A 72089-nucleotide genomic window follows, 5' to 3' on the forward strand; every position below is an offset into this window, starting at 1 on the left:
TAGCTCATAAATTTTCTTGCCTCTTCAATATTTCCTCACCTTAAGGCACGAACGCCAATAACCTTGCTTTTTTAATCGATTCTGACAGCTCCGCCTATTCTTATCGCTCCCTGACGTTTCATACTTTCATCATCCTGCGTCAATCAATAACTACTTTCCTTTCTCTTGCGCAACCGTTTACGACTGCTCTTTCAGAGTTGCGTTCCTCCTAAAGCTACAGCTCATTCTGTGACTATCATAAGTTTTGTGTTTTATTTCTCCTAGAGCGACTGGGGACTCCGTGCTTATCGTAGTTACGTGACCACGCTGAATGGCCCCGCAATCATCATCTGCGAATTGCGCAAACTCCTGCGCCTAGTCTCTGACTGACAGCGAGTTCGGCTTCGTTATTTTTGTTATTTTCATTCAGCCCCAACCCTACTTCTCACTCTCCTGTAACCACTGCTCTTGAGTGAGAGTGGAGCCTCAAGTTTACCCACAATACCTGGGCTGACATTTATCAGGAAGTCTATTCAACCTTTCTTTTTACGTTTAGGTCTTTCAAGGCGGACGCCTATACACTCCTCCCCGCACCTCAACGTTAAGAACGGTGCCTTAATACCGCGTACACCGTGGTTACAACTTACGCTCAAAAGGGCATGCGCAGGCTGGCGAGGACAGTCAAATGCGGTAGACTTCACATTATTGTAGCGTAAGCTACACTGGCCGAGGTTGAGCACTTTCGCGTGGGCCGTGAAGGGCCGTTCTGCGCAAGCGCGAGGAGCATTGGATTGGTTTGGATCAGATCGGATCAGATCGGATCGGATCGGATTGGACTGGCTTCGCTTGGATTGGATTGGATTGAATTGGATTTGATTAAATTGGATTGTGTTGGATTGAATTCCAATCGAATTGGAGTACTGGTGTGTAGAGAATAGGGTCTGCACATTCGCCTGTCTGCGCATTCCAAAAGAGTGACGTCATAGCCGCAGCAGACGCACTGGCGCCGGCGCGTGCCTAGCTGTGCGCCTTTGTTACGCAGTAGCCAAGTCTGACACTGCGGCGGAGCCGCTTGATAGCCGTATCGCGTGGCTCCTGGAGAGCCGTGCTACGCATGCGCGAGGTGCAGTGACTGGACCGGACTGGATTGTATTGAATTGGATTGGATTAGACTGCATTGGAAATCGTTATAGCAGCAGTAAGTATGATAATCAGCTAATCCTAAAAAACCAGAAAACCTAAGAATAACCAGCTGAACCTTTGCTCACGCTACGTATATCCTCGCATAGCCGAGCTAAGCCCCTGCTTATTTATTTTTCCTCATCCCTTATTATTGCATCATACTCATCTGGAGCAACGTGAGGCATCTCGAGATGATGCAAAGTCTAAATTGCCATCTTTGTCCTGTGGCGTTCTCACGAACCGGTCTCTCACCATCGGGTCGTGAGCACTGTTTATACCAGTTGCTGATCCGCAGTAGACGCAGGCACCTCAGAAAATCCATTTTTATGGGACCGCACGCCACATGCAAGGCAAACACTCGGACGTTTTAGGGGCGAAGCGAGGGATCATCATCATCAACCTGCTGTGCTGATGTGTTCCACTTCAGCTCCGGTTTAAAGTGCCAAACCAGCTGAAATTTCTTCTTAGCGACCTTATACAATGTCACCAACGTGATTCCAACGTCATAGCGGTCACGTTGATACCGAACTTTTGCTTGTAAGTGAGCTTTTAAGCATCTTACGCCCATCGGAAGTTCCAAGGCGGGGACCGCTTCGCTAGCACTAGCGGCTGGTCCGAGCCGAGACATCGGCACCGCACCGGGACTCATGGAGAGCCAGTCAGCGAGCGGAAACGCCGACGACCAGCACCTATCGCCTCCCGACGCCACGGAGGATGACGAGATGGAAAGCCACATCGACCAGGACGCTTCGGCACTTGGGTGCGTGGCGCAGAACGAACAACCATGGATCACCGTTACCAACCGAGCAAACAAGCGCCGGCAGAGATCTTCGCAAGCTGTCACGCCGCAGCAGCAGTTAATCGTAACACCAACAAAGCCAACCCTACGCCAGAACCGGCCTACGGTGCGCCAGCCAAGACTTCCCCCTCTCCCTGCTGATGATTACAAGCTCGCAATACGGCCGCGCGGCGGATTACAACTCAGCAAGGTGAGCCCAAGGACACTACTTCTCGCCGTGATTCAGGAGGCGCACATAACAGATGAGAAGCCTGACATTCGGCTCCGTGTAGACGAAAAGCAAAACGTGCTCACTCTGAGCACCTCATCCGAAAAAATCGCCATCGAACTTAGCAAGATGTCCAAAATTACACTAAATGCAACAGCTTATGGCATCGCATCATACGGGGTCGCACCCGATAATTCATGCAAAGGGGTACTCTATGGAATAGGACATGACACCACTCCAGAAGAGCTTCTGAATGAAATTGTAGCCCCGGGCTACGAGGTCTTGGCTTGCAGGCGCCTTGGAGAATCACAAGCAATGGTGATCACCTTTTGCGGCAAGCGTGTCCCATTCTTCGTCAATGCATACGGGCAGACTCTTCGATGCTACCTCTACAAACGTACCGTACCGCACTGCCGAAAGTGTAACCAGACGGGGCACAGGGAGGATGTATGTCCCCAACCTCCAGACACACCCAAGTGCCGGGCATGCGGCGTTTCTCTAATATCGGAAGAGCACGAATGTAGGCCACGCTGCGCGCTCTACGCTGGCGAGCACCCAACAGCCGCTAAGCCGTGCCCTAAGAGATTTCTGCCGCCTGTCAACCGACGCAAGCAGTCACTAACTGCTGATTCGACTGGAACAGCCAGGACCCAACTTTCCGGTTCACGTGGACAGCACTCAGATGGCCACCAATCACGGTCGTCGGAGACGAAGAGAAGCTTGTCCAGAGGCCGGAGCAGTTCCAGAAACCGGTCTGGGTCCAGGCGTCGGAGTTCGACCTCGCGAAGCGGTACACCAGTCAGAGCGCGATCCCCAGCAGCCAGGCGCGGCATCAAGGATGGAACTCCGCAGGTGCGCTGGGCCGAGGTGGTCTCTCCCGGAGCTCGGAACCCCACCGTATCCCCTCAATTAGCACAAGAGCGTGCGCTTAGGTTACGCGCCGAGAACGAACTGGCCGCGATTAAAGGGGAAAATGCCTCTCTCATGGCAGAAATTACTCGCATTAGGGCTGACCTCACATCATTCAAAGAAGAAGTGCGAAAAGCAGGACAGACACCTAATACAAGCGCGGAAACGCCACCTGTGATCAAAAGGAAAAGACCAGATGCATCCACGACTGACCCTGCACTGAATGGCGCGGCTGCAACAACCATATATAAATCCGAACAAAGCGCTCACCCCACGCAGTACGCTACCATGCAACAGGTAGAAGACACTTTCAAGACCGCAATTCAAACGCTCCAACAGTCTATGCAGCAACAATTTGAGGCCATGCAAGCCCAAGTGCAGCGGCAATTCGAGCAATTCGTTGCCCGTATAGCATCCCAGCAAGGGCAGTTTGCTGCACAAGCTAATAGTCAACATCAGCAGTTTGCAGATCACTGCGTTACACTAGAGGCAAGGCTAACTGCGCTCGAGCAAGGGCAGTTTTCTACACAGGCTAATAGTCAGCAGCATCAGTTTTCGGCGAATTTTGCCGATCAATGGGTTAAAATAGAGGCAAGACTAACTGCGCTCGAGGCTAAGCAGCGCAAAAGCACCAAGACGACAGCAGTCGTCCACACCGAGGATCCAGTGCCCTACGTGTTGCAAGATCTACCTCCTTACAATGACGGTAACCAAGATGGCTTTCCAACTTCAGCATTGTAACACTCGCCACCCGGACAACCCGTCGATCACGATTTGGCAATGGAATTGTCGTGGGTTCAAACTCAAGTACAATTCCCTTGCACAAAGTATTGCCTCATCCACCGACCCACCTGACATTGTAGCAATGCAAGAAACAAACACAAGGGCGCACCTCCCAGGTTACACCACCTACAGCACTGACGTGGGCATGAGCCTCCATACTCTCGTAGACAAAAAACTTACTGCCATACAGCACTCTCTCCAACAAGCAGAACCGATTGGTATTCTGCTTGAAATCATACCAAGAGGCCCCAAGCGGAAAAGACAACGACCTCTATTTCATCTGAATATCTACTGCCGGCCAAGATGTCCTCAAGCAATCCTCAAACAGGTTATGGAGCAGGTTGCCTCAAAAGCGGCTGCTAACCCTCTTCTCATCACCGGTGACTTCAACGCGGCCCATCAGCTGTGGGGCTACGTCTACTCCAATCCTCGAGGCAACGCGCTGTATAAACTCATAGAGGACCTCGAGCTTACGATCCTCACGAACCCCAGAGGCTCTACCAGATTGGGTACGAGCACCGCGAGGGATACCAACCCTGACCTCACCTTTACCAGAAATATCCTACTGGCCTCCTGGACCAACTTACAGGAACATCACGGAAGTGACCACGCAATCCTGGCGACCACCATCGAAGGCACAGATTACAAAACTACTACTGGCGCTGCAAAGCTCACGGATTGGTCCAAATTTCGAGAAGAACGCCGACAGAGATCTGAGAATACCATTTTGACAGTGCAAGAATGGACCCAGCAACTGAACCAGGACGTTAAATTACACACCCAAAACATTCGTACCACTTCCTCGACTCCCAGCGTGGACGCGCGCCTCCTGCACATGTGGGAAGCCCGGCGAAGCCTCTTGAAACGATGGAAGCGCCAACGTCTCAATAAGAAACTCAAGAAACGCATAGCAGAGCTCACAAAACAAGCTGCTGAATACGCCAGCAAGTTAAGTCGCGAGAACTGGCTAACGCTTTGCGACGGGTTAAGGGGCACGCTCAGCACTTTCAAGACATAGAAATTGCTTCGATACCTCATTAATCCGGTGGCCTGTAAGACGGAGTCCCACAAGAACATGGCTAGAATAATTTACACACTCCCCGGTGGAGACAAGCAACTCCTTGCTGCCTTAAAGACCCGGTATTTCCCCGATCAACCCAACGAAGCACTTCCACCTTACACCGGCGAACCCAACGAGTTGCTAGATCAAGACATCCATATTCACGAGGTAACCGCGGCCATTCACGCTCTGAGGCGCCACACTGCCCCTGGCATTGACCAGGTTACCAACAAGGCGCTCATTAACCTCGATGACAATTCAATAATTGAACTTACAGCATACCTCAACAACGTGTGGCGGGAAGGTATACTACCAGAGGAATGGAAAACTGCGGAGGTTCGCTTTATACCAAAACCGGGGAAACAACTATCTACTGAGAATTTAAGGCCGATATCCCTCACGTCGTGCGTCGGCAAGGTACTCGAGCATGTAATTCTTAACCGCTTGCAACCCTATCTTGAGGACTCGGGCCTATTACCAACAACGATGGTGGGGTTCCGTCCTCACCTCTCAGCCCAAGATATCCTCCTCCAGCTTAAGGAAGAAGTCATGATACCAGCTACCCGCAATGCCCCAACGGCCATCCTGGGACTTGACCTCAAGGGTGCTTTCGACAATGTGCGGCACACAAAGATCCTGCAGAACCTCAACGCACTTGGATGCGGCGGGCGCACATACAGATACGTGAGGGACTTCCTTTCCGGCAGGAAAGCTATCATAAAAACTGGTGATACCTCCACAAAACCATTCCTCCTGGGAGGTCGCGGTACGCCTCAGGGAGCAGTGCTCTCTCCCCTGCTGTTTAACGTTGCCCTCGTTGGGCTTCCGCCTCTCCTCAACAACATCCCGGGGATCAGGCATGGCCTATACGCGGATGACATTACCATCTGGACGTCCACGGGGTCAATTGGGGCAATGCAGGATCGCTTGCAAGAAGCAGCGGATGTGGTAAGCGAATATGCGAAGTCTTGCGGCCTCTGCTGCGCTCCGCAAAAATCGGAGTTGCTAGACGTTTCGCCACGCCAGAAACATGTCCCAGGCACACCCACCATCTGCCTCAAGTTGGATGGCCACACCATCACTCCATCTCAGCATATAAAGATTCTCGGAATGACCTTTCAAGCAAACAAGACCAACTCATTACTCATTGCCAAACTCAAGACAATGACCGATCAGGTGACTCACATGATACGCCGGATTGCCACGAAAATCCGTGGCATGGGAGAGGTGGACCTGCTTCGGCTCGTCCAGGCCTTTGTCGTGTCGAGGATGATATACATGTTGCCATACGCTCTGCTCAACATCACCGAGACACAGAAGGTCAACACGATGATCCGCAAGGCCTATAAACAAGCACTTGGACTTCCGGTCTCCACCTCCACCGAAAGACTTCTTCGGCTCGGCATTCACAACACTGCCGAGGAGCTAATTGAGGCTCATCTAACCAACCAAAGAGCGAGGCTGGGGGTTACGGAAACGGGGAGGGCGATCCTCTCACGCCTGAGGCTCTCGGCTCCACTCGACCACCCGCCTGCACTCACGGGAAACCTACCGCACGAAGTCCGTAAGAACATCACGGTAAACCCCCTGCCCCGTAATATGCACCCCGTGTACCACGTCGACAGGAGGGAAGCCAGAGCAAAAGCCATATACAAGATCTATGGCAATCAACCAACAACAGCGTATACGGACGCGGCGTCTTATCCGGGTAGGTCCGCGGCGGTTTCCACCGTAGTCGTCGAAAACAAGCCCCGTAGCAGCCTCTCGCTTGCCGGCGACAATACTATACAAGCAGAGGAAGTAGCAATCGCCCTCGCCGTCGTACAAACTAATGCAGCGGTCATTGTCACCGACTCGCAGCAGGCTTGTCGGAATTTCGCTAGGGGACGCCTTCACACAACAACTCTACGCATCATTCAGCAGCAGCCCCTGAAGAGGCTAATCAGGATTGTATGGGCTCCCGCACATCACGGCATCCCTGGAAACGAGGCGGCGGACGCCATCGCTCGAGAATTGACCCACCGAGCGGGCGCCGAGAGCAGCGTTGCCGAACCCGAGCGCATGCAGCCCTTGACATCTTACGCAGAGATCACGCAGCACTACAGGCTGTCGCGTCAGACACTAGCTCCCCCACATAAATCTCTACCCCGAGAGCACGAACGTCATTTACGTGCTCTCCAGACTAATACATTCCCCCATCCTATCCGGCTTCACCTTTTCGACCGACAGAAGTCCCCGCTTTGCCGATTTTGCGGAGAACCCGGAACGCTACGCCATATGGTCGGAGGATGTGACCAATCTCCACTGATTCCTCCCAACCTGCAACTTTCCACTGTCGAGCTTTGGGAGAGCGCCTTGGCGAGCACCAGCCTGGACGACCAGCTTCGGCTGGCTCAAAGGGCTGTCGATGCTGCCCGCGCTCAAGGCATCCTGGACTGAGGACGCCTCCTTCAAGCTTCAGTACAATCCCCCCCTGTTGATTTAAATAAACGTTTATTCTCTCTCTCTCTCTCCTTAGGGCGTGGGTCTGCCCATCCTCGACGTATGTATGTAGCCACCTCTAGTTTAGTTCTTGGATTGTTTACTAGATGGCGTGGCTACCTCTAGTTTAGTTCTTGGATTGCTTACTAGATGGCGGGGAGCGTTGTAATAAAATCCGTTCGCTGTTGGCGCGCGCTCGGAGTCGCCCGATGGATAAGGCTGCAGATGTGCGAGCCCGCGAGGCAGAAGCGCTCCGTGAAGCTGCGCGACACCGCCGCCAAGATCCTGCCGTACGAGAGCGGGAGGCCGAAGCGTGTCGTCTGGCTGCGCGACGACGCCGCCAAGATCCCAGCGTTCGAGAACGAGAGGCCCAAGCGTCACGGCAACGGCGCGAGGACCCTGCCGTACGCGAAGCGGCACGGCTGCGGCGCGAAGAGGATCTCCAAAACGTCAGAGAACGGGAAGCGGCGAGAAAGCGCGCGTATCGGCAGGCAGACCCTGATGCAGTGAGAGCTCGTGAGGCGTCTGCAAAACGCATCAGGCGAGCTCAGCCCCAAGGTGCCGACGCGCGGTTTAAGCGAGACTTTCTAGACGTTACGTTCGGACACAGATGTAGTGGGCGAACTTTCACTGAAGAGTCACGGTTTTACCGATGATTTCCCCTCAGGAGCTTCGCCCACTCATCATCATTCACCCCGTGGATATGCTGTGAATTTTTCTTCGATGAACATATGACGTCACCATGACAATGCACGTAAATGACCTTGTTCAATGTCGGCGCAGCGCATCATGGTCGATTGAAATGTGTGTAACACTCCCTCAATTCATAACGACGAACACGAAAAGGCACTAACGAGCCGTGGGGAAGCTCGGCTAGCTCACACAATTCAAGAAACCGTCATGGCCAGAACCGTGGTCGGAAGGGCTTTTTGTGCCTCCGCCGACCCCTACCCTGAACCCAATGTTGAATATACTACTACTACTACCGGCGAAGGAACGGCGAGAGCAAACACGAGTGCGCCCGCTTTCCTTGCAGCCATCTCAAGCAGGCGATTTCATTGAAAGCGAAGTTTCCAGTTGTGAAGGAGAAAGTATAATCTACAGATCTATTGGAACTCCCTTCCTAACATTTATGCTGCGATTTGAACACTGGCAGGGATGAAAATCTGACGACGGCAACCTAACACGCAGAACCATGCAGAAAAGTTTGTACAAGTTTTAAAGCGTACGAATGCGCCTTGGCGGCGTAATAGGAGTAAACAGAAGAACAAGTTCGGGCACCTCACTTAATGAAAACCACCCAGCAGCTTGTATATCATTCTGTTAAGCTTGCTTAGCTGTGTTCCTTTTTTTTTTCATCACGCCGTCGTCGCTGCCGTAGTGTACGAGGAACGCAAGGTGAAGTAGCAGCAGCATTTTCACTGGTCTGTGTTTTCCCCCCCGTGTATGCTTGGAGGGCACCGAGAGGCGAGGCGCGATTGTCGCTTCTGACGGACTTTTTCCCCCTGTTTCTTTTGTGAAACCACTGACCACTGGTTTGTGGCTTTTTTTTTTTCGGTGTAACGAAAGTACTTACTGCATTCAAGCAAGCCTGGGGGGGCATTCTGGGCGGGGAAGTTCCGAGAACTCTGAAGTCATTAAGGGGTAAGAAATATGAGGGATTAAATGCGACACAGTGTCTGCATAAAGACGGGAGTCATGCTGGACGCGGGCTTTGTCTGACCTCTGATCTCCTGTGCTAAAAGTTGTAAATAATGCTTGTAAAGCAATTGTGCATTTTGTTTCGAGTAGACCATCGTCTGCGACGGGCCATCGACGGCGAACTTCCATCATTCATTATCACCGATCTATTCCAGTGGTCACATCTTCGAAATTAACATAAGCTCACAAACATATTTTAGTGCTTCCAGAGTTTATGCACAAGCGAAAAGTAACAGAAACATTAAGATCAATGATGGGTGGGATAACAGAAAGCTGTCACCAAAGAAAGAAAGCTCATTGTGGTGCATGAAAAGAAGGCGTGCTGACTAACGTGCCACCACTGTTAAAGATAATAATTTCAGCAAATTGCATGAAATAATTGCAGGAAATAATTGCAGGAAATATTAATTTCCTGCGAGTGATTGTCACTGTACCTTCCCACAGTGGCAAACGTTTCAAAAATGTGATTGCGACCTTACGCCAGACAATGCCCTGCTAGGTACGGACCGACACATCATTTTAAACAATACGCATGCTATCTCAAATATTCATTCGCCCATCGGTTGGATAGATCGATGTAAAAGAGTTCTCACAATAAAGAGAATGCATGCGCCTCCAAAATGTCTTCAACCAGGTCACGTACACTCATTCGTGTTGTTCGTGAAGAAAGCGTAAACCAATGCTCACCATCTCTAATGTTTCTTCTAAGTATGAACGACCCTGACAGTTCTCACAGCCTTGCGTTCCAAAGCGGTACTGATAGTAACACACGTGGCTTAAGACAACTAAACATACGCACCGAAGAATGCTCTGAAATTCCTCTAAACCTCCTTACACTCTGATGCAAAACGCTTCATACCAACAACATAGAACACTCCGGCTATGGTTGTGGCGTCTTTCTATATACGGGACAAGGCTTAACGCCAGGCCTTCAATAATGAGCGTTTTTTGACGTAAACTGTCTTATCTTCTTAGCCTATGCGCAGATACCCCGTATGCCTAACGTGCGGGGCCACCCGCGGCAAAGGTTTTGGGGGGAAGCTGCGCTTTTGCTTGCGTGCTTCGCGTCTGCACAAGTGTCTTCCGAAGGAGGGCCCAGTGTTGTTCTTCCCAGGCGTCTCCCTATCTCCCCTCCCCCCAGTCGCCGCGGGAGGCACTCCGCTTATCCAACGTGGGCCCGGTTGGAGGCCACGGGTCAGCGGAATTTCCCCCTGTTCGCGGGCGGAAGAGTCGGCGGAAAAACACCGTGACCGCAGCGGTGTCCTCCAGTGTCCGGCCACGTGTGCGCACTCCCAGAGGGCAGCAAACATTCGGTCGCGAAGGTATATACTTGGTCTTTTCTATTTGCTTTCCCAGAGAAGCTTTGAACAGTTCCTGGGTTGCCCAAAACTGCACCAAATTATATGGGCAAATAAAATACGGAGTTGCTTTTGAACAGTTTTGAGCAGCCCGAAAACTGTTTTTGTTGTTTATTGGAGTGGCCCATGCTTATTAAAACAAGTAAATTTGCACTTTGTGGCTTCTTTTCTTTTTGGGGTGAAATTAAACAATTCAGGAAAATGACGGCAGTGGAACAGGTTATTTCGTACAGAACTGCTTTCAGGAACGTTGTCTGAATTTGGACTAAACAACTTAAATACATTTCCGCACATCATCGATCATGAAGACCACAAGACTTACAAGGAAGGTTGTAAACATCCTTTAAGTGAATTGCTCCCCGCTTTTATGTGTAACTCAAGGTAAGTAATCCCATTAGTGTACGGTTGACCAAAATGGCGGAAGTGCTGATTTCCACGGAAGCCACCGACAACAATTTCTCGCTAATTTCACAGAGAAATGGCCCCTGGAAGGAAGAGCGGATTTTAAAAGGTAACTGAATAAAATGCAGTGCATGTGGTCGAGAAATTGCGCACCTGTTCTACGGGGAGAAGGAATCGTCCTATAGCTCCGGGCGCTATGAACAGATTCTTACTCACATTTTTCGCTGTTCCACTGTATATTACCTGAGGAGAGTGCCGTTAGGAGCATTAACAGCTTCCTAATTTCAGGTCTGCTTAAGCCGAGGATATGGAACTAGCGCATACGATATTTTTATTTAGCAGAAGAAACTTTGTGTGTGTAGCTACGGATATGTCATTTTTCTGAGGTTTATCTTTCTAGCTTTGCCGAGTCGTTGCTTGGAGAGAGTTATTTCTCGTATTGAATTGAAATATCGCATTGAATTGACATTGAAATGCAATAGCACAATCATTTCGAAGAGCCGAAGTTCGGAAAAAAGGAAGAACCGGGCTGGACTGGAACGACCTTTCGCCGCACGTCCTGCACCACTTCAGCATCATTCTGTTCAAAACGCACATCCAAGAAACCCTGTAGCAATGCCCACCCCTAAGGTACATGTAAGGTATAGTAAATATATAATAAGTAGACAAATAAATAAACGCTTGTTCACGTGCTTGTGGGCGTGTGTGTGTGTGTGTGTGTAGATGTGTGTGCGCGAGTGTGCACCTGTGCGTACTTGCGCGCGCGCGCAAGTCGTGACGCTCACCACGCGTCATTTATTTATTTATTTATTTATTTATTTATTTATTTATTTATTTATTTATTTATTCACAAGCGTCATGCCTTAGAGAGAGAAGTGGCAAAAACATTTTTAACGACACATACATCGAACTGGAGCAATATTAAAAAGACTACTGGTGTACTGTCGTCTTGAGGTTAGCCATGTCGGTGGTTTAGGCGATGGAATCACAAAGGTGGTTCCACTCTAAGCTTTTTGTGGGCTACTCTAACTTCCAACTTGGAAGCGGTGATCACTGCGGGATGGAATGTAGGATGGCCGCGAGAAAACCAGTAACTCGATGAGGGCATGGAATTGAAAATCCTATGGCAGAACCGCAGGAGTAATATATTTTGGTGAAGTGATAAGCTGGGCAGACGTAAAGTTGATTTCACCAGAGTTACGCTTCCCATCATGTGGCAGTCATTTGACAAAATGAAGCATACGGCACGACCTTGAATTAATCCGAGGCCAATGAAAAGAACGTTAACCTGTGGGTGCCATCCAAATGAATATTCTAGCTTATGCCGCACTAATATTTCACAAAGCAGAGGGTAAACTGCATGGAAGGGAGAAGTTACGACCTAAACAGCCAAGACTGCGGTTGGCCTTTTTTTATTAAGGTCAATGCGAGTCTGCAAGGAAGGTGGTCAGCAAATGTTAACACCAAGATATTTTAAGATCTTTTTTTTTGAGAGGACACTTTTTGGAAAAGATTAGTCAATATGTAACCAGAAGAAATATCACAGATTAGGCAGAAAACTCTAATTATCTTGCATTAAGTAGTAGTACGGTTTATTAGTCAATTACTGCACCAAGAAGAAACGTTATCTAAACCACACTGAAGGGCAAGTTGGTAAGCGGGGTTTTCATTTAATGAAAAATACCACAATTATCTGCAAACAAATTCATAAGAAAAGAAATTAGGTAAGCCATTAATGTAACTTAGGAAGAGTAGCGGGCCAAGAAAGGACCCTTGCAGGACGCCGGAGTTGCGGTTGAACAAGGGGAGTTGCGTTCGTTAGCCGTTACAAATTGGGACCGGTTTGTCAGGAAGTATTCAATCCATTTTAAAATGTCTGTATTAAGACTACGTTTCGTTAATTACAACACACCAGTTTCTGGCAAATAATGTCAAATGCTTTGGCAAAGTCAAGAAAAATATAGTCAACACAAGAAGAAGCGTCAAGAGCAAGGAATAGGTCATCAGTAAAGCAGAGAAGCTGGACTTCACATTATTAGTTTAATAGATCTCCAAAAGAGCAATTATCTTCTAAAATACGGCGATGTGGTAATAAATGACAACCAATGAAGCACAGAAAACAAACTGCGGACGTGAGTATTCAACGCGAACAAAAAAACTGAAAAGACAAAGCAACATTGCAGAACCGCTCCTATGGTCGATGCTATCTGCGCCTGTAGCAAAACGCGGCATAGTGGGATACTGTCTTGGAATTGTGCGCTGGAACCAATCAGCAAATTCCGAGGCCGACACGGCGCGGAGAATGATGGCACAAAGGGGCCTGCCTCTTCTTCCCTATGTGTTCTCTTGATGACAGAGGAAACAAAAAGAATATTCCCAATATCACTCGAACAGTGCTATCCCACTACTCATTCGATAATTAGCAATGCTAATTAATAGCTACGGGTCTCAAAAAGCAGTATACCCACCTCACGCGCGCACGACCGCCTATCAAAATTCATTTCTCGTTTTGACAGCCATCGAATGGAACGGCCTTCCCGAAAGTGTCGTCATTCAAACAAACCCGGCGCAGTTCAAAGCTGTCGTAGAAAAACTTTTGCACTGACTATTTTTGTCTCATGTATGCGATTATTTTTAGTGGTGTTATCTACTTTGTTGGTTGGCATTGTATGCCTTTTATGAAAATAGCGTGCTTGAAACCCTCTGTATTCGTGATAGGCTTGTTCGGTTGTTTTTTGTTGTTGTTTTTTTTCTCTTGTTTGTTGTTCGGTTGTTGTGTAATTTTCGTGTTTCGAAACCCCTCATGTAAGTCTTAGAGGTATCTGTAAATAAATAAATAAATAATTTTTCTCCTTGAGGTATACAAAGGTTTATACAAATACGTAAAGCGAGATGTTTTTGCGTCGTCCGCAAGTTTCGTTTCTTTTTTGAAGGTAGTCTATATCTGGACAGCACCCTGCGGAGCTACTTCCTCACGCTCGTTATCGCCAGGAGTCTCCTGTTCATCTTCAGCTGAACCTTATGGTGAACTTTGCGGCAGACCTCCTTACGTTTTACCGGCCCCCTTAACAGCACACTCAAAGCCCTACTCCGGCCCTCCTGCTGCACTTCTGTTTCCCTTTCCTTGTGCCGACCCCGGGCTAACGCTGTCCGCCCCAAGAAGTTCAACTATTTTTCGACATTATTTTTTCTGTACCTGATACCGCGCGCTATTGTAACATAGACATTTAAGGCTTTCGCCTTGGAAACTCCACTCTATCAGCCGCTTCCTTTGGGAAGCCCTGCAACGATGTGCAGACGTAGGACCTTGATCACAATAATCCCAAAGATATGTCTACGGGGGTAATCCACATAATTCTTTGCCGGAAGCCATTTTGCTGGTACCGGCGAAACTATAATCGGCATCCTAACTCATGCAGTAGTAAGTAGGAAAGTCCAAGGCTTGCCAGCCTTCAGCGGAACAAAAAATGCGCGCCAATCCACTCTGAGAAGCTGGTTCGAACGCGAAGCTCCAAACAACACCCACCACGATTACCGATGCGACGTCACCTGCATTCACACACGTGGCTCTAGAAAGAGCGAAACCAGAGACAAGTTAAATGCACTTAACCCCACACTTCAAATGAATCAATGCATTACTCATGAACGGTGGTTGGTTGAGTTGTTGGTGAAGCACATAAGTGGAAACTATTTTTTATCATAAAATTAAAGGAAGCTGAAACCCGGTGTTAGGCGATCCCCTCCGTCTCTGCCGCCGCCGACAGTGGCGACGAAATCGGCGGCAGATACGGAGACGTGAGATATCATGCGTTGGTGTGAGCTTCCTTCATATTTTTGTAAATCCTAGCGCATTCACAAAGCGCGTACATGGCCGCTGCACGTCCTGTGCGCGGAGCGCACAGCGACGCCAGAGGCCACGTGACGCTATCACGCGGCATTCAGCGAGAGCGAAGGGGATAAACCCGCAGATGTGCTCGGTGAGTGCACCGCCTGTCTTCCCGGTCTCCGCGCGGGCTCGTAGCTCTATAGGTAAGACAACGGGCTCCCGCTCCATTTCTGTATTCGTTCTAGGTTCGATTCCTGGCGGTGCCAATGACTTCTTTTATTTGTTTGCGGGAGTTTTCTGTTGACATCAACGGTCGCGGTAGAACCCTTTGGGGATAGAGGCAACAAGCTTCTCTTAAAAAGGTTACATTGTCGCAGGCATATGCCAACTACTTACTGAGAGCCCCAAACAAACGCGGCAAAAGGTGGGGCGCAAAATAGGGCTTGTAGTGCCTACGCAAGTCAAAAACTGTTGGCGGTTGGTGGTGTAGAAAATAACTCCCCGAATCCACGGTGGGAACGAAATTGGGCATCAAGACCAAAGGATTTCCCAAACACGCTTGGGTGAGTCGCAGTGCAGACGGGTGCTGAAAAAAAAAGCACAACTCTTTGCAGCTTAAGGTTTAGCACTCTGAGCAGTTAATTAGCATCATGAAACTTCGAAAGACTACACTCTTGTCCCAGCAGACAAAGCAGAGGCTGTCCGATAGATAATGATGTGGCTTGAATGGCTAAGTATCGACGGCTTCTTGTTATTATTACGCGAGCAATGGGTGAGGCATGTAGGCAAAAATTTTGGACGCCGAACCGCGTACACAGGGCGATAGAATAAAATTTCTCAAGGCCCTTAAGAATGCTCACGTGCTTTGAATGCGAAAGCCTGCCGACACTTATTAATTTCTTCCCTGCTACATCGTATTTCCATCTATTTCTTCTCTTTCTTTTCTTATGCCCCTGCTACAGTGGCGTCCGAATGTCATTCGAACCTAATGTCATTTCACTCTGAGGGGCTTGGAATACCACTCAGAATCTCCAGTGCTCCATGCAGTTTCGATGGCATTTGAAAGCGTTAAAATCGCTCGCCGTGCTGCGTGGCGCTCAGGCTGCTGACGAGTTGTGTTTTTGCACCATAATGCAACAATCAAATGTAGCAGTAGTCTTTGGCAATATTATAAATAACGCAAGCTCCGACACGGTTTCTCTTAATTCTAAATCACAATTAAGGTTTTTAGTACATTTGGGTGCATGTTGTGTGCTGTATGGCCACACTGGTTTGTCGCTTGCTCGCTATAGCACTGGTGCTGAGAGCACGGAATTTTCGCACCTTGATATCACGATTTAAGTGAATGAAAAGTAAACAAAGTCCCACAATTAAGAATATTTTGTTTGCCTTAAGTACGGAAGGTTATATTTTTTATTGCCGATTGAAGACGCTGTGCGCGACAGTGCTAAAAATGGCATCCGAAGTCCTTAAATGTCTCTCTGGGTGCTCATTTGGCTCGAATGTCATTTCAGCCGAATGACTTTTTAAAACCCAGTGAAGCAGCACGACTTCGCATTTGAGTAAATGGCAAGAAAATGCTGCGCGCTCGTGAGCTCGTGCCTCGCGGCGACCGCCCAGCGTTTCCGTCACGCGCAGTGGCTTTAACAGAAGAAGGACTAGCAAAAACCCCGAGGAGCGAGAAAATGCTGAGCGCTTGTGAGCGCGTGCCTCGAGGCGAACGCCGAGTCCCCGGCTCGCGCAGTGGCTTTAACAGAAGAAGGACCGACAAAAACCCCGAGGAACGAGAAAATGCTGAGCGCTCGTGAGCGCGTGCTTCGTGGCGACCGCCGAGTCCCCGGCTCGCGCAGTGGCTTTAGCAAAAAAAAAAAAAACTCCAGTGCTGTCGCCAAGCGCTACTGCGCATGTAATGCTTCGCAAAAGCAACACGGTAATATCGATACGCATTCCGATGACTACTACTAGCCCAGTGCAAAGCAACGACGGAAGATGTAAATAAACAATTTCAAACTTGTACAAATGCAGGTTGATGTGTCCGATTCAGTGCTCACGTATAAAGAAAGCATGCATCTTCGCTACTGTTCAAGCCTCGCGAGACGTAGTGCAAGCTTAGACAGTTGAGCTGGTGGAAGACCCCAATGCTGAGGATCACTTTGCATCCACAACTCGCATCGAAGAAGTGGGCGACCTCTTGGATTCATATGACGACGATTACTAGCGCCGCAACTTTTCAAACAAACAATGAAAGTGAATCCTAACTATGTGTCCGGCAATGCTCACCTACAACAGCTTCGTCATTCAAGTGTTGCTCGTGAGTTCAAGATTCCCTGAATATTTATTCAAAATAACTGGTGTTTTGTAACTCGCTCAACCACATCTCGGCCCTGCGGGGCGTTGTTCTCCCCACAAAAGTGTTGCCCAATTTTTGTTTCACCATACTTAACGTCGGCAGTGACGTAATCGGGAAAAACAGAGCTGCCAGCGCGTTTACTCTACGTTATCGTTAAAGTGGTACGATGAAGGAGTACTGGAAATGTTGCTGTCCTGATTCTTTGCGTTGTCTTACGACGGCGGCGGCACCTAATAGCATAAATATGTTTCTCTGTCGTCCTATAAAGTGTGTGCATAAATGTGCCTGCTAAACGGCAACAAATTCATCAGTTTTCTCTATTATCTAGCTGATTTGTCTAAAGCAGTTATTAAAATGGTTGTCATAGTTTTTTTGAACGAAGGCATCTTGACAATGAACCAATCTCGCATTTTTTATTGATAGTCCTTTTAAGCTAAATATTTTTCCTCTTTTAGTTATAAACTTACAGAATCGGTTCGCGAACCGGCTCGGTGCGCAATTTAACCGAACCATAACTGAACCGGACCGAAATTATTTCATTAGAACCCGAACCGTTTCTTCTTTGTTCTTGTTGTTCGACACCAAGCCGTGAACCCCGGCTCCAAAGTAGAATTGCTATGATCTGAGCGAGTTGGTGCACATTCGGATGGGAAATAAGTTTGAACTTAAAAGAACGCTAAAACACGAGAAATACACACAACAGCCTGTCCTGTATTTCTTGTCTTTTTGCGCTCATATAAGTCCAAGCTGATCCCCACCTGATTGTGCTCCAAAGTTGCATACGTCCAAGCAAAAAATAATAAAAGCGCAACGGGTATCCCCAGAATGTGGAAAATGTTCAAACGGGTTGCGAAGAGAGGCGCGAAAACTGTGGTCAGCGTCAGTGGTGTAATGTGCAAAGACCCGTCGTTGTGCTCCTTTGTTGTCGGGAGCTTGAAGCCTCGGCGTCGGCGGACTGGACAAAGGAGGCTGCAGACATTCTAGCGGTGGCGGGAGAGGGGAGAGAGGGAGGAGAATGGGGGAGAAGAGGATCCCTTTAGTCAGCGTCACACAACCAAAACTGCACTGCCAGCACAGACGCCACTGGGAATCAGGGGCGGATCCAGGTGCCTACTAGGTCGGCAGTTCCAAATTGTCATGGTTTGTTTCCGGTTGCACAACAAAGATCTGCTTTTTTCATAAACATCTTTCAGACAACCATGTGGCCAGTTTTAAAAAAAGCTCCCTCCTGCTGCCGGGCTGATACTCCATGAAGAGGAAAGACTAGCTGTGGGGAAAAAGTGATTTGCACGCTCCCACTAAGGCGGATGTTGAGTTGACCAATATCAGACGTAACAGAAAAGTTAGAAGTCAGGGTGCCTTGGTCGCCGCGGACGGTGATGGTCATCGCCGAGGTCTAAAAAGTCACACCTGCCGAAAAGTCAATGTTCAATGTCGAGGGGCGTGGAAGAGAAGGGGGGGGGGGGGAGGGGGGAAGGCGATCACATAACCGCGCCCACCTTAAATCGGCCACTGGTAGGGATTATCACCCAATAATTTCTGTTTCTTTAATTTCTCGCCCACCTCCGGAGAGGCATTTCTCTGGTGCGATTCTTTATCCTTCGGTGACTGTTTGATTTTCTGCCGGTCTATTTCCGATGCATTGTTATAGGAATAAAGCACCATAGCTGTGGCTCCAAACAAAGCGTTCAGTTGTCCCGCCATCTCCTTTTCTTACCCAAATCGCCCATGAATGTAGCGCTTGTTGCCCGCAATGCACGGGAAGCCAGAGAGGCTTGGAGCCGAACGCAAGCCCAGTACAGTGGTTGAACCGCTCGGGATGCCGCTTATGTTCTTTGTTTGGGAGATCAACGACCCGCATGCCTTCTTCCTCATTCGGAGAGCCCCGCAAGTGCGAAGAGGGAAAGGAGGGCAGACAAAGGTGCGGTGGGGGGAAGGGGAAGAATGCCCCGTGCCATCGACGACGCGACGCGAAGCGCGGCTTCCGAACCTCTTCGAGCTTCTCGGGAGTAGCTTAGCCCGCCCCGTCTCGTCTCATTTTGGTGACCCGCGAACAACAGGCGTTCTTCACAATGCCTGTGGCTGCTTGCTCGCAGGCGCTTTTGTCGCTGTCGTGCTAGTGATGGGGGAACAGGTGACTTTGCGTTGTGCTCGCCTCCTTCCAAACCTTGGCCGCGTTCCATGGGTACCACATAACCGGTTGCCAGGCGTACAATGAGTCAATGACAGTATGAAAAGAAGAAAATAAAGAAGGGACTCTCTGTTCTACGAAAAAGAAGCGGAATGGTAACCATGGATGCAAAACCTGGCAGTGATAACTGCAACGAAAGGGTGCTGCAATGCGTAAAAGGAGAAAACAGTTGCCTAAAGCTCGCCAGTATTCGCTCGTGAACACTTTGCAGCATTCAGATGCTCGCTCCCTCAGCGGTGGCAGCCCCGTAGGTAGTAGTGTGCGAAGCTCGGTGTCCCTCGCACCGACCGACGTGACGAGTAGGCCGGTAACAACCCCTTATCATGCGGCTTATAGCGCCGCCCTACCCGCATAGTGATCACAACGGCACCCCTGGGCGGCTCGGTTCAGACGGATAAATTTCACCTTTATACAAAGGGAGACCATGCAGCACCTTTCAAAATGACCAAATGTACTTGCCAGAAAAAAAAAAAAAAAAAAGCGTGGTGGGGGCAGGTAAGACTGCGTGCGTTATTTGAACGCTAAACCATTGTAAACCATTGTGTTTATTGAATATGGATAATCAGTCGTGAGCCTCTGGGCGATATTCCTTTACGAGATAGGCACAAGCACCGAGCTTCCCTTGCGATGCATAACATTAATTAATAGGGGTGGGTGATTGATCGATTAGTCGTCCTATTAATCTGTTAAAGGGAAGCTGAAGCGCTTCCCCAAAAATTGAGTTAGAGGCACGTTTCTATAGTTTCTTGCGCGCTGAATCCGAATATCACATTGGATTTTATCGCGCATGAGTCCAACCAGCATTTATTTTGCAAAACGCGCGGTCCCGTTTGAAAGACGCGCGCTTTTCGTCTTTTGACGCCCCTGCTTGGTTCCGCCCGTCTTGACGTCAAAGGAGGACACCCATCGGCCGCGCGGGTTGTCGGAAGCATTGGGAACGATCGCACGGCAGCGGTGCTTGCTTTTTCGACGATTTAGCTTGCAGTTTATTGTTCGCACATGACTGCAAGTTTGTTTTATAACTTTCCGTGCTGTTGGTTCAATTATCTTGGAGCTTAAATTTTCTTTACACGACCGAGAACCCGGAAACAGTGACTGTGGCGTCGGCTAGAGGGTCCTGTAAAAATATTTATGAATTCGGCAACCAGCATAGGGGGTTTCTATTCTTTATGTTAATTTTAGGTACTCCCTGAACTGTTTCCTACTATATACGAAACAATTTATGCCAAAGAATAAGCGGCGTTTTATAAACAATCTACCAGCAAAAAGCACGTACGTGCACTGCGCGAAAAAATAGCGTTCATGCGCTGTAAACGTATATGCGATACATATGTTGCCGGTACACGCATAAACCAGCAAGCGGACTCTGCTTCCGAATTTCCTTTGTTCGTTGTCGCCCACCCCAGCCCCGTTACCCATCCCCATACACAGACCCACATGCGCGCGCGCGCGCCATTTGGGCAGCGGCGCTAAGGCGCCTCCGCGATCGCTAGCTGCACTTCCATGAGTGGCGTCATACTGCTTGAGTTGCATAGCATACTGGTGCCTCCGCAGCATTATCGGCTTTGGTTTTTGAACACTGTTCTAATCCCATAGGGAAAGAAAACGAACGCGTTTGACGAAACAGGTATTTCCTGGACAAATGTGACTTTGGCTCTGGAATTGAACGAAACAGAAACATCCCAGGCCAAAGTACAGGAGTATTCACCCTCCTTCATAAATCTAGCATCTAATTTGAACATTCACGTGCCTTGTATAAAAAAAGACAAGAAAAAAATCAGAAAAACGCACTGGATCGTTTTACAAAGTATATAACGTAGTGTAGTATATTCTCTGTCATCAAGCACAGCCATCTCGGTTGTCGCTTCCGTAGGTTATCAAACATCCCGGCGTGGCATTATCCTGCTTAGGAATACGGCATGATAACGTATGCCTCGTTTGGCCTTCGTGCATACTTCTTGAACACGAAAGTTGTAAAATAAGTGCTATCAACCCCAAAAAAACTCCCACCTCCCCTCGCGGGAACCCCTTTGTAGATGCGACGCATAGGCGGAGCGGCGAAGGGAACGCGTTTTATAGCGCGCATAACGTTGAGGGGACTGCGTAAGCTAGTCCCAGTCGATGACGACGTTGGCGTACTTGTAAAGCGGCGTGGACTCTAGGTGTTTGAGCCAAGCGTGGATGTTGCTTCGCCGGAGAACGGCACACCGGTTATATGCGCAGCGCGCCCGAAGGAGAGGAAACCGCGGAAGAGAGAGTACTGCACATGCGCCGGCCCCAGCGCGTCTGCCGCGGCTATGACGCAACGCAATCCAACACAATCCACTTTAATCCAATCCAATCCAAATCCAATCCAACCGAATCCAAGCCAAGCCAATCAAATCCAATCCAATCCAATGCCCCTCGCGAGAGAGTGTTCATTATCGGAGAGGTGAGGGGGTGAGCGGCGGAGAGCGCAGCTCGCGCGGCGAGGAGAATGGCAGAGGGGTGGACAACGCCGACAACAACGACGACGACGCCGGAGGGACAAGGCGAGTGAATCAGATGCTCTGCATCTAAAAACAACAAGTATCATTCACAAGGAAACGCGGCGAAAAGGGCATGGCAGAGGCGGCCGATTCGGCCGGAAGTCCAGGTATGACGTTTTTCAGCCGGTTTTCACACGCGCTTTTCGCTCTTCTGGCATCGCGCGGCGAGATGGGGGCGGGGCATCGGGCCACTTTTGTTTGCGTATTGCGCCGCTTCTATTGCATGTATTGCGAAAATATTTCGTGCACGGGAACTATTCAATGTGTACTTGCTGCTAGTCAGCTTTTCTTTTGATTCTAAAACCGCTTTACCTTCCCTTTAATACTTTAGTCGCGATTCATTTTTAACCGTTTAATTGGTTGAAGTCATGTGAGCAGACTGAAACAAAATGGCCGTGTCGAAATTCTGCGCAAGCGTATAGAGGGTCATATTCGGGTTCGAAAAACCCGTTTGACGTCACAACAGAAAACAATGCAGGTACGCTCAGGGATAATCGTGATTAAAAACGAAAGCCTATAGCCAAGACAGACAAGGAAGCGGCTACTATGAATTCAAAATTACGCTGTACAAAAATCGGCGAGCGGGCACTCGCACCTTCTGGCGGTTGTGTAAAACTAACTCTGTTGTAAGTAAACCATGAATAATTGGCTTCCCTTGCAATTACGGCGAGAGCCGATTTTCCTGTTTCTGCAAAAGCGTGTGTGCGGAACGCGGTGATTAGCGCCTCACCCGCTTCAGCGCCATGATAATGACCTGCTTACCTCATCTCGAATGTATGTGAACAGGCCGACGAGCACGCACATTGATCCTATTATTATTATTATTATTATTATTATTATTATTATTATTATTATTATTATTATTATTATTATTATTATTATTATTATAAAATACTATTTCTAGTATTTTTTCCTAAGCTAATGCAACCGATTAATCGATCAATTAACCGATGAAAGTCAACTGGTTTATCGGATTAAAATTTTTGACTGACGCCCAGCCCTATTAATTAAGCGTGTTGATATGCTGTCCCTGCACCTCGACCGAAATAAGAGATCCTAAGGCACCTGAATTATGAAAATAAGGCGTAGAACTGACCTCACGGAAAATTTTACAGTAAAAAAAAAACGAGGGCTCTAGACAAAAAATATCAGCGTTGCTCCGGCTCGAACCGAATGGAGGCCGTTCGCGTCAACAACCTCGACTTTACCCTAGGCCTGTAAGGTTGAACAGCGGAGGTATTTTTGCAGTTGCGCAAATAAATGGGAGGAGTGTTGTGAGCGAAGCAGTAGATGGCGCTGACTGTGTGCAGGAAAAGTGAAGTGGAAGAATCGGAGGCAACGACCTGGAAAAAGCGGATGGAGGCAAAGAAGTCCTTAGATGTCTACAGAATCGGGAAGAAAGAGATCATGAGGGAAAAATTATTTGATAATACCAAAGGGACTGCATTGCTTTTTGAAGCCCGGTCGGGTTGCTTGCGGACAAAAACGCTTATCCACGAACCAGTACAGGAAGAACTGTGCCCAGGTTGCGGCAGGGGGCCAGAAACCATGCGACATATTGTAACGGAATGTAAAGGTATCGGTCCAGTCCTCGGTGAGGACGAAATCCAGCTTCCGGAAGCCCTTGGCTTTAATGTTAACGGAAAAGTGAATTGTACAGCAGTGGAGGTTAGTAAAAGAAGGTGGTCAAAATGTTGGTGGGAAAAGAGTAGAGTACAATCTGGGAACACATGCGAACAAAGAAGTCAGACCAGTGCAAAAATTTCATAAAGTATCTTTGTTTTTCTTTGTTTTTTGGCGAGGTGATTCCACAGTGGCGTTACAGCTGGGGTCACTGTGCAACGCTACCCCGTTACAAACGGGAAGCCGCTAAGCATCATCATCATCGAACGCCGTGTTTGTGCCCACACGGGAACGGAATGCCGCGAGCGTCTCACGCAGCTGTCATCTTCCCTGACTAACCCTTGGTTGGGACTGTTGAATAGTGTATGAACTTTTGGTGGCAGCTATCATCGTCATCAGCCAATCCCCTTGAGGGTCATGTGACCAGTCCAAAGATCATGCGGAACTCTGTACCGCGAACCCACGAATATCTATAATGGAAGTTTCACCGAGAACCAGCGTGAAACACACGCGATGTAGCGGGAAATAATCGGCGGGGGCAGCCACAATGCATTCGCACTAAAATCATGTAAGCGAACTCAAGTGTACCTCCAAAGCCGCATATCATGTGGTGTAGGTGTACAGTACAACAAAATATTTACCCTCTCTTCCTAAGCAAGTACGAAAGCTACAACTGCGTCCAGCCTTCGAAGGCCCGAATTACGAACGAAGAACGAACGTCTCATGCGACGATTTTTCGCGCATGAGACGTTCGCGCATGAGGCGTAATATGTAACTCACACTTGCCTTCCGCCGGCCTTATTTAGGTTCTAGTCATCTTGTTGCCACTGTGTTTTCTCTTTTTTTTTTTTTTTGTTTATTGAAGGCACGCGGACTTTGGGGGCCATTCGCAGCTAACAACACCTGGTTTTCGGCCTTACTGGGCACATAAAACTTTCACATTGAAAATCGGCAACCCACTGTAGCAGCTCAGTAGTTTAGGCGCTGTTAAGTTAAGTACTTAAGTCAAGTATTAAGCCGCTGTTCACGAGTACACGGTATGGATCTGTTAGGGGGGCGGAGAGCGAAAACGCCCGTGTGTCGAGATATCGGTGCACGTTAAAGAACCCCGGACGCTCTAAATTACTCTAATTTCACGATTGTAATGCCCACTTTTTTTTTTTGCTAAAATTAGCCTTGACATTAGCGTGCGCGTTACAATTCGGCTAGTAACCAAAATCGGCTTTCAATATTGCCCGCCTCCGTTGTAATGCCAGGAAGAGCTGGATGGATAAGTTTATGGTGCGAAAGGGTTTTTGCTGGCACAGTTGCGTGCGTCAAATAAAATGCCTTCTGCCAGGTTTGTGGTCTCATGTCTTTTACATCTTCGCGTCGGTAGAATCGGCTTCAAATTATATTTTCGAAATTTCGGGGCGCGTTAGAATCGGGGGCGGGTTAGAATCGTGCAAATACGGTAACTCGTTTAAGTGGGCGCGGAAACCTGTTTCAACTTTTGCTCCGCAAACAAAGCGGCACGCTGTGGGGTTAAACACCCGCTAAACGTCAGCACTGCCATGCCGGTAAGTCCATGAACGCTTGTAAAGAAATGTCGACATTGTTTATTTGCGTAAGCAACCGTCGATTCAACACATCTGCGGGTGTACGCGCCTTATGGGCGACTGACCTAATTTTCAGTTTCTGAAGGTTGCACGTAAAACGTGGTCCTGTACGGTGCTGCAACGGGGAAAATACCTGCTCGGGGCTTTCCCGGCGCAAGTCGTAACAGTACTTTCCAGTGCCGCTGGACCTCCTTTCAAGCTGCCTGAATGCTTTTGATTGCTCCTCACACGAGCGCGTCCCTCACCCGACTCTCTCATGAAGGGGGGAGCAGTGTGAATTGGTAGTGTGCTTGGAACACCAGTTTTTGAGGTGGAAGCTTTATTAGAGGGGCCGATGGCATCCTCTTATAAAACGAATGGATTTCCCCATAGACAGGTTGGTCGACCGAAAAGCTCTGAGATCTCTTGACCCACGGCGCGTGCGTTAAACCGCGCTTCCATTGTACCAAAAACGGTCCCTTGAAAACCGCGAAAAAGGAATGAGTGTCTCTGGGCAGGACAATGCACGCATGGATCATGAAGTAGAAGTACAATAGTACACCTTTATCTCAAAAACCACCACGTCTCGTTTAAATTTAGATCGTTCGTACACGTGCGCTTACTCAATTCGTGAAAGATCGTCGCGTGGCTTCGTTCTTCGTTTTCGATTTGGACCTTTGAAGGTGCATGGTGATCGATTGGACGCACTTTCAACAAAGGTTGAAAGCACTTTTAGCGAAGGTTTTGACAAACTTTTGACGCACTTTTGATGTCGGAAAGCTCTCGCGCTTCTCTGAACGTTCTTTGAGAAGGAATGGTAAACTATTTTGCGGAATGCTTTTTTGCAGGCCCTTTGTGCACACTTTTGCGCAACCCCGAAGCCAAAAGAATAATTGCAGAGCACCCTTGCTCGCTTTAGAAATGATATGTTTCAAGGAAAGTGGACGTTTTTCTTATTTCCTGGAATAAAAGATCCGTTGGTTGAAATAAGCCGTCCTTTTAAACGCAATTGTGTACCACCAGTGGCGGGGTTGCATAAAATCATGGAATACATAAATTGAACAAATGCTCGTTGAAAGTAAATGTTTAAAAAAGAAGTTTCTTCTTGCTAAGCGGGGTGAGGGCATTTCAAATTACGGAATTTAACGCAGACTTTCTAAATGCCTATAGCCTACCTCCAACCGAACCTCTCTCCCTACACCATTGGCACGGTCCAGAATTCATGCGTTACCACACCTTTTCACCCTGTACACTTTACCCATGAACCCCCATATGCCCTCATATCATCGACACTCCTAGCCTCACACTGCACCATTATTTAGACAGAGCAGTCTATAGCTGTCAGTCTGCCCTTCACGCCGGTACCACATAACATTGAAGCCACCACGATACCTCCCTTCAACCCCCCTCAACCTCCCGTCCGATCGCGCCTATAGAGCCTTTTTTTCAGTAATGAACTTCCCTGGGCTCCTAATTAGGATATTTGAAACATTAATATCACCTGACACATCTACCATGACAATTAACACACGATTGTCTCGCCGTTCCATCTTCAAACTGGACAAATTGCGTCACCTGAGCGACAAGTCTAGGCTTGTCGCCCAGATGGCGCAAATTGATGAGGAAATAAGCTGCTATAGGAGCTTATTTTCTCATCAAACGTTGGTTTACTTGCGAACAGGGGCATAATAACTTATGGCGTCGACCTCCATATCAAATCGACTCGATCCTTTCAGTGGGACGTCAGTTTAGGGCGGTGGTGTCGGAGGCTGCGATCTACTCATTTAAATTAAGAAGCCTTGAATTCAACACCAGACCACGATGGTTTGACGTTTAGAGACGTTGAAGTTGGACGCGAGGCGACATTGAGATATAAAATTCACAGTTCTCTATCTCTCTCTGCCTGTCTCCGCTTCCTTTAATGTACACTAACGCTACTTAGCATTCAGAACAAACATTCATGAGGGATTGCCAGATTTTGTTGCTGAACAAATAAGCACGCAAATTTACGGCCAGAGCCGGCCAGAGCCGTTGTGTAGCAGTATAATCAGGTCCAAAGAAGAGGTAAGCAAGTGCAGCGTTCGGGGTTGCAACACCAATTGTTTGTAGGGATCGAAGCTTCGATTTAACTGGTAGCTGAGAGACGTAAACTTGCAGCTCAGTGGACGCGTGTTTTGAAGGTGCATTTTATTTGGTCGTCAACTGTAGGAATTCAAAAAGTAATTGATTGGTGATGGGCTTTAACGCGTCGAAGCTACAGGTGGGCTATTAGGCGCGCCGTATATATAGTGGAAGGCTTCGGATTGCCTTACAACCACCTGCGGATCTTTAACGGGCGCCGATATCTCGACACACGGGCGTTTTCGCCTTTCTCGTCCATCAGAAAAGCAGCCATCGCGGCGAGTATTCAAAAAGCGATGGGAAAGTGTCCGGCCTGACTAGTCAGTCCCAAAATCTTGGGCTCCACCATTATCTTTGTCACGTTCAACCTACGACGTTCAATTCTCACGCAGTCGCAAACATTTCCCTTGACTCAACCAGAGTTCCAAAGAACTGTTGTGTTGTGGACATTGATACAGACGGTAAAAACTACTCAGTCTTATTTATTTGTATTTTTGCCATGCTAAATAGGTAGTTATGTAAGGAGAGAGAGGGAGAGAAATAATAACTGTACTGTCTGAAGAAGAACGAATGCCCTGATGGGGAATAAAATGAACTCTGAGGAAGGGAATGATAGAAGGCGGATCACGGTTCAAGGTCATGCGGCCCGTGCGAGGTTCGTAAGGTCACAATTCACTTGAACTGGTTGGCACCATTTCGTGAAACTTTGGCCGGGCACCGCAGCCTAAGCGACATGCAGTAGCTCCGAATGATATTCGGTTAAACATTACTCTTCGTCTTGTATAGCGTCTAGGAGGCGAAGATGAAAGAGAGGGGGTGCACGAGAAGCTGCTCATGAGATGACCATGCGGCCTGAAAAGAATCGACACACGTGCGGCGCGTGTATTGATCGCGTTCACCCGTGAAAAAGCGCCTGTTGAACACAACGCTCCCAGCGTGTTGCAATTGTCACCGGCGGCAACTACCTGGCGCCACAGTGTCAATCGACACCTCGCGGATGCCGGTGACCGCGCTGTTGCGTGCTCCGTTCGTGCGAGACATTGATCGTCTCCAAAAGAATTAGAGGGCGTTGAACACGCCGGCCCTAGCAACCATTAAAGAGTCATTTCGGACCGCGCTTGTTCTTGTACTTAGCTCGCAAAGTAATTATCGGCTTGTTGTTGTCAGTACCATTCCACCGACACTTGGGATGCTGAGAAAAAGAAGTGGGTATAAACCCGCGCCCTGGGCCATGCCAGCTTGGAAATTGAGGTGACGCGCGAATTAATGGCCATTGGCGTGTCCACTTTCTGCGCCTGGGCCAGGGCATGGCCGGTCGAGCTTGTTATAATTATAGGTGCACCTACGCAGCTTGTAACCGATCAGTCTATAAAAAGAGCCGTGTCTTTTTTCTTTATTATTGTCCGGACGTTTTCCAAATATGCGATGAATACGCGAGCTTGCCTTCAAACCTGGCCGTCAGAGCACCGTTTAAAGCATTCTCGACGTGGTGGGTGGCTGAGCGGGGCAACTGAATCGTCACCACCTCAGAGCAAACTGGTAGCACATCAAGGCCTTGTAAACAGTGAGCTGTCCTGCTTGCGCGTGCGTGTATTTACTTATTTCCACAGCGGACCAAAATCCCCGCCGACTGGATCGTCCACTTGAGTGCGCCGAGGCTGAGCGGATTAGGCACAACGCACAATTGTCGTGCCGAGCGTACTTTCCGGAGCACCATTGCACCACGAAGTGAACAAGACGCACTAAAGACCGCCTTCGTGCACCACCACACCGGGCGTATGACGCAGCGCCCAGCAAGCAGAGGAGGCGTGGCACTCTCTCCCGTGCGTGCGACGTCCGAAACGCCGACCTTGCCTCCCGGCGGAAGAGGGGAGCGCTTTCTCCCTTGCGGCGGCGGAGGAGGCCGAAGGAAGTTTTTCAACTCCCCCTCTCCCCCGCCGCAGCCTCACCTGGAGGGGTTTCTCTTCTTACCTGGCGGGCCAGCAGTCGCGCGTGGAGGCGAGCCATCGGCAGCGTCCCGCTTTTCCTCAGACCAGCCCCGAGTGGCCCCCCTTCGGACGGCGGTGGATTGTGCGGAGGTGCGCGGTGGTGCCGTGTTGTGTGCAGTGCGCGCTTCGGAGAGCAGGTAAGCGACCCGCGGGAAACAGCAGCAGCAGCAGGCAAGATGCGCATGGACTGCGTGGACCGCGCCGTGTCGTGGCTCTTCAAGGTGGTGGGCGAATTCATCGCGCGCTACCCGGGCTACTTCGTCATCGTGCCGCTGCTCGTGGCCGCCTGCCTGGCCACGGGCATCCAGCGCATGGTGTACGTGGACGACCCCGAGTACCTGTTCAGCCCCGTCAACGGGCGCTCGCACGATGAGCGGCGAGTGGTCGAGGCGCTGTTCCCGCAGAACACCTCCTTCAACTTTGACATCGGCCGACAGACCAAGCCCGAGAAGTTCGGCCGCCTGATCGTCGTGACTCGTGAGGGAACCAACCTGCTGTCGCGGCGCGTCTGGGATGAGATCGCACTGCTGGACCAGATTATCAAGAACATGACCGTCGAGTGGGACGACGACCTGTGGACGTACGAGCAGATCTGCGCGCGCGACGGCCGCTTCTGCTACCCGAACGAGCTGCTCGACTTCTATCCGTACATCGACCAGATCGAGAACGGCACCTTCAAGCTGGAGTACCCGCTGCGCATCGACCGCGCCCGGCAGAAGATCTACTTCACAGGGGCCCTCATGGGGGGCATCGAGCGCGACGCGGACGGCTTCATCAAGTCTGCGCAGGCCATGGCCATGTTCTACTACCTGGACACGTCCTCGCGCAAGGCGAACCTGCGCTCGCAGGCCTGGGAGTACGCCTTCCTGGACCTGATGGAGTCGCTCGAGTTCGAGCACATCTCGCTCGCCTGGTTCACCTCGCGCTCGCTGGCCGACGAGCTGGAGAAGAACACCACCACGGTGACGCCCTTCTTCAGCATCACGGTGGTGATCATGTTGATCTTCACGGTGACCACGTGCCTCATGCGAGACGCCGTGCGCTCCAAGCCCTGGCTGGGCATCCTGGGCTGCGTGTCGGCCGCCGTGTCGGTCATTGCGGGCTTCGGAATGGTCATCTACCTGGGCCTCGAGTTCATCGGCATCAACATGGCCGCGCCGTTCCTCATGCTCGGTGAGTGTCGCCGTCGGATGACCCCGCGTGCATCCAGGTTTCGCTTTCGCCTTCGCGGGAGCGCGTTTCCACGGCGGTTGCCCAGCGCCGCCGCGCGCCCGTTTCGCGCAGCGCTCGGGGGCAATATCGCTGCGTGGTTCTTTTTATCGAAACGTCCCGAAGGTGAGAGCTTTGCGGTCGTATTTTGCACAATCATCCCCGCCTAATGCTTGCATATGTTCCTTGCTGGGTACGTTGAACAGTGTGTTAATATTTCTGCTCCTTTCACGGTACAAACTTTAATCTGTACGTGCGTTGTTTCCCTGTCGTGAAGCGAGAGTCGCCGCGAATGACAAAAGTAACCCCTGTTCCTTACAAAGCTTCAAATTGCGACTTTGCGCGTGACACAGTATGAAGGACCCGATGGCAGCCCTCCAACTTGGGAGCATACACGAACTGTTTCCGAAGAGAAATGTTCATATTCACGTATCGAAAAGAGAATGCGAAAAAGTGGCAGCTGGAAGTTGTTTTGGACGGAGCGCGTAAATTAATCCAAATGCGCTCCAACAAATTTACACAGTAAAGTAAAAAAAGAAACATTGCCGGCCTACTTATAAAACGATGAATACGCGCCAGCATGTCGCAGTATGTGAAGATACAGGCGCTATTTTGCGCCTCAGAAAATGGTAAAACACATTCTGGTAGGATGAACGTGCCTAACCTACCTTCTCAAAAGCTTCCAGTTGTTTCCACCTGATTTGCATAAGTCCTAGACAGAAAAGACCCCTGTCATTGTTTGCAGAATAACAATAGATGTTTAAGTGCGCTCACTTCCACTTTTTGAAAGTGTGCATTGCAAAAAAAGGAGACAAAAATTAAAGCCCATTGACTTGTGTGACGAGGGAACAGTGAATTTTTACTAATGGATAAATATATTCACTTATCTGTGGTGACTTACCATATTTATCGCATAAAGACACATACGCATAACGTTTTTAGAAATATTTTTCACTTTGCTTGTTTCGGGATAGTTTTGATAAAACAAATGTCACAGCCGCTTGTTGTAACTATATTCCCTGCGCAGACGGTTATGTATTGACACCAGACGGTAATTCATTGACGTTTACGACTTCAGTGTGAACTAATCTGTGAAAACTATGTGAAACTGAGTATCATGATGGAGTCGTCTTAGCGGCCAGTTCGAGTATGACTTTTCCAGGATACCCAATATTAGATTGAGAGTATCCAGAGCATTGAGCGAGGGCGTGCGATTCTTCGTCGACACCACCCGATAGAGGCACGCAATTTTCGCCAGAACCGACCGCAGGACACCTTCTACGTAGACAGAGAGAGAGAGCTCGTCAGCTTACCCCCGAGGCTTGGGCGGTATATAAGCAACCGCTCGTAAAGACTTAACCAGCTCTCGGTGTGGTCTCCGGCGTGTACGTGTGACACTTTGGGGTCGCGACCCGGCTTTCTTAGCGGGGCGTCGTCGTCATCGTCGGGCTGTGCGACGAGGCTGATTCGTTTCCTCGGCGCATACATGCATGCGGATGGATGGCGTGTTCCGAGAGCCGCCGGGTGTGCGACGCACTGCAACTGCGGCCAGACATGCTCTCGGCATGCGTATCGGAAACCGCCGAGCCAGATGTTGCCACCGGTCGTGCAGCACGCGGTACCGTGCTTTTCAAAAAACTCCTCCCTCACGGCAAAACTATTTTAACCTGCGTGGTAACTATGGTTTATAGGCGTTTTCAAAACGCCGTGATCTTTGAGTCATGAAGGTGTTTTGAAGTAGAACATGCCACTCGGTCTCGATAGCCGCGAATCCGACTGAATAGTTTTGAGGATACTGTTTCTGTCGGAAACGTTAAGTAAATCCCTTTGTTTATTTACTTTTACGCTCGCGGCCTCCTGGACTAAGCAGGCTAAACTCACGTCGCTACCCTCAAACTTCAGTAAATTAATGTTTATTACTACTACTACTACTAGGCGCGGAACGTGCGCTTCGTTCCGTCGCAGTATACAAAATGGGAGCAATATGGCCTTCCAGCCACTAATGAGGGTTATCTCGGAGTTCTGCCGACACTACAGCTCACGTGCTCGCAAGTGTTTTGCGGCGGGTTTATTCCTCGAACTAAATGTGCTGAAATTTGGTTCATCTCAACGCAACCACATCGACTAATAATTCTGACTGATGGCGTGATTGGAGAGGAAGCAACCTACCGACAATCGTACAGTCTCGTGGACACATCTACTGCCGAGACCCCCTTTGCGTCCCTGTTGCGATATCTTCGGAGCAGCCAGCCGTTCCGTGGATGTTTACATCATGCGACAGCGTTGCAATTGCACGCCGCTGCCCAAGCGTCGCGCGACGCTTTGAAGACAGCTCATGGTATACTGGCGGTGAATACTGCCTGTGCTACCCGGCTGTTTCAACGGCCTTCCGAAGGCCGTTGAACCAATTGTTCAACGAGTGCCCCATTGGAAATACATGGGGAGCAGTTGTGGGCGAGAGTCCCATTGACAATTGAAAGTTAGCGGGTGCACAGGCATAAGACGGATCGAAAAGGATTACCGTGTGATACAACTGTTGCTCGGACGTCGCAGTTTTGAGCTTCAGGCGCCGGGATGCGCCCGTTCACGAATAGTGATTAAATTTTCCTTATCTCGAACTTCCGTAACCTGGTGAATGAATAGCGCAATTTATTGATTAGGTTACTTCATAGGCATCCTGCAAGGAGCAGGAGGCAAAACACGCCGCGACTAGTGAATGGTCCCATCGATACAGAGATAAGTAAAAATGAGAAAGCACAGGTTGTTGTAGCAAAGAGATAACTAGATATCGAATGGTATTGTGAAGGAAAAACCTAATTAAGGAGCATGTGATTTCGCGGTCAATAGTTACTTCAAAGCAAATTTAATAGGTCCAGGTAAAGTTATCCATGTTTGCATTTGAGACACCTGTTAGAAACTCGAAATGCAATAACTTATTGAGAGGCATTGAAGACAAAAAAAAACAGATTTTTTTTCTCTTGTTTGAAAGCACTAACCTTCGCTAACTCACTTTGCACCATGCCACCAAACACGTTTTCTTAACCCCCCCTTCCCCCCTAAAAAAAGAGAGAAAAGATCCCACGTGATAGTTAAAAAACTTGCAGACTTCGCGCTGCAGTAACTTAATTTCAACAGGAGCGACGTAATGTGGGTCGGGCACTGAAGTATTTTTACAGTATGAATTAACTGCCTGTTGACGTTCAAGTGATAGTATCGAACGCAACTAGAGGCCCCACCGGTATGCATTGCCCGGTCAATTTTCTTGGAGGTGGCTTAGGTCGGCAACCCGCTATTCGCGCGATACTTTGACGTCATAGATACTGTGACGTCATAGATTGTGTGACGTCATAGAGCCGGGGTCGGCAACCTGCGGCCCGCGGAGGCCCCCGGCATGACGTCAGAACCCCCTCCCCTTGTCGCTTCATACCCAGTTGAAGGCTGACATGGTAATTTTAACCCCAGTTGGGGTTAGAAAGCAACAAAGCAAGACCGCTTCCACTTGGAAATGGCCCCCATCTTCAGATTTAGCCAGATAACATATTCGATTCTTTTCTTTGCATCGGCAAAAAAAAAAAAAAAAAAAAAACTTCTTTTCGCCCGCGAGCCACCTTGCGGTGTCGGCTTCATGCAAGTCGGCCCTCCACCTGGAAAGGCTGCCGACTCCTGCAAACGCCAGAAAGCGGCTGTGGATTCGCCACTGGTTCGTTTGTTTTTCCAAATATCTTTACTTGTGCGAAATTTCAGTTGAAATTTGTGTCATTGTTATCGTGACAGAGATGTATTTTTCACGAACCAAAGCTTATTTTGTCTTCATGGAGCCTTTAGGCTAACTTTATCGCAAAGAAAGCTATGCATCACGAAACGTGCGTGTATGAACCCCGGCCTCGTTCATTCGGTTCGCGACGAAGCCATGACGCATATGTGAAGCCAGATTCCACCACGAGGTTGAATTCTGGGGCTGCTTCACCCACGTCACTGCGAGTGGCGGAGAAGTACAACGCCGATAAACATATTAAGGCAGAACTGAAGAGTCTAAAGTGAAATGAGTGATAAGGGACCGCACGCAACTTTTCTCAGGCGAAAGCAGCTTCCGACTTAACGCGCTTAATCAAGGGGCAACCTAAATGATGATTGACGATCAGGAGCGCGTTGGTGATTATTTCGCATCACTTTTTGTATGTTTTTAATATAAGGACATTACGCAAAATTTATTCGGAGACGTTGAATAATGTGTGTCTGAGGCTTTCGTGTGCGAGAATACGGACTTCACTTCAAGAGATCTTCTCTATTTCATGATTAGACACGTTAAAGCTGTCTTTCACGTTTAACTTGCCAAACGCCTTAACTAAATATCCATGAAATGTGGAACCGAGCATGACGCGTCGACGTGCGGCATCAACAGGTTCCGCTGTGAAACAGCTGCATTGAACCCTAACAGATCCCGTTTTGATGACATCAACACTTCCGTCTTTTGGATGTACAGTACAGGTGCCGTCATTAGTGAATGGAGCAAGGATTGGTGAATATCACAAAATATTTGTCTTACTCGCTTTATGACAGCCATTACCAGTTTAGAGGAAGCTTTTTCTGTTAAGGAGGACTCCTTTAAACGCACACCAACACAGCCAAGTAGTTTTTGGGAGGAGGAGTTCCTGTAAATTTACGAGACCGTGTTCCAATTACTTTTGACGGCGCCTGTACTTGCCTATAATATCATGGTGGGCTGGCCGCTGCGAGAGGTCATCACGTGACCATTGACGAACACGGCGGGCCTGCGCGGGCTCAGATCAAACAGATTCTGCTCTCGGCGGTAAGCTGAGCCCGAACGGAGCCCCTCGGTCGCGCTTACAATTTTGCGTCCGGTTCACCGCTGGCGGCCTACATTGGGCGCGCTTGTGGGCCTCGCGAAACGCGTGAAAGCCGTTCCGGGTGCACAGTCGTCCCTTTTCGCCGAGTTGCATGCCTCCAGCGCCGCCGGCCCGTTCAGTGGGGCAAAACGCAGTGCACTGCTAACGTACGCACCACCTTTGAGACAGTCTTGAGGATTTACAGCTGTCATATATGTCCCTGTAAGTCTATGCAGTTGCAATGAAGGAGTCTTCCTTGCATGAACACTGGGCGATTGTCATTTTCTTAACGTGAGAACGCCATGCTCCATGATAGAAAAACTGGTCTATCCGCGAAGCCTGCTGACCGAAGGAGCGCCGAGTCGGCAAGATGGAGGAAGGCGTCTCTTTCTTTCTGACTGAAACGCTGTCGACGCAGGCACAGGGCCGTTTCGTTGAGCTGTCTGCCAATTGGCCCGCTGTATATTTCAATTTAAATTCAAATCTGTAAATCTTAAACCTGGAACATATTGCGAGTTGCGTGTATGCCATTGCCGACCCGTTTACCAGCGTTATAACCGTGCTAAGCGTGTTAACGGCAACAAGTGTTCATGTACTATCAAATATTGATCACTTTGCCCTTCGAAATATGTATACTGCATTTATATTTCGTTCTTACAATGTCCAGGTCTTAAATTTATGGTTTTTCTGTTATTACGTTTTCAAATGCCCCCCTTACTCTATGACTTCCACTGGGGCCTGTAAGGTTTCTATGAATGGATAAAAAAATAGGTAAACCAAGAAGCACCAAGAATCGCCAAGGCGCAGCATCTCGCTCTCGCGTTATTCTTCAATTCATCACGGAATATCAAGGCTAAATTTTTAGGCAGACACCACCTGGAAGCAGGAGCCTCAAGCTTTCGAGTATCGTAACGCTAAGGGAGTGGCTGGCTCGCTAAGACATGAACGATAAGACGATGATCGTTTACAGCAGTTCGTGAGCCAGATTCGTCAGCTGAGACGACTTTCAGGCGACAATTTAAAAAGAAAACTTTGTTCTTGTGGAAACAGATATGTTTTATGAAATGTTTAAAATAAATAAGGACCGATAGAAAGAAGAGAGGAACATGCACTCCGGGTGAGATCCGAACCCACGCCCACATAGATACACATCGAAGGAACAGGGAGTTGGGGCGTTTATAGGCCTTGCTTAAGTAGCTTCTTCAACTAAATTTTGCGAACGCAAATTTCAGCTGCGCATAGTGCGTGCTCCACAATTTAATAGGTGGGAAACTCGTCTTTTCCCTCTATGAAGTCACTCCGCAGCCAGTAGCTTTTTCTTATTTCCCGGGAAACCCGGGCCTGTTGCTCCACCTCTCGCGTCGTTGTTCGCTGACTTACTCTTCGTACACAAATTGTGCGTCATTCCATTTGTCACCGCTTACTCAACCATCGCCGGGGAATAAAGGAAGTGCTGCTGTCAGCCGCGGCGTATATATTTGCTGGAGTGACGACAGTTCCTCGCGCGTAGTTCTTGACTGTTACACGCGCGGTGTGCAGTCCATATGACTCGGCGAACATCAGCAGTGTCAATAAAAGGCGAGTTAGACATAATTCAGCGTCCCATGTTTGCGAGGCCTCAAACATCGCTATTCGATTAAGCGTCGACTTCGTACGTGGAACACGTCCAAGATTAAAGCGCGCAGCCGTAGGACGTGGCGCAGTGCCAGACAGCCACCCGCGTCCACTTCCACCAATTCGGTTCCTGACACGAGCCGCTGCCTTTCCCCCCCTTCCCGCTTGTTTTGCGTAAAGCTTCTCTAGCGACCTGTGCACTGCTATCGCACGCATTGGACAATTGTGTATACACCGTAACGCCCTCTTCTCGGCGGCGACACAACGATGACGTTTATTGAGGAAAGCTCCTGGCAAGGACACCCGTGCGCGCGGGAAGGAGTGGGCCCGGCGGCAGTCCGGCGCTTCCTTCTTCTCGAGGGTCCCATTGTTTCGAGCGTACAGCGCATGCCTGGTGCCAACGCTGAGACCCCGTGTTCGCGGCGATGTGCGGAAAATCTCTGAAGGAAGAGCTCTTGCTGCTCATGTTTTGCCCCTTTCGGGTGCGGCAGATATACCCTTCAGTGCTTGAGTAGAGGCTAAGACTAGAATAAACGCTTTTGCACGGCATCGCATCCTTATTACCACCAGCAGCATGCGCTGATGCTTGCTGCAGAACTGGAACCGTTATGATAGCGGTGACTCTCGTCGTCTCTGTACTGCGTCCCTATCAGTCATCTCCCATGCCTGCCTCATATATATATATATATATATATATATATATATATATATATATATATATATATATATATATAGCGAATCAGAAAATGGGAAATGAGGGGCTCCGTGAAATAAGACAGAAAATAAGGGTTGGCAGTCCAGAAAACCTCAGAAAGCAAAGGGGAGGTTGTGGTGGGTCATAGAAAGAGATAAAGAATTTTTTGAGTCGAAAAGAAAGTGGTGAAAAAATGCCCGCCGGGTGGGATCCGAAACCACGACCTCCAGAATACCGGTCTGGCGTTATAAATATATATATATATATATATACCGTAACACGAACGGGTAACAAACAAGCTTTATTGACGTTTCGGCCTGGCACAGGCCTTCGTCCGGATATTAGTTGCAACCTCGTAATAAATCTTTACCACGTTTATTGCACGCATTTCAGCGCAGCGTCTTCAACGGGAGAAGAGAAACCGCTCCGCCATAACTTCGCTGGATATTTTGCCGCACTGTTTCCGGAAGGAGGCGCGTATCGCGCGCACATCCGCTGCAATTCTTTGGTTCTACGCTCACGTCCAAGTATCATTTCCTTGCGAAATTCGAAGGATTTACAAAACGGGATGCGGCTCCTGCCGTCACGTAGATTTGGAGCTCAAAAACAAGTCGTCAAGGCTACGTTCAAGCTGGCCTCGTGCAACTTAGTTTAACGGATATACCGGTGCGCGATTGAGCGCAATCCGCTTTTATCGAACGAGGGCTGTTCCGTCACAACCGGGGTGCCAATTCGTCACGCCCGTCTTCGCGTGTGTCTGTTCTTTCGCATAGTCCGTGTTTCCTTTTTCCGCGATCGTAGTGCAGTTGAGAATCACCAAAGCGCCCGGAATTGCAAATAGGTTGGATGCGTTCCAGCTTTTTATTTCTGTGTGTTCTTCCCGGTGCCCTACGTAAGACTCATTTGGAATTCAGGTCGAGTTGTAGTACAAATAGCGAATACCTTCGGCAACCTGCCGACTTATGCAAACCAGACGGTCTACTCTGTGACGTTGAAGAATCCCCGGTAGATAAGTCCGAATGAACGCTCAAAAGACATCATTTCATTTACGGAGCAAAAGAACCCCAATTAGGAGGTTCGTTTAAGCTCAGGGCCCAGCGGAAGCCGGTTCAGGGCCCCCATCTTCTGCAGTGATTTCGCGATATTTCGCCGTCAATTAAGAGGTTCGTTTAAGCTCAGGGCCCAGCTAAGAGGTTCGTTTAACCTCAGGGCCTAGCGGAAGCCGGTTCAGGGGCCCCATCTTCTGCAGTGATTTCGCGATATTTCGCCGTTAAGAGTTAACGTGAATCTGCTTAACAAAACAGTAAAACGGCTCAGGTATACCCCTGACCCTGTTGACTTCAAGGCATGCGGTTAATAGCAAGCAACCCCTGTGTTTTAGACAACACTGTCTTCCATTTCATTCAAAGTTTCCCCCGTTGCACAAAGATGAACGAGTTCACATGTACACAAACAACTTTGTGTATGAAGTCCAGGATTCTTGTGTATGAAGTCCAGGATTCTAAACTTTGTGTATAAAGTCCAGGAGTCGTCGATGGAACGGACCAAGAACGCAGCGCTACAGGTCTAAAGGGCAAAGAGGGTGGAGGCCTGTTCCACGAAGCTGACGTGGTCAGACTTGATGCCGCCCTGGGCACGCCCGCATCAGATGCCGAACATTCACTTCCTGCATGGCGGATCCGCAGAGTACGTAAGTGGAGACGTATAGGCCGCGTTACTGCGATAACCACGACCACCCATACGACTCCACCTGCCCATCGGCGACTCTGCGCGCATTTCCACGACTATACAGTGCCGAGGACGAGGCGTCTTCTACCCGGCGTTCGTGGCCCGAGAACGTATTCGGCGTGCGCGACTGCAGCTGCTCGGCAGCGACGACACACTACTCCAGTTGCCGTCTCGCCGCGTTTGGTCGACGACGTCTTCGAGCGGCGGACTTGTCGCCGGCGTCCCCCGCCTCGCCGCTGGCGGGCCACTTTCGCTAAAGGCCCTTTCGCTCGTCGGCGCCAAACTGGTTTTTTTCGGCCAGCGTCGCGCAGCCAGGAAGCTCCGACCCGTGCGTCACGGTTTCGCTCGGCCCCCGGCCAACTTTCCCGCCACCGGCCTCGGGAAACGTCGTGGAGACCTCGACCACGCGGAATTGGGATAGAAGCCAAACTTAACGCGCTTAGCCTCGAATGCAGTTTACGAAACCTTAACTCGGGGTAAACATTAGTAGAGAGATTGTGCTCCGTCGCATGCCGTGTGCCCTTCCTTACTTAAATTACGGGGCAACGTCACTGGATTCGCATAAACCGAATTGTTGCAGTAGCTTTGTTGCCAACGACATTTGTTTTCATTTCACTAAGCTGCTGCGTCGACACGCATTGAAGTACTGTTTGCAAGGGACTTGGGATGACTGCCAAATATTCTGGCACCTGTTTGCGACCCCGCCTGGCGCCGCTCCTTCCTTTACTGTACAGTTGGCGGCGAGAGAGAGAGAGAGAGAGAGAGAGAGAGAGAGAGAGAGAGAGAGAGAGAGAGAGAGAGAGAGAGAGAGAGAGAGAGAGAGAGAGTAACTTTATTTTGAATCCACTTCGAGGGGGCGATGCAAACAAGTGCCTTTAGTAAGTATAACATAGACTGTAGCAGTTTTAGGACATCCGTGGGTGTTAAACTGCGCTTGTGAAACTTACAAGCGGAGTATTTGACTCATGCTGAATAGCTTCAGCGCCCTGCGAGCCCCTACAACGACGGTGAACACTGTGTACCGCAAGTTAACAGTGCGACGCCACAGAGATGCGCTGGGGGAGATTGCCGTTAAAATATCGGCTGCGGGAGAACTGTAGGCATACGGGCGGCCAATTACTCCAATTTTCCACACCTTGCTTACAAACACGAAGTAGCCCTATCAATTCACGTGACCGCACGTGACATCATGCAGGTGACGGTGGCACTCATATCTGTAGCGACTGTCGTTAAATTAATAAAAGCGCATGGACTCAAATAAGAAAGGCACGCAGTGCCACAACAAAAATTAAACATACCAAGATTAAGCAAACATAAGAGAAATGATAGTATAGCACAGCTTCGTTTCCAGTGTCTTCGCAAGTGTAGGCATTCCCGAGGAGCGTATGGGGTTGCATATACCAGAATACGGGGAAATCTGGCGCTAGTGTCTACGGTAGCCGCACTTCAACGAGCGGGGTGTCACTGTCATGTACTGCGGAGAAGCGCTGCATCGTTACTCGGCATCGTCTTTAAAACGCTCACTTTCAAATATGTTGCTTGGTTTCTGAACTTGCCGAGATATAACAGAATACTATAGATTAAGAAGGAAGGAGCACCCACACGTGGATCGCAAACTCACCAAAAATGAAGAGGCAATCTGGCTCTAAAATTACATGTTGGAACCTACCCGAATCCGCTACTCCTTAGTAAACTCTACCCAGGTCAATTTGAACCTAAATGCAAACATTGCGAAAGCCTGGCAAGCATGGTCCACATGATATGGACGTGCCCACAGATATCACACGCCGCACACACCATAGATACTTGGGAGGCTCTGATGCTCAGCTCAACCTAGAAGCTCAACGGATGATCATCAATCAAGCTCAGGCAGCCGCCAGGTCCCAAGGCATCCTGGCGGACTCCTAGCAAGGGTTAGAAAAAACCAATGATTGATACTGAATAAAGTTTTTCATCATCACCATCATCATCATTATCCACATATTGCTTGCCCACGTGGTACCAGATGCTCATCTTCACAGTGTCCCACAAAGCGACGCGCGTCATCTCGTGGGGCTCACGTGGCCGCGCAGGTTGAACAGAACGACACGTGACCATCCACGTGTTTATGGTTTGCGGCCGCCATTGAAGGCACGGCCCGGTCATTCAGAATGGAAGCGGCGTGGTTCGCGATTCGCTTTGAAAAGCGGGTTCCTTTCGCCGGTCGAAAGGAGGCGCCGTGCTGTTGTAGGTCCGGCTTTCCACTGCGCGGTTATGCACTCGGCCGTGTCACGGCGTCCTTTCTTTGGCCTGCACGGCACCGCCCTGCCCGATGACGTCGAAAGCGGCAGAGGCATGCGAAAGCAGAGTAACAGCGGGAGTCTATGGTTTCCTTTGAAAACAAAGACGGAGATGGGAACAGGGGCGGGGGCAGGTGTTACAACACAGCGATGAAATGGCGCGTCATTGAGGGGCGTAATATCGACACGATTTTTCAGGTATCAAGTTAAGATAGTGATTTTGGCTTCTGTGTACATATTCAGTAGCACTGAAAAATAGCGCTAACAAGCGGACAAGAAAAGAGAGCAAACGTACTGCGCTCACAAGCAACTGGTGGTTTATTCCGCGGGCTAAGAAATATATCAAAGAAAGAGCAGGAAAAGAGGCGAGGAGGAACCGGAAGTGAATGCGCAATAGAAAGATGAAGGAAACATACAAGTGGCAATGAACACGTGGTGAGAACAACATAGAAATCGAGCTTACGCCTTATGTTGATGCACGTTACATAACCCCAGGTAGAGTAAACTATAATAAACGTTAACACTGAAAATGGGACAGAACCAGCTACCCTTTCCTCGCAGCAAGGTTATTACATTCCGCTGGTATTCAAACCGGGTCAGCCAGGCACGTTCGGCGGGATGAACCACTGACGCTCCACACCGAGACGCCTGAAGCATCCAGAGCTGGATCGAAAGTAGCTCCAAAGTTCGTTCCGTGCTCCAGACCGGAAGGGCTTTAAGCGCCCTGCCCACACATACATAACAAACGTACCTTGTATCACGGGAATGTGGCAGACGGTTACACACTGCAGAAGCCAAGGGCCCCGCCCGGCGCGCTTCTATTCGATGCGCTTCACCCCTCAGTGGCATTCGACTTGCAAAAGCGCGTGATGTTCGTTTCTAAGTGTACACTGGTCATTCAACGCCAGGGCCACAAGTATCGCACACACACGTTTTCGTCCGCCCCACACAAAAGCCCGATCGGATGGAGTTTCAACAATCTGTTAGTTGCATTTTCAGTCTGATTCGAGGGACGGGGAGGGACAGCTTAGTCCTCTTGTCTACACTTTTGACGTCATCGCCGGACCCTCAATAAGTTCTTTCACTCACTCACTCACGTGTCATGAAGTGCCGCCAACAGCATGCACTCCACTGGGACTCAAATAAAGGGAACAGTATGTGGCACTAGTCTTTGAGCAGACGAGTAACATGTACAGGAGGGCAGGCGGCTGAAAGAGTAAAATAATTCAAGAGGTACAAAGCGGATTTGGCTGACGCAATAGTGGCATAGATTCCTCGAGTGATGAATTTCATCGCGCTGTCTGCGCTAAACAAAAATTAAACATAGCCAGATATTGGGAAATGTGGGCATCGTGGGAAATGCGAGATGACCCGTCGTAAAGGTCAATGCGTCATGGGAGGTACGGGTTATCGGTCACGAAGGTATACTTTAGAGACAGCGAGAGATGAGGCTTTAAAAAACACACCCTTATAACAGTTTCAGATGCGACGGCATCTCATTCACTCGCCTTGTCCCTCCATACGGCGTTGTCGCTGTCCGTCCACACCCCTCCCCCATTCTCCTCACCGCGCGAGCTGCGCTCTCCGCCGCTCACCCCCTCTCCTCTCCGATAGCGAACACTCTCTCGCGAGGGGCATTGGATTGTATTCGATTGGATTGGCTTGGCTTGGCTTGGATTGTATTAAAGTGGATTGCGTTGGATTGTGTTGCGTCATAGCCGCGCCACGTTGCGTCATAGCCGCGGCAGGGGGTTCACGGCACGTTTCACGCGATGGGAGAATCAACCTAACGGAAACAACAACGGAACCCCCAATGCGTCGCATCTACACAGGGGTTCCCGTGAGGGGAGGTGGGAGTAATTTTAGATATCATAAGCCTGGATGGCAAGGCAGCAAGGTCGTATCTGACCAGCGAGCGAGTAGGAAGTGCTGTATGGGTTGGTTGGCAGTTAGATTAGGCAGAACTAAAATTGGCGCGAACGTACCACACATTCTGCCTGCAACGATTTGCGACGAGGCAGGTTGATCGAGATTCTGCAGCAAATTTTTGCGAGGTATTTTGTGCCCGAATCGCTGTTGAAACCCATAAACGTTGGCTAATTTAGAACACACTGCAGCGCTAGTGAGGTGACAACACGTCAGAGAACAGCCAAAGGCGGGAGTAAGTATAGAGGGCGTGGAAGAGTACGGACGAGTGTTGCGCATAATTGAGCTGAACCCGTATAGCACGGAGATGCCTTTGGAGCGAGAGAAACGGGGGCAATTTTAGGAATGAGCAGTTCAGCAAAGGCCGAGAAGAACAATCATGGAGGCTCTCGTCTGGCGCTATTTCTAGGCGTGAAAACTCCACCGCGGCGCGCACTAATGGCGTATGTGGGACCCCGGGAGCGCGTAATGGTCACGGCGAGAACGTCTGAGCAGCGCGGGCTTGTCTGACGAGTTGTTTTCGCCGGACTATTAAAACCGGCAGAGTTAAGTGTGCACTTCAGCGTGAGTTCCAAAATGAAACAGCTTAACACCGCTCTTTACGAGGTGGAAAGCTGGGAATGAAGTGGTATATGTCACGCGGTATATATTCGACATTTTTTTTAATGGCGCCCGTTTCCCCGCAGGGGCATTTCAGAGTAAAATTCCCTTAAGACCTGTAAATGTGCCAGTCGCGACGTAAAAACCTTGCGGAGTTTGAATGCACCTCCCGCATGGCCGACTCTTTCGAAGGCCTTCTCAGTGCAGCAATTACGTCCAACGCAGTGATGGCCATTTCAATATTCATGTCATGTAAAATACGACTGCTGAAAAATGCGGTTTGTGCGTGCGACTAGGTCAATGCACGCGTCCTTCTTTCTTTCTGTTTTCTACCGCTGAAGGTATTACGTGCCAAATTACATCACCATTCCCGCCTTTTGGCCACTGTGTTTTCACTGTAGTGTTGTGGTGAGAGACGGACAGATGGTGATTCGGGTGTCAACAGAAGCGGCCTACTGTTCCTCTACCCTTCTGTCTCACTCAAGTCATAGGTTATTTTCAGTTAGCAACAGCTAATTGGTTGCCGTGTTCCTTCGTTGGTGTTCTTGACTGTTGCCTACGTTCATGTTTTCAGTAGTCCATCATATCAACTAAACCCCCCTCTCTCTCTCTCTCTCTCTCTCTCTCTCTCTCTCTCTCTCTCTCTCTCTCTCTCTCTCTCTCTCTCTCACTCACTCACACACACACACACACACACACACACACACACACACACACACACACACACACACACACACACACACACACACACATTATTTAAATCTTAGTGGAAGTCCATGTTTTGGCAGCAGTACAATTTCGTGCTAACATACAGGTTGCTGTCTTTCTATATCTGTATCACGGCCTCAGGGCAATCTTGTTCCTCATGGCGGTTTTGGTTTCCCGGCAATTCTTTTTTTTTGCTTTTGCATAGCTAGGGAACGGACGGTTGCCTTTCAATGGCAAGTTGCGCTCGCAAAACGTTTTCCTTTTCAAGGCTACTCAGCCCGTTTTGTTTTCGAAATTCGCGACGCACTATTCTGACAGACGGCGGCGCTAATTAGGGTGCGCCTACGTTATAAACGCGCGAAACAACGCACGAAGACGCCGGCTGCAACAAAGAGGGGGGTGGAAAGTAGTTGGCGGTCCCACGGTTTGGCCGCGTTTGTGGAGTGTGCGTTCGCGGTCGCCATTAAAATTCCCCCAGTGTACAACCTGCCAGAGAAGTCGGCGGTTTTGGCTGAGCAGGGCCTCGTTTCTTAGTCGCGTTGCGGGGTAAGAAAACCCTCCCATTGACGTCACCACGGCGACCTGACCTTGCGCGGCGTTTAAGTGCATCTCCCCGGCGCTTCTCACCGTTCTGACGTCAATGGCGGCCAGCCAGAAAGTCCACCGGTGGCGCCATGTCCACGGAGGAGAGGAGGATGTCCTCTGTGACATGCAGGCAACGTGCGCGTAGGAGTTTGCTGAGCGAAAGAAACCGGTAATTTTCGTTCGTTGCCCCTGGCAGTGTTGCGCTCGGCCGCAACCTTCGCTGCACTGGCATTGGCGTTCGCCATTCGGAAGACAGGTGGCCCTCATTGTTTAGGAACAGAGGTAATAAAGGAAGAGCGAAATTCACGGAAGGCCAATGAAACCCGGGTATTTGGAACTGCGCGCGTGGTTTCTCTTTCCCTTTCGGCTTGCGCATTAAACACAGTGGTTCGGTTGAAGCAATGATGCCACGCCCTTCAAATTATAGTTATACATATCCCAAGCGATACTCTGCAATTCCCCATGCCGCTTATTGTCTCGCTAGTGCTGCAGCGATTGCATCGGCCCTACGTGTTCTGATACACTTAGAGCAGCTTGTGCCTGAAGAAACTGCATTTCTGCACTGGGGGAAGGAACCACATTGCTGCGTAGGGAATTCCGAAATTTATTCCGGCAGACAGCGAAGTGCGCGCACACCTCTGACCTAACATTCGCCTTAACACTGATGTTGAGTTCTGCTTCAGAAAACTGTTCTAGGAATTGCCGGATACTCGCTCGCTGAATGCGAGACAAACTCGGCAAGGGAACGTGCAGTTCTGTGCCGAGTGCGGTATCGTATGCAGTTAAAAAAATGTACTCCCCACGCTACGTAATGGAGAGATGTCAACGGAGAGCAGTAGCGAGCGCCTTTCGCAATAACTTCCTTCCCACGCAGCCACGTGTCGACAATCCTATTAGTAATATCACAGCCATCCGGTACTCCGAGAAAATAAATGAATTCGAGAGAGAGAGAGAGAGAGAGAGAGAGAGAGAGAGAGAGAGAGAGAGAGAGAGAGAGAGAGAGAGAGAGAGAGAGAGAGAGAGAGAGAGAGACTACAATGACGGAGAGAAGTCATCCTAGCAGCGAGGTTGTCGGGATACTCCATATGGGACTGATGAATGGTGAATACCAGTGAAGACGTGTAGTCCCATAAGAACGCGCACAAACACTAGGAGCTGCAGGCACTAAAACGCTAGCCGGCCTATGAACGTGTACTATCCCACACAAACACACAGTCGTATGTTTGAATAAAACTTCCACAGAATTTGGTCTAAGCAGACGCACAGCACGGCTTATCTCGTAAATCACGCCACTAACGCTCATGCCATCAGTATGGCCACTTTTTGTATCTTTTTCCGTCTGTCTGTGCAGGACATTGCAAGAATTTCTCCGGTTATATACCTTCTTACTTCTTTGAGTAACGTACTTGCAAGACTTCGTGATTTGTACCGCATAATTTTATGATATCATGGCGTAGACGATGTTATCAGTAAGCGCCGGGGAATACGTTCAGGCACCCCTCCTAACCCGCGACCCTGTGCCTCCTTCCTCACTGCTGTGTCCTGTACGGTAATCATCAGCGATGAGAGGGTCGCAATTTATAGGCAGCTAGAAGAGGCCGACGTTTTTGTTGAACACGTAGCCTCAACAGTTTTCGTGTTACGTTTACACCTTTTCAGTCGCCCTAAAAAACGTCGAAGGGTCATGAAGGAGGCACTCTTTGGTCATAAAATATCAAAGCTGAAAGTTATGTAACTATGGAGCTTTTTAAACATTTTCCCTGTTCAATTAACTGTTCCTCCTGTTTCGTATACAGTCTCCCGCGCTCTCTTAAAGGGTTATATTTTCATATTGCGCGAGATCCTTTTATAAGATAGACGGGCATGTGCTTGATGTTTTTCGACACAACCTTGCTTTTTTTCCTTTGTCCGACTTCATCTCATCGCGTCTAAATTGCCCCAAAAGAGCACCCTACCCCCTTCTGAAAAAGTGGAAAGCATTATGAAGGTTGATTCGTTTATAAATCGTCTTTTCCTTCCCACTCTTCCTTCCTAATTGCCCCCCCTTTCCCTCAATTCTTCTTTTTTTTTTTTGTTGAAAGAACCGAGCGCATTCGTTTCTCCGTTCAGATTATCGAGTTAGCAGGCGGAGGGTATACAGCTGCTTCGACGTACAAAAGCGAATTCTGGTAGTGACATAGCTGTATTTATCACTGACTATGAACTTCCCTTGAGCTGCTCGAGTGGAGCTAGCATTCGCAAATCCCCAAGACGAATTGTTTGACGAACACGGCGCCGGTCAAAAAATTTACCATACCTTCCCGAAGAAAATTCAGAGGAACGCTAAAGCTAAAAGCGCACCCAACCCTTGCTGAGAGTGCGTCCAATCGATTGTCAAACCTTCAAAGACCGAAATCGCAAACGAACCCATGCGACGATATATTGCGCACTACGTAAACGCCTCTACGAACGATCTAGATGCATACCGACACGTGCTTTATGAGATGAAGACATACTATTGCACCCCTTGTTAATGATCAACGCGTGCACTGTGTTATCTAGAACCATTGCTTCTTCACAATTTTCAAGTGACAGTTTTGACACAACGCCAGCCCAGTTTCACGCACATATAAGAGCTTATCAGAGTTCTTATCAGAGCTTTTCGGTCGACCAAGCGGTCTATGGGGAAATGCAGTAGTTTTGTTACACGACACCTACGGGCCCACTAAGAAAGATTCGCTTTAAAAATCTCTGCTTAAGGTGCGGTGCAATTGAAGCGAACGCCCGAAGCCCCGTGCGGGCGATGCGGCGTTCGTGATAGAGGACGCGCCCGTCGTGGTCCGCGCTCTCGTAACGGGCGTCCTGCTTGAGTGCATCAAGGACACCACCCCGGGATACGCTTCGCTGTTGGCTGCGCGCGCTTCATTATGCTGACTCCCCTCCCACTTGCCTGCGTGCGTACCCTTTCCCCTCGCTATTTCAGCTGTTTATGACTCAGAGAAGTACACGTTGAAACAACAACAAGCGGTACTCCTCACTTATCGGTCAGGAGTTCCAACTTTAAACAACCTGCCAGACTAAGGTGCAATATATATATATATATATATATATATATATATATATATATATATATATAATGAAGAAAATGAAACACGTCGAAAGAGGAAAAGAGAATAGGCCTTCGTCAGAAGGCCTTCTGACGAAGGCCGGTCCCCGGTCGAAACGTTAAAACATATCCTCTTTCACACTCGCTGTACTATGGCCGCTATGTAAATAGCGTAAATAGTAGATCGCTCATAATTTAATCATTATTAGTCTCATCTTTGCGTTGCCGCCACTGAAGACGGGACGCACCTCTCAAACGGGAAGGCAGCCGCTCCCACGTGCGGCCTTGTATACTCCGCCGATTGTGACTCAGCCATCAAGCGACTTGTGATGATGACCATGCACAAATGACGATCATAATGGGTATGTGCACGTGAGAGATTTATTCCAGCGATGGAGGATGGTAGTCCGACGATGCATGGCTGCACAAGTACTCGCTCACATTTGAGGTTAAAAAAGAGGAACTTTGGCAGGATTTTCCCTCACGAAGGCGTCTTCTTACCAAAACGTTGGCACCACACCGGAATGAGGCGGCTACCTTGATCTGTGTCGGTTTCCTTTTATAGTGTAATAAATGACCTTACACACATATAGAGGTGTCTTGAGCACTATTCCCCGCTTAGAAGCTGCGTACTTGGTCCGGCGGTTTATTCCACACCCCGTGGACAAAATCGTGTTCATGTTCCAGTGCAGACTACCAAAGATACCGCTTTCATGGGCATGATAAAAGGTGCATTTGCCAGACTGGCCGATGAATAAACGACTTGGCACACGCGGCCAGTTGAAAGAACATATCTTCAGGCCACTTGCCATGCATTACCGGCACTGCAGCGATATTCAAGCGGATTCCTACGGCGTCATCAACTCTCCCAAAAACAGAGACAGGCGTGTGCGAAAAATGACTGAATGAACGGAAATTGAAAAAAAAAGAAGATAAAGAAACATCACGTCATACGCCAGCACAGCGTCGTTTGCACTCGCATAATAAAAATGAAGCCCATTTTTAAACGACATGTAGGGATAGTTAAAATGCAAAGGTCTCTTGTGCAGCCTGAGTCAAAGTCGACGACCAAAATCGAAACTGCTTCAGCCGTATCGGACAGGCGTAATCAGATAGGCGTCGGCTTCATAACGAGAGGTACCCAGGTTCGATTGCGACCACGGCAAGTGCTTTTTTTTTTTTTTTTTGAGGCGCTTGATGTGCGTTTGAGGAAACCCATTGGGGAAGTTGGTTGTCCTGCAGTGCGTTTCGGGCGCGAAGATTTCTATTTTAGACTGAGTACGGACTTTGAAGACATTGGTTTTCGAAGAGAGAAAGCTTCGCTTCTCAACAATCGTTCACTTCAGCCACGATCATCATCATTGTCAAAGAGAAAATATACGTTCCTGCAAGTGCGTTGTGCCCTCGACGTCCGCCATCGGTGAGACGTAGAAAGCTTCGCTTTAAAAGGACGAGTTCTTTGTGCGCACTGACGCGCCACGACGACGTTTCCAGGAATTTAGTCAATGTTCCCGGGGGCAAGGGGAATTACCTTCAGTTTTGTGACCTCAGCGCTGTGTGTCGGCGTATTTTTGTTTTCCCGGGTAGTATTCGTATAGGGGCGGCCGTAAACAACAGAATTATGCACCAACACGTTAGATTGCCTATTATGCCATCGCAGCGCGCCGAAATGCATGTGCAAAGCGACCTGCCACAGCTAAACAACGTCCATGCACTACACCGAAACGCTGAACTCAGCGAAATATCTTGGGGACACAGTCAGGGTCCAGTACTGCCATGCAGTTCCCCGACTCCGCCTCATCTTCTTGCCCCATTCCCGTCCCGGGCAAAATAAAGTTGTTCACTCACTCACTCACTCACTCACTCACTCACTCACTCACTCACTCACTCACTCACTCACTCACTCACTCACTCACTCACTCACTCACTCACTCCACGTAGTAAAAGTAAAAAAAAAATACTTAGGTGCCCCGTCATTTTAATTTCTGTGTTTGGCTCTGATGAAACCAAAATTTGTTCCCTGGTAAGAGTTTATCTCGGATTAGGTGAGAGCGCTGGACACGATCAACGCACGTAGGCAACGATGTACAGGTAGGCGTACAGGTTTTAACGTGTACGTTTTCCGACGTCTCCGTGTACGATTTCCACGCGACGCACCGCAGACGTTCACCGACCGACAGGCTCACGTAGCAAGAAGGGCTCTTCGAATGCAAAGCATGATTTGAAGCGTCTGCTTTGTCTGCATACAAACACAAGCAAAGAGCGAGCTAAACAAAAGTCGCGCCGACAGGCGGGGTGAGTGGCGTGAAAGAAGAGCTGGCAGACGTAGTCGAGGTCGAGGGACGCGCACGATGGGCTTGCGAGAACCGTACGCGACCGGCTGGCATTGTCCTGGCAGTTGCGTCACACCGCTTTTTTTCTCGCTTATTCTCCGTCTTCTCGTTTATGCATCCCGCGAAAGCGGCCATAAATAGGGGCGCACAGCTGGGCTCTGAGGCGGTGTGCACGTTTTGTAACACGTAGAACCCATCAGTGACCACGCAATCTTCAGCAAGTTCTTTGTGCTTTCAAGCATGGCGGCTTCTATTGCGTGACGATACGAAGGAGCTTCGGGCTCAGGTGAATGGCGCCAACAGGCAATGGCCTTGTGTCCTTGCGTCAAAAAGGCGCTGTGTGTTTGTATATACACACATTACGGTAAATCAGTCTGCGTTGTCGTGGAAAATTATGGCTTTTTGTAAGCTACGACAGAAAATAAAATGAAAAGAAAATGTGTGCTCTTATTGGGATAAGAATAGAGCCGTGTTCATTGCCTCCGTATTCGTTCAACGAGCCCCTCATTTCCAATTATGATAAGGTACCGGTACCCGCCGCGGTGGCTCAGTGGCTAAGGCGTTGTGCTGCTGAGCACAAGGACGAGGTGGCTGCTTTTCTGATGGAGGCGAAAATCAAAAATGCCCATGTGTTCGATATTTCGGCGCACGTGAAAGATCCTCAGGTGGTCAAAATTAATCCGGAGCCCTCCACTACGGCACGCCTCATAGCCAAGGTGCAGCGTCGGCGCGTTAAACCTTTACCCAAATGTGAATTTGATAAGCTACCGGTAAAGTGCGGTCAAAAGTAGTCAAGAGACTGTGGAGAGCGGCGATTGGTGTTGCTTCCCTGACGTCGCATGAGCACACAAAGAATGCGTGATCTTTGAAGGGTGGAGAAAAGAGAAAAATCCTTTAGAAGGTCCTCAAATTACCTAGTGTGCGTAAAGGAGGAACATTATGTCGGGAAATTCCGTGGCCGCTGCATCTAAAGACCGGACTCCCGCGGTTATTGATCATGTTCTCAGGACGTTCGATATTTTGAAAAAAAAAAAGGGAAGTGCCTCACAGCACTCTGAGAGCTGCTCCAACTCTCAGTCTCTGAAAAGAAAACGAAGGCCAGTGCAAAAGGCAGCATATGTTACGAGAAGGCTGTCGGTACTCTTATCGACACCCCAGCAGATCTAACCTTCAGGTATACAGCGGGCTGCAGATAACAGAATAGCCTTGGTTACGCCTGCCCTGCCACATCACGTTTTTTTTTTTAGTTTCCGCGGTGTAGGTTACTCATCCGCGGATGTTTCATACAGTGTTTCCGTGAAAACGATTTTATATACACGGATTTTGCTGCACGCTTCCGTTCCATACCAAGTATATACACCGAGCCGCTTTTCGAACGTAGCACAATTGTTATATTCTTTGATCGCGCTGTTTCGCGGAGACTGTTTAGCAGAAGCGGTTGGTTGATATCGAGCTTCCGCGTCGTCAGAAATGGTCTACCCCCACAGAGACAAGTGGCTGCAGTTCGTTCGCGCTGGACCACTGCCCGACATTCCAGCAAGGAGGTAGCCTATGGATACAACACGACACACGACCAATACTAGTTTGACAACAGATCAGCCCCCAAATCCGTCAATGCCCGCAGTGATCAATGCAGAACGTTTACCAGGGGCAGTCACGCACTGGTTTGTTTCGCGCTCATCTGACGCAATTTCCGTCGCTTGAGTGTGGTAACCATACTGATACGGCTTCGAGAGAGAGAGAGAGAGAGAGAGAGAGAGAGAGAGAGAGAGAGAGAGAGAGAGAGAGAGAGAGAGAGAGAGAGAGAGAGAGGGAGGGGGGGGGGGGGGAGGAAGGGTCAAACTTTATTTAAAGCGGTCTATGTCCGGGTTGCCGTAAATGAGGGTCTGAGTATTCGCCGTTATCGCCACAACACTGTATGCAGTGCTTGATCCCTGTACGCGCGTTGGCCGCATGTCCTGGGTCAGGGGTCACAGCACATGTACTAAAGGAGCCCGGTGAGCACGTCTTCACAACACGGCGGGCATAGTCGCAGTCCTAACAATGGGCCTGTGTTTCGCACGCGGGTTCACAGCGAGCCCAAAGAACTCAGCGAGCTCCTGCTCCCTCCGCGATCCAGGCGGTCATGTGGGGGAGGTCACGGCGCGAAAGGCGCGAGGCAGCGAAAGTGGTCGGTCGGTCGCTCCGCCGCCAGTTGCCGGCATTGCGGAAGCAGTGGCGCGGTTGCCGGGACTGCACGCTGCTCGCGAACTGGGACAGCCAGCGGCAGCGCCGGCGACCGCCTCGTGGCACGACGCGCGCGCACACGTTCTCACCGCCTCTTCCCTCCTCCGTCTCTTCCACGTCCGTTGATCGTTGATTCCTTTATTCCGACGGTTATTATTCACTTGTTTGCTTGGGTTTTCCTGGAGAGCGAGACACCGATCGGCAGTCCCTCTCGCCCTTCCTCTGGCCGTCGATGTTGCGGCAGATGCACGGGCAGGACAGGACGTCCATCGTGGGACCTCTATCTCCTCGTCGTCTATGTGCTAGTTAGTGCGACATCGCGCGCACTTGCATTTTGGTCACCGTTTGTGAAGACGATTTGGGTGGGAGTGATGTGCAGTTAGGTTAGGGAGCGTTAAACGAACACGATTTTTCCGCCATTGACCCTCCTGGACAGACACGGTGACATCCTTTTAACAGAAGAGGTGTTTAAGCTTTTGGTTCGGCCGTCGAGCGTCGCCAGAAAACTCAGGCCAGCCGATCGCACGTGGGCGTGTGCCTCGCGAGGAGCGCCCGGCGTCGGCCAGCTCGACTTACGAGAACACTGCGCCCAGCGTTCGTGGCGGGATCTCCCGTGTGCTGTTATCTTCACATGTGTTCGCGACTGAAGTGGAGAGTACAGACGCCGGGTTCGCGAAGCCGGTTGCCTCGGGTTCTGGAGCGTGTTAACGCGGTCCACTTTGGGAGAGATGTGAAAGGCTGCGGACGAAACGATACGAGCCTGCCAGTAATGGAGAACTTTCAGCGGCAAGTTTGGAAATCCATGTGAGGGGGAACAGCCGGGTGTCTGACGAAAGGGGCCGCAAGCGCTGTTGTTTCTCCAGCGTTGCACTACTAGTGCAAACTGCGCCACTTTTTTTTTTTTCTGAAGGGGGTGGAAGTTGGAGGGGGGGGGGGGGCTGTCAGAAGCCCTCCCCGTCTGCAGCCGCATGTCTCTGGGGGTTAAGTTCCGGCATACTGATTAGCCAGCACCCCGAACCGGAGAAAAATGTTTAGCACAAGATCTGTCTTCGAAGTTGCTTGAATCGGGGCGTCTAGTAAGTTCTTGCTTCTCTCTGCTCCTGTGACGCGTAAGAATGATGAGGCTTATCAGGCCGCTTATATCTGTCGCGCTAATAATCGTGGTTACCTTTTTGTCGGTCGCTTAGTTCTGACGACGATCGCTTTTACACGCATGCTTCGGTTCGGGTATTCGAACTGCTCCGGTGTAGTGCATACCGCTTGCAGCAACAAATTCGCAAGACGCAGTTGGGCCATCGCCAACACAACGAAGCAAAATAACAGGAACGAAGCATACACTCCATCCATTATGCTATACGAGCATTTAGCAGCGAAGGCCACTGACACTCCGACATATTTTAGCCGCTTAATAAGCCTTGACGGACCTGGAATATCCAACTTCCTAACAAATGCAATATATACCGTCCTCAAGGGGCTTTATTTATACTTCACGTGCGCTATTTCATGGTCAAACTGGACAAATCCGGATCGTCCCGTTTGGTGCAAATTACGGAGCTTTTCAAGATGGAGCAGGCTCGTCACCATACGAGCAAATGGAAGGTCGTCTTCGATTAAATAGAAAAGCGTTTTCTGTGTGTATATTAAACAAGGACGCCCTGTGAGGTATAACACAAATGCCGCGGGAAACTTGAACAGGAGCCACAGTAAAACTATGTTCGTGGTTGCTTTTGCTCTGCAAGGCCGAACCATTTTTGTGGAAAAAAAGAAAACAAGAAGAGGAAGCGCGACTTCTTGTACAACCGAGTAAAGCGACTGACCTAGTTGATATTTCCCGGTCATGGGTGAAGGAGCTGGAACATGAATTACAAATCACGTAATTAATCTCCAGATGTGTACAAGTGAGAAATGGCGCGGGAGTGTTCCCTAAATTGTCGTTTACATGTTTGCATTTAACACGGGCGTGCGGTAACTCAAAATTAATATAATGGCTGGGTAACGTCCTTGCTTCGACTTTACCGCACATGACTGCCATGCGTATGGCACACTTTATAGGGGCCATGAAGACAAAGGGAAACTTTGGCTTATTCGAAAGATTGCCTCGTTGCAATAAAACTGACGGCACTTTCAACGCTAACTTCACTAAAACAAGCTATATAATTAGGACAAAAAAGTATGGGCATGCGAACCACAGGCCCGTACTAGAACCTATTACCTATTACGGACAGCTGTGTGATTGGCTAAGGCCGGCAAGCGCAAACGCAAGTTAGGAATGCCTTATAATCTTGCAGAAGGAGCTTTTTTCGCTTAAATTTAGTGAACATTATGTTTATAGCAGTAAGAACGGTGGCGTAACCATGGAAGTTACGAACGATTGCTTACTGCGCGCACTATGCCGGTTATAGCTGCACAGCCGTCCGGCGCGTTGAGCTTCCACTGGCCAATGGCATAAGCGACATTCCCTTCGCTGACTCTGTTTGTCGAGCATACCCCATGGTTTATGAAACGGTTTCTATAAACCGTAACAAAAGCTAGCCATGTACCACACCGGTCAAAAACAAAGCGAGTGTGGACATCGGTTCTTTGCAGTATCGTGGCGCCATCTAGGAGGACTGGCGGTAAACAAGGCGTTTCGCATCTCGATGGAGCCGAAGTCAATTTACTAACGTTCGCTTAAGCACCTGCCCTGGACACGTCACTGCATACGTAACGAAACACACGATTCAGCGAGGCCATAGAAATTTTGCATTAAAATGTTTAATTTCTTAGTGAACAAAGCAGCGTTTGCTCGAGGGCAAGCGCTGGAGCAGTATTAAACTCTAAATCTTTAGAATGAAACAAAGTGGTATTTTGTCTTTATTTTGTTAGGGTTAGTGAGGTTGGGAAGACACCACGGGTCGTGCACCAGCACCAGCCGGTTCGTCTCGCCTGCAACAACAAAGCGTGATTCATTGTCCCTGCTTTGAATGGCGTGTTTTGTGTTATCTCGGGAACTGTGTTTGTGTGCCTGTTTCCATTTGAGGACAGGTACGTATTAGCAGCCGTAGATTCACCTGAGTGACTCTTGAGGAAAATGACTTCAGCGCGAAGTTCCTTGAGTGCATAGCTCTTGTGCGTGAGCCCGGCCCTTTGCAAGAAACGGGGATGGTAAGTGCCTTGCCATGAATTCAAGAACTTGGGCTGTAATGCGTCGGGTTTGGCAGCCAGGCAAGCATTTTAAAGGTGGATAATTACAAGGCAGCCTTGTTCGGGCATTTGAAGGAAGCATTCAGGACTTCGTGCTGGTCTAAGGCGGCTTGCAGGACAAGTGCGTGTGGAAAACGTGTGCGTGAAGTGACACGTACGAGGTGTGCCAAGGAGACGGAAGGACAATGATATACAGCTTCCAGGATATTTCAGATAACAAAGGCGTAGTAGTTTTAATGCCCCTAGTCCCGCCCTAGGCACACGACGCACACTTTGATGCACACTTTGACGCACTTCCGACGCGAAAGTGTCTTCGGCTGCCAAGTTAGGCTAGAATTTTTTTTATTCCTTATCGCGGGATCTAAAGTCGGTATATTTAGCCTTTAGAAAAACAGGAAAGCCAGGTCCTGTAAGTTATTTTTCTTTCACAAGCCCTGCGCTGCGTTTGGATATCGTCTAGAAAAACTACACCGCCTTTGTACAGCGTTTTAAGTGCGAATGCACTTTATAAGCGACCCCGAACCTTCCGCCGTCCGCATAGCAACAGCTGCGGGTGCGCGCGCTCTTCGTCTTCCTTAGCAACGGGGGGAGATGGGCGCGCGCTGCCTGGCCGCTGACATGGCACATACTCACGTGGGAGATTGGCCAGGAATAAGTGCGAATGCACTTCTTAAGCGAGCCTGAATCGTCCGCCGCCGTAGTCCGCATAGCAACAGCTGCGGGTGCGCGCGCTCCTCGTCTTCCTTAGCAACGGGGGGAGATGGGCGCGGGCTGCCTGGCCGCTGACATGGCACATACCCACGTGGGGGATTGGCCAGGAATCTCCTCGTCTTCCTTGGCAACGGGGGGAGATGGGCGCGCGCTGCCTGGCCGCTGACATGGCACATACCCACGTGGGGGATTGGCCAGGAATCGGGCGTGAGAAGGGTTAATGCACCCGCTTAAAGGAGTACTGACACGAAATTTCAAAGCTGAGATCCGCTCTAGCAATCAAGTACAACGACAACACAAATAGGTGTCTGTGCATGGCACATACCCACGTGGGGGATTGGCCAGGAATCGGGCGTGAGAAGGGCTAATGCACCCGCTTAAAGGAGTACTGACACGAAATTTCAAAGCTGAGATCCGCTCTAGCAATCAAGTACAACGACAACACAAATAGGTGTCTGTGAATAAATGCATCTTTCTTTCTTTGTAGTTGTGTGTGTGTGTGTGATCTCTCTTTCGCGAACATTACCGAACCGCGCAAATTCAACTCCTGCATTCGCACTTTCACATTCTTCCCCTCGGGGAAATGCGGGGAAATTTTTTTTTTCTCTCGCCGAGCTGATATGTTTCGTCTAGGAACACTATGTGCTTGGACACCTGGCGAGCCGCTTTTGAGATTATTTTATATTTTTTTCGCGGTGTATACAAGCAGCTACACAAACGACCTTGCTTTGTTAAACTTCGTGTTTACAACAAAGTAAATTGAGTCCGTAGTTAACTTTGGAGGGTATTTATCGCTCGTTCACAGCAATGCGCGCCGTTTATTGACGTACACAGATGTCCGGTACCAACATGCCTTGCAGCTGCAGGGGTAATTATTTTAGACGCCGCTATAGTGCCGCGAAACCTACGTCGGTGGATTGCCTGAGTATCGGATCCCGGCAAAATCAAGGCACGAAGCTACGTTGTTGTGCACAGTCCCGAACTTGTCACAACAATTTTTCTCTGAGAGTAAGGAAATATCTGGCTGGAATCGACTCTCGGCCATTTTACATTTGATGGAATCGATAAGGGAAACGTCACAGGAATCTCCGTTGTCGCTGTGATGCGCACACTGAACGTACACTGTTCGCTTAGCGACACAAGACCACGCAAGCCAGCGTGGGTTCCCGAGAGAATTAGTGCTGAAACACACGCTAGAGAGTTATAAAGGGCGCGCTGTCGTTTAGCCTTTGCCCCCTTTCGTTCATCTTTATTGTGGGTTGGAAGTTTCGCTCCGCGTGGCGGGAGAATGTAGTAGTGGACTTGCGTAGTCTTCGTAAATCTTAGGCAGAGTAGCTCACTTGTAAACCTTTCTGCGGTTAAGTTAAGTCCACGAATAGAGTTCTTCTTCCACTACAGGTCGAAAGTCTAAAGGCTAGTCTGGTGTCATTTTTCAATGTGGTGCCGCTCTTCGTGGGATCACACCTCGTTACGTCGCGTCACGCTCTGTCACCCAAAACGGTGGCGAGTACTGGACTGCAGGCTTGAGGAAAGGCTACAGCGGTTTCCTCAGACTAAACGAGACCCAGCTTACATAAGCGCATGTTCCGTATGTGGATTGCGTTTACCTGCTTCCATCGTTGTTGGTTAACATTGAAGAGAAGCGAAGACGTCGTTCTAGCATTAGCGAGTCGCCCATGAGGCCGCGTGGGTCGGCCATCTTTAATGGCTAGTTTATTCCTTCGGAATCCATTCTTTATAAAGGGATGCATCCATAGATATGTGTCCTGACTGAAGTCTTGGTTTAATAATTTCCAGGAAACAACAGCTGCTGATGCCACAGAGTGTGCGGTCTAGCAGCCTGCTGACGCTGGCTATTTTATATGTAGGAGAAATTTACAAAGAAAAGGAAGAACTATTCATTAGAAAACAGCTGTCAGCTTCGCTGCCTTTACAATCCGACCACCGAAATTAGCGAGAACTCGCCCAAACTACCGTCACCTGATATCAATTTTGAGCAAAAGAAATAGCAAAACAAACCAGTCTCTAAGCTTCGACAAAAGGTGCGTAAGAGCGTGTCGAACGCTATGCCATCCGCACAACGCACGCACGGCCTCGAAGGCTTTCCATGCGCCCAATTCCTACTTTCAGCGGGACTCACCAGCTTTTCTCCCGGCCTGATATAAAATTTTAAGTTGGACGCACTTGGAAAGTACGTGCCGTGCAAGTTGCCATGTAATATTAGGTTTCGGCACAGGTAAAAACATTCCTGCTTATTTTCTCGTACGCACCGGCACCACGGTTACTCTTTTATTTTATTTTATTTAAGAAATACTGCAGGCCATAAGCCCGAGCCGGAGGGGTACATACATCGCACACATACACACAAAACAACAAAAGCATCCTGTGTACATACTGAAAAATACACAAGATGAGCCAAAACATCGATAATATCACTAACTCAATGACAAAACAAGAGGGACAACAATGGGTCAGAACAGTGAACTTTTCGCAAGCTTCCACGGAAAATGTGAATGCGCCATCGGTGATTAACTAAACGCCCTATACCGAGTCCCTTGCCAGCGTAGGCCGTGTTAGAAACGGCCCCGGTTATTGATGATACTAATGGCACGTAACGAACCTTTAGTCCTCCCTTTTTAATCTCCTGCCGGTTAAAGGAAATTAAGGATGCTAGCCCTGACATTTTGCATTAGGTATGCTATTTCAAATGCCTTTGCCTCTGTATAACACCAGTGGAGATCACAGCAGTCGAGAACTGGGCTAGTTGGTGTACATTCATAATGACGGAACAGCCCAAAAATGACGATCTAAAGAGAAGACTACAGAACGCTCATGTAGTTGCCTTCTTTGTCCCGTCAAGTTGAGGCTGTTTCATTATTATTGTCATTGGAGATACTGGCAGCATTGTATTATTTAATGTTGTTATTTATTTTTTGCGGGGTCTGGTCACCAGTTATACATCGCAACCAACTATTCAAACATTGCGAAGGTAATATTTTTGTTTTGAATGCGATTTTGTTACAGACGAACGCACACTGTGACGTTATGTCTTTTTGCTCACTGCGATGGTGTAACATCGTTGTAGGTTCAGCCTAAACCGCACCAGAAGACTGCTGAAAGCACGAAAACAAGCAAAATCCTTGAACGCTTCATCCACTGGGTGTTGGCGGTAGATCACTTTAGACAAAACCTGAGAACAAACTTCGTTACACTCTGGTCGTACAAAAGACTTGCAAGAGCTGGTTAGTGTTTTAACATTTTGAAACGGCCTAATGATGTCGTGGAACATTTGGAATACCTTGGTTCGATTATTCTCGCCATTGCTAAGTGGACTTTGGCAATGAATCTACCAGCACTTATCACACCTTTGTTCGGAATTTGTTTTTTTTAAAGCTGTAAATTGCGAGTGGTTGATTACAGATGATAAGTTGTCACTGGGAAGGAAATTTTCCAGCGTAGAATATAGAAGACAGCGTTCAAAGCAGACAACTAAGGAAAACTCTTGCCATAGCTAGTGCAGAAAGTTCTTTCCATTCTTGGTCTGCGACATTTTTAGCGGTTAAATTGTCAAATCCAGTTCAAAGAATGAATGTTATGGCAATTTTTCTTTGAAACAACACAAATGATACAACCAGTCCTGTCATTTCAAATAAAACATTAAAATAAAATACCACCTTCAATTTCGAAATTTCGGCTTCGATTTGTCGATAACGCCTACGGTTGGAAGGCGTAACGTGCCTAATATGTTAATTATGCGAAATATTCATACTGTTGTCCTTGAAAAAGCAAATGTAGTCTTTTTGGGGCCTGGAATGATTCATGAATGGGGCTTGCTATTTCCTCGCATTCAGTGAGCCGAATGTGTTTGGATTCAACCCGCTAATAATAATAAAAAAAAAAAACACGCAGAACTGGAATTCGTTTGGGGCATGTAGATAAATTGCTAGGACCTCAAAGTTTAGATGCGCAGGCGAGTTGTAAATGAAAAAAAAAAACGCCAGTTGGATATTCGACGGGCCAACCCTGAAGAATTCCATTACTCCGTCCACGGGCGTGCCATAAACGCGAGTGAATGACTGGCTGTTTTCTTATTTCTGCACGCCCCTCTCATAAAGCTTCAGAATCTCGCTGTCGGAAATATAGCGCGAAAGATCGCCAGATCTGCGTCTGGCACTGGGGTGTGTTTTCCCTTTTGAATTCACGGACGTTGCTGTGAGCGAGGTTTGAGCCTGCATATTACAGCGATGCAGGCGAATACAAGTGCACGGAAAGATTATATCGAAGTGTTTACTCCTTCGTCTCGGAGGTTATCCGTTATTGACGTGGACTCCTGGTGCGTTGAAGCGAAGCATAATGTGGCAGATATGCTCCCGCGGAGCTCCCGTCCTTCGTGAAGGATTGCGGTCGCCTTAATGACCAGCAATCAGTCGTTTTTGCTTCACCGTGTGGGCGTGTTATCTGATGGGCACCCGAAGCTCAGTGAAAACGAGTAAGACACAAAGATGAATCGCCTTAGGTTCACTGGTGGGCTGGTTTCCACGTTACTGGTGGTGGCCTTGCATTTCGTGTTTCTCAGGCACTTTCACATGGAGTCACTGTGTCACGGCCATTGTTCGCACAGTGCTAATTATCCGGCCCACCACGGTGTTGTGTGGCGTCGGTCAATCTTGTTGCTTGTTTTTGATGCAGATAAGATCGAAAGCGCCCTTTGGGAAGTGGCCATGACGAGTGGCCATGATTCTCATCGCGTTAAGTGATCGATTGGCTCAGCTTCGCTTCGTTCATTTCTCGCTGTATATTTATCCCGCGTTTCCCAGAATATTGGTTTCATTCATTTCGCCTCGCCTTCCTAACCTTCTTTTTTTCTTTTCGCTCACCCGAACTTTACCGCATTTTCCCGGTTCTAACGCGCCCCTGATCGTAACGCGCAGCAAAGTTTACTGATGAACATTCGAAAAAAAAAATATTTGACGCATGTTCGATCAGGCGCGCTGATGGAAAAGACATGAAATCACATACCTGAGAGAGGACATTTCATGTGACGGACGCAACTGTGTCAGCAAAGTTTTTTGTGCTTCATAAACTTGCTTATACAGCTCCTGATTGCAATAAAACTAAGGCGGGTAACATTAAAAGCGAATTTTGGTTTTGAGCTCGACTGTAACGCGCACGGACATTTTCAGGCTACTTTTAGCGAAAAAGGGTGCGGGTTAGAATCATACAAATACGGTAAATCAGACTATTAAAGGGACAGCGAGCTGATTTTTGTGGAGTGCATGTCCTCAAGCTCGTATGAAAGCCAGCGGTTTATGCAGTGTGGCGACCACAAGTGATTTAGAAATAATTCGGCTTTAGAAATAATGATTTAGAAATAAGAAATATTTTAGTTTGGCACTAAACCTTCCAAAACTTCTGAACGGTAACGCCACGTAGTGTGTAAGCGTGACACTACCGCTCGTACGCAGACAGCTTTGTTGCGGTTTGAATATGTGATTAAAAAACCTGGGGAAAAGTTCTTAAATGCCACCTTTCATCTCACGCACTGCTAAAAGTATGTTGTAAAAAAGAAGGCGCGCGGTTTTCTTTCGTTTCGTTTCGGTAAGATACGTTTCGCATTCGTTTCGGTAGGATACGTAATGCGGATGGATATAAAAATTCGGTTTTCAAAAGTTCTACAGTCCTATCAAGAAAACCTTTTTAGTTTCAAGGTGTTTTACACGACGCCCTTTCATCAGCGATAACGAGCGTAGACTTCAGAAAAATCCGTGGCTATCCCTTTCAAAAAACAAATTTTTATAGCAACACAACAAAAAACTCTGTCTTGACTGTCATAATGTAATGAAAACGCTAAGCAAGTCATTATAGAATGACTTGCGTAGGTTTGACAACCTTAACATTAGGCCTCAGTGGCTATCCCACACAGTATTTGCATCCGTAATTCAAAAACGCCGTTGAACTTCCACTCGAGCCTTATTTCGCGGCGCATTGGGAATCTCGGTCAAACTTCGGGTGCGTGCTAGACAAGACACTAGACAAGCTCTGTAGTGCTGCAGACGTGTCTGTAGTATAGCAGAGCCTCTCTATCAAATCTTAGCCTTGAGCCTTGTGGCACACAGACGGCGCCATGTTTTACTTCAGATTCGGTCGAGAACACTTGCCGTACCGGCAGTTGTATAAGTAGGTATGGCGACATACTGAGGGTGGGCACATAAAAAATCAGCACTAGAGACGAGCCGTACACAATGCCAGAGCTTCGGGGTTCTTGTCAAAGTACTTGTCTCATGGTATTATTTTTTTGTTCGATTTCACTTTTATCGACCTTCGACATATGTCTCCAGGAAACATCACAAGAAGCTCCATTGCCAGCTCTACAAAACTTTGTTTTCATGGCCTAGAGTTTAGGGCTTCATGTCGCTGACAGAATTAATTTCCCGCCGAAATTCACAGTGGTAAACTTATCACCCTCGTGCCTAGGAGTAATAGAAGTCGAGTTCTAGGGTCGAAGATGATGATGGTTAGGATGTTGAGATCGATGCATTCCTGAGCGTCTTTGATTTGTAGTGTGGCTCGTTCTGCATAGGTTTCTCGAAAAAGGCTGTAAATATGACGATCCTTGCTTGCATTTGCACTCTAAAACGTAGTTAATGCCAAATAACATAGAGGCTACGGTCAGACAAACCATCGAGATTCTCAGGCTCGATTGCTGCAGTGGGTTTGGCGTTCACCCTGATTCCACAAGTACGTCTATCCTCTTCACCGCCAGACGTCGCGTACTGCGTGGCACCCTCGGCCAATCAGACGGTGCTCGTCAATCGTGCGAAACCTCGATCTTGGCGACCAGTTTCAGCAGGGTAACTGGCACGATCGCGAAAGAGGTGCTTTCGTCCTCGACTCTTCACGACAGAGCCGCTCCGCGGAACACCCTGCAAGCGCGACTTGCCCGCGGTGAGGGTTCGGCAAACATCGGCGGTGTCAAGGTTCTACCTCGCTCGAACTCTGCAGTGAGTGCCGCGTAGACCACTTAGCTGGCCGGATGGGTAGATGGCGGGACTTGTGCACAAGGGCATTGCAGTTGTGTTAGCTGCTGACTGAGCGCAGGGCCAGCACTGCTCATTCTCGTATAAGACGTACGAAAGCTTTCCGAGAGCCTCATGTGCGCACGTTAGGGGGGTGGGAAAACCACTAGGCGTAAATTACGTGTTTTCGGTACCATGCGATCGTGTACAGGATGTTAGAGAGATATTTTTCGTGGATGTTACTTCCTCGGGGGCCACCATGCAAATATCTTGGTTGTGCTTTCGTAACCCACTGGCCACTGTGTGTAGGACGGCCTTAATATTTCTGTCGGTACTTTTTAAGCTCGTGTGTTCTTAAACGGTCCGCACGTTGGCTCGGTGTTTACCTTTTTTAAAATTAACACAGCTTACTGTATGCGACGTTGTTCCTACTTCTGCGCAATAAAGGTGTGCCGATCATTCAATTCAAAATTGTGTTTATTAGTAAAGGGCTCTGATCCAATGCCATGTTCCTCCCTTAGAGTACGAAACGTAGGATGCTGTGGGCGGCTATGAAGTGGAGGGGGTAGGGGGACAGTAATTTGACCGTGTATCTGTGTTCTGCCTCAACTCGAAAGAGCAACACCAAGAAAATAATTAGAGGCCTTTGCTAGATTAGTGTGTCGCGATGAACACCGCGGAGTTGCGGACGCGTAAGCTGAGGATTGTCGACTCCAATCAATCAATCAATCAATCAATCAATCAATCAATCAATCAATCAATCAATCAATCAATCAATCAATCAATCAATCAATCAATCAATCAATCAATCAATCAATCAATCAATCAATCAATCAATGAATCAATCAATCAATCAATCAATCAATCAATCATTCAATCAACCAATAAATCAATCAATCAATCAATCAACAAACCAATCGAACGGTGGGTCGACCGATCACTTTCGGTGAACCGATAATTGCATCAATGATAGCCTCAGCTCCCATTTGAATTCCCGAAACTGAAGAGTGGCTGTCCCCAAATTTGTATTTCGCTTTGGTATTGTCCAGGCGCGCATTTAGGCACCGTATACTTGTTCGAAAAATCTCGAAGGTAATCTGAAAACTTCCCGCCGCTATAAGCCTGCGCATCGCACATACTCGTCATAAATAGCTGGCAGCTGTGAATGGGTAAATAAATATCAAGACCTTGAAGGTCATGAGGTGTCTCTACCCCCCAAGGAAAACAACATGCCCAAGGCCAATAACCGTAGACACGTACACTGGCATGGCCCATCACCGCGCGGGGTATCGGCCAAGGATAATTACTGCCATGATGCCACGTACCAAGAACACAGGTTCGCTTTGCTTGCTGTGTCGGCCATTTCCCGGCATCGCAGTTGATAAAGAATGCTCGGCATGGCGTTGACCCCTCGGCGCCATGGGGAGACGTGCATTCATGCTGGCGCAGGAAACAGCGTAGAAACTGCGCTTGCTTCGCATTTCTCGCCGCCATTTTAAAATGCTTGTCCAAAAAATTTCTCCAGACTGTAAACTACGACAGCTTTTAAATCACAGTACGGAAAACAATCGCAGTTCAGTATCTCCCACCCGCCGGTTCCAACTACCAAGGCGCAATGAACATTTCTCCTGCATTACGCTGCCTCTGTCGACCTCTTCAAATAGAATGTGGTTTAAAGCTGAATGCTTATATCTGTCTCTATGTTTCAAGCACGCGCGTTGTGAAGTACAGAAAATCGGTTGTGCAAAAAAAGAAGTTTAGGTGTGGTCAAAGCGAGTGGAAGGCGAGGATAACGTGCCGGTAAAGGGAAACAGCCGCTCCAAAGGAAGGTAGGCTGCTGCGGCGCGTGCGCAACGAGCCGCGTTGAGGAGCGAGTACAACGAGCTTTGGAAGGCGCTGTCCAGGGTGCTGGTCAAGTTAAGACGGGTGCTGCCGCAAAGTTCAACGGAAAGCTCAAAAGCATATCAGCAGAAGGTCAAACTAGGCTTTTGCCTTCACATTCTGAGAATATCCTAAGCATCCCAAGTAATTGTTTTACGCAGACGCATTTTCCTGCTCTTTTTTTGTATTATTTTGTTCAATTGGCTACGGGAGAGGTGTTTGCAAAGGCTTCGAAGCGCACAACGGGCATCGAAGGCGTGGGGCCTTGGCGGGGAGAAACATAACCTTGAGTTTGTTTCTTTTTTGGCCCTCTACCAAAAAGGCCCAGCGCCGAACACCATGTATGAAGCCGATGTTTTCGCATGCTGGTCAATGTTTGATCGTCATGCATGCATGTACTTGAACGGGGCGTGATCTTGATGCTAATCTGTAGCGGACCGTTAATGTCTTCGGCCTTTCTGCTGCCATGGCCTTTTTTAGCGTATGCAACGGTCCAGATAACCATTTATGCAGACGATAAATGTTTTCACAAAGCATTCCACAAGAAATAGTCCGAATATGAGCTGAGGCTTGTCGCTAGCCTTTTTTTTTTTTTTTTTTTTGCGCGGTGGACGGAGTTATCGGTGCTTAGTTTTAGCAGCCGAGCAGTTAGGATCATCACATTACCTTGGGCGAGAATGGAGATGCGTATAGGTGACCAGTAAAAAGCGCAAAGGCTCATGGGTGCATTGTTTTCTCCCGCGGAGAGCCGCCACTTCCGGTTCGGGAGCTCTCCTGGCCTCCCGTACGCCCTCGGCTCTCACGCGCGTGTGTGCTTGTTGTTTATCTGTTTCCATCGAGAAAAAAAAAACGCTCATGCATTGGGAATTCCATAAATAACAACGGTTGACCCTACTAGGGGTTTATCTGACAGGTAAGCACCCTGTGACAAATAAACAACACGCACACACGCGCCTGACAGCCGCGGGCGCACGCAGGCGTACGGGAGGGCAGGAGAGATGTCGAGCCGGAAGTTGGGGTAGCAGGCGACGTACCCATGAGCCTTTGCGCTTTTTACCGGTCACCTATGAACGTACCAGAGAGGAACGTCTGTTAGGAATGGTCCTTGGGGGGCTTCAGTGAGGTTCAAGGGCTCGGCTCCTCTCGTAGCCGAGATGCACGGCAAGACGTAGAGCTGTTTGCAGACGAGGGACGAACTAAGAGGACGCTAGGATACACCGAGCGCCCTGTGCGTCCTAGCGTCCCCTTTCTTCGTCATTTGTCCGTCGTAGTGAACAATATATACAAAATTTGCTCACCACCTCGCATGATCCGCTACACTGCTGGCAGAAGAAGACTGCACTGACTCATGAGATACCAATAAAAAAATTACTGGCGCAATTCACATCCGCTAATTGTCCTTTTAAATGCATAGAATCCCTCCTTACCTTAGGAGGAGTACCCGGGTGACTACCTGAAATGAGTTTAATTACTTTGGAGGATTACGCGTACCTACGTGCTTGGAATTGGTTAATATTTTCATACGGCCTTTCGCCTCGTCCACGCTCTGCGCGCTCACGAGGCAACGCAGCGATAGATGTCCGAAGGGACGTGGGTTTACAAAAGAGACACCGTATAGTCACCGGCATAACTACAGATTGATGGCGCGCAGCCTGTCCACCCGAAACTCCGACTTCGTCGTCGCTTCGTTTTGTCGGTCATCCATCAGTGTCCTTCAACAGCAGCACATACCGAGATAGGGAGAGATTAGACGTATCTGGATATGCAGCTACGCTTAGTGTCAGTTTCCAGGGAAGCTACTCAGAGTTGGCAACATAACTCCCCGGCCTCAGAAGCCCCGTCCCGATGCTTGTTATGAAGGAGGATCAGCGGTAGGTGGATCGCGGGCGTGGTACGGCTTGAGGCTGCTCACGTGAACAAGCTGAGGTGACGAGTGCACAGACGATGTTGGAGGCACCAGAGGCACAATTCCGTAGGGGAAGGGGGTGGCGGCACGCTCCATGCGGTGAGGGCAAGTAAATGGGGACGTAAGCTTCTCACACAGTCCAACGTGGCGGAAAGAGGTCCACAAAAGAAAATAACCAAGGAGCCCAAAGCAAAGTTTGCATGGTGGGACTTCTGGGATGCTTGTGCTGCCCAGAGCCGTGCGCGGGCAACCTGGCGAGCCAGCTCAGCGTGGGCGATGACGTCACGAGCATACGCAGTGGTCCGCTCAGGCGATCGAAGCAGGAAGCGTGGTGTCGAACGGGAAAGCAGGCTCACGGTCAAAGAGAATGAGGAACCGAGAATATCCAGCAGTGTCGGGCTGGGAGAAATTATATGCAAATGCGACATAAGGTAGTGTAATATCCCAATCCCAACGCGCCGAAGGGCATTGGGATTGGGATGTTAATTAAGCGGCTAAGCTGCCATACCCACTCAAATTTTCAGGAAACATTTTGTGTACGCATCCTGCTGATGTTACTGCGATCGCCATGCTGTGCGCTGGCTTTGGACTTTGGCTGAGTTGAAGTCGACTTTGGCTTTGGGCTTTGGCAGTTGGAATTTTAGATTTTGGGATCGTGAAGTTTGGACTGTTTGCATGAAGCAAGCTTCGCGTTTTAACCATCTCTCTCCTAAGAAAGGGACTTTGATTTTTTAATCTTTCACCTCCCTTTTCCTGTGCTCATTACAGCCAACTACCCCTCTCCCCACGCGCAGGATAGCCAACTGGGCTAGAGCCTGGTTACCACTCCTGCCTTTCTTTCTCATACCTTATTACTTCCTTCTCGTTTGTAAGGTACTTGCGCAGTCCGAACTTTTCTTCAAGCTGGCAGGGCGCTCAAAGTTTTGTATTAGGTCAATTAAACTCTCAGCACTGCAATTTTGAAACAAAAACACAACCAAATCCAAGCACCCTAATCCGCAGCGTGCGTGGCTTGTCTAAGGTACAAGCTTAGGCCTGTCGGTAAGTCAGTCTTGTTGGTGTTGTTGTTGTTGATTTTTGAAACAAACAAAAATCCCAATTTCCGGGGCTCTGGAAGAAAAAAAAATGGAAAGAAAGGTTAGCTTTGCAGACAGGAGGACGAATGTGAGCCACCAAAGCTCACCTCCAGGCCACCCAGTCCGTACCCTCCGGCTGCGCGAGCCAGCCTTGGGAAGAAGACGGAGGGGGAGCACGGGATTTGAGGTCAGTTGAAAGCGATGAGTGCGACCAAGAACCATGCAAAAACAGGGCGGCATTGTGAATCGCTCGTAAACATTCTGTAATTATTTCAGAATTACGCTTTCATGTTCCTAAGAAGATAAAAAAATTGGGCCCATCTCCCCGCGAGGGAGACTCGAGTAAATGCGTCGCATAGGGGGTGGGTGTATTGCGTTAACGTTTAGTGTTTGGGGAGTTGGTGGTAGTGAATGCGTTGTATCAGCAGCTTCTTGACGTAGTTTGAATGAGTCAAGGATATAAGGCACGTTCGTAGCCTTTCATTCTGTGTCGGTTTTGTGACGCAGTGGGAAGAGCACCATGTACCTCGCGTTCCGCCCACAGGTAGTGAATGCGTTGTATCAGCAGCTTCTTGACGTAGTTTGAATGAGTCAAAGATATAAGGCGCGTTCGTAGCCCTCCATTATGTGTCGGCTTTGTGGCGCAGTGGGTAGAGCACCATGTACCTTGCGTTCCGCCCGCAGGGTCGTGGGATCGAAACCAGGCGCCGGTAAGTATTATTTTTTTTATATAGTGTAGGGGGAGGGGTGCGGACTACGATGGACAACTAGAACGGGTGACATCGTGAGTTAAAGAATTGCTCTGAATTTAAAATACAGCGTAATGGGAAATCCGGAACACTGGGAGTACAGTGCAGGGCTGGGATGGCCTTCTAATCGATGCAGTGTGTGTGGGGTAGGAAGGCTGTCCGTTTGCGCTTGCCGGATGAGTCAAGCATAAGCCCGGAGTAACAAATGAGATAGAGAAGGAAAAATCTGCTTATCCCTCCTTGACTAAGTCTCGCTGTCTTGGTACAGCTTGTAAAAAAGACGCAGGCAACGCCTTGTCTTGGTTACGTCTTGTCCGCGTCTTTTTTCGCACTGTCCCAAGAGTGGATTGTGGGCTCGTAATGTCGTAATTATAGTCGAAAAATGCCCAGGCAGTCCGCCAGACAAACAGGTGAGGAATAGTTGTGCAAACATCCGCATGTAAGACAGGCGCGTTGCTCGCCCAAGGTAAATTTCCTAAGGTAAAAAGGAACGGGGTGCCGGAGCGACGAAAAACACTTGGAACTCTGACAAGGACAATTGGTGTGGTTCACGACTGCGTTTAGTAAGCAGCGGTGAAACACGTGGTCTCATCGCCATACGCTCGGAGTGAAGTGGCTGCGGTTACGCAAGAGCCAAGCTCGTAATTCGAGATCGCGATAAATGTTTGCTCCCAGGTGTGTTGGCGCCTCGCATTTCCTCGTGTGCACGTTTTTTTTTTGTTTTTTTGTCTCCGAGACGGCTTTCCTGTCCTCTGCGGCACCTGCGCTCTTTGCGCATGCGACAGATAGCACGTGCACCGTCAACAAGCCTTCCTGTTTCCCTGTGTCCTGGTCTCCATTTCCTCGTGCACGATTCGCTTTCACGCGAGCAGTGCAAAACATGGGAGTTTTGCTACAAGTGCAAAAGTGGGATAGTAAAGCAACATGTTTAGCTAGTCATACGTTTCATAAGTGTAGTTTTCTTTTTAGCGACAAAGCCCCTTGCTGGGGCTGTTAGCGTCTCCTGTCGTCGTGTTCGTCGTTGTAATCGTCCTTCGTCTAATGTAGTCACCGGGAAACTCGTTTACGCATCGCGCTACAACGTAACGCGTACTAAAAAAAAACTTCGGCAGACTCATTTACGGTTCGCGCTGGAGCACTTCGTAACGCGTATTAAAAAAAAAATTGGCCGCGTATCTGCTCCTTTCGTTGCAAACGTCGTCAAAAGACGATGGTCTTTGTAAACATTTGCCAAGGAAATGCCCCCCTTTGCATTCCCGCTCACCTCTCATGCTGTTCCTGTTCTGTCGCGCTCATCCCAAGATAAATAAACTAAAGGTTTGCTCAAGGCGATTTGTATTTACCGCGTTCCACTGCTACAGGCCGGGTTCCTCGATGCCAGCGCTGCAGTACGGCGGAGGCGCGCGTGAATCGAGGCGGCCGACTTCAAAGTTTATAGAACCGCGTTGCCGTGCTCCACGTGCGTTCCAAGCAGAATGTGGAACCGAGCTAGTGGAACCTTTCGTTGCTGTTGCCGCGGGATTTCTCATATGCCGCCAGGAGGTGGCGCGGGCAACAGCAGGGCGGTTTTCTGCAGTAGATGTAGATTATCATTTCCTATCGAAAACCATTCACCCATGAATCTTTTAAAATAAAGGAACACTGTAAATATCCCTTGTGTATTACTTTTCGGTCCTATATTTGTGTAATGTGTTGTTCATGTTCAGCAAAGTTGACAAGTATGAACATATAAACCGGGCTTAGACGCTCACATTTGGCTGTGAGTATATAAGACGATTGCGCAATATGCATTTTACTTTGGCCGGGTGGCTGAATTGAGTCACAGACAGACAGACAAACATACAGACAGACCCAAATTTCTGGGTTTAAGTAGCCCAAGAAAGACTATCGTCTTTAAAAAAAAACACCGGGACACTCGCCTAGCACTAGACATCTTCGTGCTTTGTCGACACTGATGTTTAGCGTTCGTCGCGTGTCACTGTCTCTTTTTCTGTCCCCGTGTAGCGCGCTTTTGACCATCCTGCGTGGTTCGGAGCCAAAGACCGCATGACGGACTACGGCGAGATCACGAAGGCCTACCGCCTGGCTCGCAGAGCTCTCCCACCCCCGCACCCGGGGCTGAGCCGGGCGGAGGCCGTACTTCTAAGACAGCTACAGACCGGGTCGCTACCCACCCCGGGCTTGATGCATCGAATGTACCCAGAAGCGTACCCGACCGACAGGTGCAATATCTGCTGTAGGGAGACGGCCGACCAGAACCCCATCCTGTGGGACTGCTTTAAACAACCGTAGAAAGGGGCACCTAGAACCATTCCGCCGCGGCTGGAAAAAGCCGCGAAGAGCTGCGACCGCGAACATCAACTCTGGGCCGTCCAGCAGATCCTGAGCGTGCTCGAAAGGCACGAGACTCGCGAGCCGGCAACGGCGAGCGGCTGGCTCGGACAGAGTAACGGCTAACCCCTAGGACGACGCCGGGCCCGTGTCACGGCGCACAAAAACGCTGATCTGCAGGCATAAATAAAGTTTACTCCAATCCAATCTAATACCACGTCGAAGTCGTATCACCAACTAGCCCAAATTTCTGCGTTGGATAGTCCTCGTGCTCCAGACGCGGGACTTTTACAGCAAAGCCGTACACCTCTACCTCCCAGTGGTTCCATCTCTTTT

General features: G+C 49.0%; 1 protein-coding gene across 1 annotated transcript; it reads left to right on the forward strand.

The window, feature by feature from the left end:
* The first annotated feature begins 29037 nt into the window (after positions 1 to 29037).
* On the forward strand, positions 29038 to 53026 carry LOC144165659 (patched domain-containing protein 3-like). Its single transcript, XM_077695478.1, has 2 exons — positions 29038 to 30239; positions 52794 to 53026. Exons 1-2 carry the CDS (start codon positions 29243 to 29245, stop codon positions 53024 to 53026), a joined length of 1230 nt encoding a protein of 409 aa, XP_077551604.1. The 5' UTR covers positions 29038 to 29242.
* Positions 53027 to 72089: the final 19063 nt, after the last annotated feature.

The sequence above is a fragment of the Haemaphysalis longicornis genome, unplaced genomic scaffold (assembly GCF_048455015.1).
Source record: "Haemaphysalis longicornis isolate Haplotype H1 unplaced genomic scaffold, Haemaphysalis longicornis Haplotype H1 scaffold_140, whole genome shotgun sequence".
Classification (NCBI taxonomy): Eukaryota; Metazoa; Arthropoda; class Arachnida; order Ixodida; family Ixodidae; genus Haemaphysalis; species Haemaphysalis longicornis.

Bases quoted from the DNA above. Each gene is read 5' to 3' on its own strand.
- LOC144165659 (XM_077695478.1), top strand. From the start codon at position 29,243: ATGCGCATGGACTGCGTGGACCGCGCCGTGTCGTGGCTCTTCAAGGTG. The intron at 30,240-52,793 runs GTGAGTGTCGCC...TCCGCGATCCAG, and splicing joins CGCGCCGTTCCTCATGCTCG to GCGGTCATGTGGGGGAGGTC.